At 41.5% G+C, this 72,089-nt stretch overlaps 1 protein-coding gene across 1 annotated transcript; it reads right to left on the reverse strand.

The window, feature by feature from the left end:
- Positions 1–26,150: 26,150 nt before the first annotated feature.
- STK33 (serine/threonine kinase 33) lies at positions 26,151–51,909 on the reverse strand. Its single transcript, XM_026034805.1, has 13 exons — positions 51,807–51,909; positions 50,797–51,214; positions 47,618–47,734; positions 45,988–46,101; positions 45,576–45,680; positions 44,949–45,087; positions 43,785–43,873; positions 41,755–41,833; positions 38,746–38,821; positions 34,089–34,201; positions 33,727–33,812; positions 28,364–28,582; positions 26,151–26,947 (listed from the first exon to the last, which is right to left on the reverse strand). Exons 2-13 carry the CDS (start codon positions 51,013–51,015, stop codon positions 26,780–26,782), a joined length of 1,524 nt encoding a protein of 507 aa, XP_025890590.1. The 5' UTR covers positions 51,016–51,214; positions 51,807–51,909; the 3' UTR covers positions 26,151–26,779.
- Positions 51,910–72,089: the final 20,180 nt, after the last annotated feature.

A 72,089-nucleotide genomic window follows, 5' to 3' on the forward strand; every position in this document is an offset into this window, starting at 1 on the left:
ACATTTGGTAATCTTATAGTTATTATGTATTATTTTTAAAGTCAGAGGAGTGTTTTGCAAAGAAATGTGGTCTCCCTGTGGAATAAAATAGGATTCTGCCACCAGGAAGCCTTCCTCGCACGTGCCCCCTGGCCCCGGCACTGGGCTGGCGTCCATCACCACAGCCCCTCGGCTGGTGTGGGGGAATAAGTCTCTGCAACTGCAGCTCCAAAAATAATTATTCAGAGATAAATCTTTAAAAAACAACTCCCAAAAACTAAGTTCTAAGAATTGGTAAGAACTGCACAGACAGTGAAGTGGTATTAACCTAACTCAGAGAGAATATGTTTCCCTGTCTCACCATACAGTGACCATCATTTTGGCAGCACCATCAGTTTTCCCAATCTGCAGCCGGGGGGGGGCACCCTGAGGCGCTGCCATCTCCCCCCACACAAGGACAGGCAGCACTTCCAGCTCCTGGAGCACCCGACACCGACCTTTACCGTTTGCAGCTGGACACCGGCTGCAGCCAGGCACCCCGACGGCCGCCGAGGCCAGGGCGCGCTGCCTCCCCGCAGCCTGATCGGACACCCGCCTTCCTTGAACCCCTCTTCCGAAGGGCTGCAAAGCCACTTCCAGCCGTTATGAGGCGCCCGGCACCCCCGCGCCGGCCCTCGGCGCCTCCCCGCGGAACCTTCTAGAGCCCCGGGCGGGCGGGTCGGGGGGAGCAGCCCGCGGTTCCAGAAGCTTCCATCAGGAGGCGCCGCCTCTGGGATGCGGATCCCAACAGCCGGTCCCACAAACCGGAATTCCCCGCCAAAACACACGACCAGCTCTGGTCCCTGGAGGAGAGGGGAGAGGAAGGTTAACACCAGAGAAGCCGGCAGCGAGGAGAAACCCGCGAGCTGCACCTCAGTGCTTGCCAAATGGCCGCCACTGCACCAGCGCCGGCCAAATGGCCGCTGCTGCCTAACTGTGTGGGCCCATGGGGTCCAGAGGACAAATATGCACATAAGCAACACCACCATTATTCGCTTAGCTGTGTCCACGAGTACTGCCCTGCATAGGAGACCTAAAGGCTTCCCAAAAAGGGGTTTCCACACACAACAGCCCATCTGTGACACTGCAGTTTTGTTGACAAAAACAATCATACATCTCTGCTTGCACCTATGTATCCACCTCTGCCCTTTTAATAAATACACCCAAAATTCCTGCCACAAAGTTTTCTGCACCTCAGCTAATGTTCACAGGAACTATTTACCAGCAACTTGCTTCTTGTGCAAGTTAAACCACTTCCTTCAAAATTGATTCAACTTTTTGCCCTTCCCTCCCTGGAGGAGGGGAAGTGTATTTTGTTGAAGGCATTAGCAAAGGCACAGCCCCGATGTTATGATCAGCCTTGATTTTGTGGCAAGTTCTGCTAGAGTTGCTGCAAAGCTGTTCAGACACCAGCACCTAAAATACTTGCTGACTGAGAAGTCAGTACAGAGAACATTTACAATCAAGTTTTAAGGCCTAAGAGAAAATATAGTCATACAACTAAATTCCCAGGACAGAAATCCACACACATCTTACAAGTAAAGGGTTGATAAAACTTGCCTTAATTTTTAATTCTTTCCCTTATTTGCATTAACTGAAAGCTAACTGTCCAAAGCTGTTGTTTTCAAGCTGGCTAGAGGCTAAATTTTGTTTACAAGCTTGCCCACAGCTGTGGCGTTCTCAAGATACCTGACAAGAATTTAAAAGCACTGTTAAGGGGCAGCTCAGAATCTACTGGACTTGGCTTAAAAGTGAGGCAAAGGCTGATTTTTCAAGAATTACAGCCTCTACATGCCTCACTCCCCAACGCTGCAGGTAACTAGTAGGGAGGCAAAATGGCTAAAACAGCTTCCTAGATAAGGGAGAAGAGCACTATATTTCCAATTGCCTCACACATACAGGCTTGTGCACAGCACATGCAGACTCAACTTGTTTGTGCTGTGTTCTGGGGAAGGAGAAGAAGCAAGAGAAAGGAGGTCTTCTAAAATTAGCTCTAATCCCCATGATTTCTAGAGATAAAAGGGCATAGCTTCTTTTCCCTCCCCCCTTTTTTTTTCTTTCAACAAGTAGCAGAAATTTCAAATATGTTATAAATTAGTATATAGATATGCCTATACAGCAAATATCCAACTGCTTATGAAACAATTTTCTTTTCCCCTCCATTATGTGTAGCAACATGGATGAAAGTGCTCAAAGTGAGGGATCTAAGTAATCAAACTGCCGATTAGTAACATGCAAGTATTTTATTTTGCTCTGAACCTCGGGTACGGATGGAATAAGAAGGTTTAGGAGCAGGGGGTGATGTGTGCGAGATATTTGTTTCAGCTTTCTCAAGTAAACATGAGTTTGTTTAGTTCAGAAGAGGGAAAAATGTCAGAATGAGGCTTTGTAAACTCTTACTAAAATTAAATCAAAGTCAATTTACAAACAAAACTTCATCCCACTTCATCCCAAAACAAAAAATGTTCTTGTACTTCAGACCAGATGATCTCTAAAGGTCCCTTCCAACCTTAAAGATTCTGTGATTCTATTTAAAGACAATAAACTATTTTTCAAGCTTCCCCCATCTTGAAAATAGCAAGAAATTTAATGAAATTGAAAGGATTTTCTTTGCCCTATTCAATTGAATTTAACTGTGAAAGCTGCAATACATACTAATCACAGATGGGCCTCTCTGTGTTTTCAGTATCACTGTACAGAAAACTGCAGAATCCCTGTAGTCGTATTGGGGTCCAGGTTTCAAAAATGTTTCCCCCCTCCCAGTCATGCTTGTAAAGCATGAGTTTGCAGGGCTGTGTTTTGGATATGAATCTTAAAGCTACTGGAATTGTCACTTCATGCAAAAAGACATATATGACATCCCATTTTTGATACTTAAGTGATCAATATACTAATAAAAATGAAAGCAGAGAGCTGGTTACTTATCGTCATTAACAGATAAAATGGAAATGAGAAGGAAACACTACCATTCTAGCAATACTAATGCTATATAAGACAGAAAATGACTCCTAATAGCAAGCATTAGACATCCAGAGGACCAAACATGCAGGCATCGTACACTGTTTATAGAAACCAGAGTGCACCACACCAAATCCACTCTAAGTGTAATGAGAGTAAAGTGCCTCAGAAACAGTCTAATCAATAGCTCCACTTTTCTACAAGCACACACTCTGCTAAAGCAGACTCCTTTATAATAAATAGATGCTTAATGCATTGCATTAAGGGTAAATACAACCACCTTAATAAACACACTTATTCGCTCTTAAAGATAAAATGAAATAATAAAAGAAACACACACATCTAGAACTCAGGAGAATGAGTTTCCACCACAGCAATTACATGCGGGGAAATCTGCTACTGCTCTTATTAGAGTCCCTAATCAAAAGCTCACTTATTCCTGTACCAAATTAATGAGGTACATTTTGCTTCTCCTAGAAGCTACCTAAAGCTGCAGCTATGTGAAAAATATTTTCGCTTTACTCATTACATGAAGTTTGCAAGACTTACAGGACTGACCTTCTACTGAAGTTTAAGATAATTTGCTGAAGAGACCTAAACCACCCACTGCCTGCTCTATGTCGAGCCTCCCTGCTTCCTCTCATTGCTCTGAAACATCAACTCTGACCAGCTCCAAATGCTGGGAGAACTTCACTTGTATGTGAACATCCAAATTCAGATCTCCTATAAGTTAGAAAAAGAACTGATGTCACCTCCTGCATTCTTAAAGAAGTTAACTTGCCCATGTGCCTCTTACAAGACCGAGTATTTGTAGCTAGTTTTAATATTCTCCTTGGCTTTCACAGCATGTGAGAGGTCACAACACCACCTTTTACTGATGAGCTTCAGAAATGGATTGGGATCCTTCTCGGACTTTTGGGCCCTTCTTCGCTGTGACCTTTCAGGATACCTCTGTGCCTGATTTTCATTCAGTGGTAAGTCAGCTCTTATAATTTTCCTGTTCTTTTCCAAAACACTCTGCACTAGCCTACCACAGCCCCTTCTCATGCCTTATCAAGAGCTCAGGCATTGCTGGCACACGCAAGGAGGAACAGCCTCACAGCCATTATCAGACCATATTAATAAATCTAACTTCCACAGAAGCACCATTTGTTCACAATTATTCTCTTTCCTGGTGTAGCTGAAAACACCTCTCATTGGGAGGTGTTTTGCTTGAAGTCAGAAGCAAAAATAGTTCCCCCTCAAACTGTTTTTCCATGGAGAAATCTGTTGTTGTGAACAAAAAATAATCATAAAGACAGTATCTGAATTCTAAGAGCTAAACTCTTTGCTCCTCTCTCCTCATTTCCTACCTATTTATGAACTAGCATCCTCAAATTTATGCTACAGGTGCATATTATACTCCCTTATGTGTCTAAGGTCTTGTTAATCCCTTCATCACTCAATATTTTTGCCCTGCAAGTAGCTCCATCCTTTAAAAAGTAACATCTGTGGCTTTACAGCAGTGAAGATTATAATGCATAACCAACCCTAAACTTCGATTTATTAATTTAGACTCTCAGCACTTCAAATTTTCTTTATACTGTGAGTTAGACTTCTGGACTACTTCACTTGCAAACTATTGTGCTTGAAAAGGCAGAACAAAAACATTCTTCAGTACTGACTTATGAAGTCAGAATACTGGCTTTCCGTTCACATTCTGGATTCAAAATTACTCTCTTTATATATGACCACATGTCCATAGGACTGACTGTTCTGTCTGTAGCTGGACGACCCAAATGAATCTTGTCCAGCTAAGGGATCTTGTGTCAGGCTACTTGTTTTAAAGACTATTTAGCACTTGCTTTCAAAATTAAGGTACATCTGCTTTGAGACACCATTCTTGTCCTGAGATGCTGAATAAAAACAAAAGTCAAAGTCCAACAAATCTGTTCAGTGAAATCACTGACCCTTGAAGCACAAAAGTGCTAAAAGCCCTCAGTAATTATTGAAACCTTCCCCTTTACCTCCACTGGCCTGCAGCAATGCAAACATCTGCAGGAGTCTTAGCCAAGGCTGCTTGCCCCAAGCCACATCTGGTAGCCCAGGCAGGCTTCTCCAGAGCTTCAGACCTCCCTCCCTCCACAGCAGGGTGTTTCCATGCGCTCTGGCCTAAGGTGGGCCCTGAGACCGCTTTGCTGATAAGCACAGGCAGGAAATGCAGACTCAGTTTCTGCTGACAACACAGTAACTACAAGTAAGGTAGTTAGTGTCACAGTAACTACAAGTAGCCACTGTGTACCCAGCAGAAAATGGTAGGAAAGGTAGTAGTAAGGTAAAGGCAGTAGGGTAGGAGAAAAGGTAAAATTGAAACATTTGAAGTGTTAGCTAAGCATTGAATAGGATTATAAGGATCTTAGTGGGGTGCTTGTTAATGTGCCCCCACCATAAGTTACCATCTGGGTAACAGGCAGACCTATTGTACTCCACACTAACTGCCAGTCAAAAGCAAGGCACATGACAATAAATGTAAGAGAGCTTGAAATTTGGGAAGAGTAACTTCAGTTCATATATTATTCCTCTTTACCATCTGAAGTGATAGCTGGTCACTGAAGACCTTGTATTTGGTCTTTAATGTTCTCAGGATTCTGTATCCTTTTTAAGAGCATGTCAAGAAAAGCGTTATCTTCCAATCTAAGTAACATGCCTCATTTCTTCCACATCTCCTAAGCATTCTCCATGTGTCTCTGCATGAGACAACTGTAAAATAGCTGATATTAGGGAACAGCAACACTTAAGTTCTGATGGACAGTGGTGGTGGTGCTAGGAAAAGAAACTGGTTCTCACCTTTCCGACAGTCCTCTGCAGCACTGCACCACTGCACCCTGGGCTTGTTCTCACAGCAAGGTTCTACATTGATTTACTTTGCAGTAGGCCCATTACATTACATATAAGTTATTTATATAGCACTTTTGAGTAAAGTACTGGGAAAGGATAATAGAAGGGCATGGCAGTAAAACAAAGTAAAACAATTAGCCACGACAAAAAATAAAAGCCAACAACTGGTAGCTCTGAGCAAGGGCAAACTATTAAGTCGACATGAAAGCATCAAGTCAATGGATGAAATGCTTTTAAATAGTACGGATAAAAGAGGCATTAAAACAAGACATTAAGGGCAACTAGCTAACAAAAAGGAAAAATCCAAACCATAGGGTACAGAAGAGAAAATATATAGTATGCCATTTATAAATAGCATTCAGAAAAAAAAAAAAAAAATAAGGAAGAAAAAAGGAAAGGACCACTTCAGAACACTAGAAGAATCAGTTTCAGATTAGGCAGTTGATTAGATGAAGGAATCTGAGTTAGCCTGCATGATCTTGGGCAAATCACACTGCTTCCAATGCTCAGTTCCCCTCTTGCAAGCAGGAGATGTTGATGATTCCTTTGTAGCTTGTATAATTTTTTATGCTGTGCCACATACCATCACAACACCTTCTGCTGTGCAGGCCTTATTTTAGGGGGGCCATTGGTGGAACAAACACTAAGTGACAACCTAGATGGCACAAAGACTGGAAACATGCCCAGGCAAAGAGAACGTTAGGTATGTAGCCTAGTTTAAAGCTGGCTTAAAAGAGAAAGTGGGCTGCTCTACATGGATGACAATAGAAATAATGCTAATTTAACAGGAAAAACAGGTACAGAGCTCCCCAAAGCAGACAATAGACCCATGTGCCTGCCAAAACAGAGTTGCTACAGTACGTCCCCTCCCAGTGAACTTGTAACCAGACTTCTGTTTCCTTAGGACCTACTTTTAGGTAAGGCAAGGGATGATGCCGACTGCTGTGTTTTATTTATACTGAGAAACAGGCTTAACAGGAACTGACAGGTAACAGAGATGCACATCTCCTTCATCCATCTCCTCCTCTGGGCATCAGCTCCACAAGCTCAGGGCCCTCCTGCCCCCTCACAGGTACAGACCTCAGCTCTGCAACAAGCAGCCTCTCTGGTTTAATATATTTTATGAGCAGCTAAAGCACCTTCTTTAAATCTGCCCAAATCCACCTCCACTAAGCACACCATGCTTGCTCTTAAAGAAGAGACATGGGAAAAAAAAATCACTAAGATGGCAGAGAAAGAACAGGTATCAAGCTGCCTGTATTACTCCCAAACTGGCTGACAGTGTAATTTGCCAGCACAAATGATCTCCGAGTGGTTTTGCACATCTGCAATTTTTAGTACCCACTTCCCCCTACCCCCTCCCTCTTCAGCCTTATTCCCATTAGGAATAGCCCAGATTCTTTAATTGACAAGAGACTGCCCACAGTTTGACATTTTTATGTTAAACTAACAGTCACATTACTTTTTCATTTTTAAAAGGTACTATTCTTGATCAGCGCCAACACACATATTATTGAGTGCCTTTCAAAGATGGCATTTAAATATTGCTAATGGAATTTCTTTGTAATCAGTCCCAGAGAGTTTAACTCTATCACACAGCAAAGCCATCCTAGCATCTACCATCAACTCAGATAATATCAGAAGATTCATAACTAACTCTCACTTTGGTTTTTGTAAACATGATAAAACAAGGAAGTGACTTTTTGAAAGAAAGCTCGTGAGTGGTGCACCAGCAAATCTCATCCAGACATGAGCAGTGTTTGGGGAACCTCTGAAGACTTTTTGGAACATGGCAATTAAAATACCAATTATGCAAGGAACTCAAACCCATTTGGATTTCTCCCCTGTTGTTAGGCTCCTTCCTTTGTCAACACAGATAACTCTATTATTAACCTTGCCACAGGTGCATATTGTAACACTAATAAAAGTGGGTCTTGCTTAGATTTTTTCCCCTCTCTTACTTTTCAAAAATAACCTTACTACTCATCTTGAACATGCTAGTCAAATAAATTCTGGACAAGTTCTGGACAAGTGGATTTTACTGTAGAAGATAGGCAACAAGAAAAAAAAAAAAAAAAAAAAAAAAAAAAAAAAAAAAAAAAAAAAAAAAAAAAAAAAAAAGGAAGTGATATTTTTAACATCTAAGAATTTGTCAACCTAGTTTGAATAAAACAAGAAACTGCTGAGTTCATCTGAGATAACGTGCATGAAGGGGTCACAGACCAGTGTGATAGTCGACCATATCCCCTGCAAGTCAGGGACTTCAGCATCTCCATAGTTCATTCTTTTGTACATCTCTTATCCCACCACAGCTACCTTGATAGCTATGGACAAGTTGAATCCTCTTTCCACTCATGCAATGGATAACATAACTGGCATCAGTTCAAAAGGCAAATTTAAAGTCCAGAATCTACTTTATGCACGTTCCTCAACCCTGAAAAATCTGTAACCTTGTCCTTAGCAGTTGCATCTTGCTCATTTCAGCACTGCCTCCTTTTGTTCTAGGGTTTCTGCTAGGTTATGCTTTACAAAGCCAGCCTGAGCCAGTGGCCACACTGTCTGTGTTCTCCTGCTACATGAAGGTACTTTAACAGCTCGCACTCCTGGATGGCCAAACGGGCGGGACTCCACGTCCGGGCCAGGTGGGGAGGCCCAGGCAGCCAGGACATCACCCGACATCACGAAGGCTGTTTTACCTCTGTGTCACAGAGGCAGTGTGAATTCACTGCAGGCCTCTTCTCACCTACCCATGACTCGTCCACTGACCATTTCTCCTATGGATTTCACAAGTATCAACTCACGTCAGCCTCTTACTTCAGCCTTGCCTTTTGATGGTGCATGCCCTTGATAAAGAAATTTTCAAGAGCAACTATAGAGTGAGCCATTTAGTAAACCCGTTCTCCAGATGAACTCCATCCTAAATGGCATCATCTTCTGGTGGACACATTCTTACTTTCCAAAGTCCAGGAGATCTCACTCTCCCAAATTCATTGAATCATTCTGTGCTAGAATCTCTTTTGTAGTCAATTTCCCTGCTTTATTTCATTTTTAATCTCTGTCTCACTCTGCAGAACCGGGCTTGGGGTAAAAGCTGTTACGCAAAATAAATAAATAAATAAAATTATTATGTAGTAACCAGGATTATAAATTTTGATATACCATCTTACCTAGATTTAGTAGTGGCAACAACATGCTACCAAACTCCGAGAAAGAGGCAAAGGAACTCAGAATATAAAGGAAGCCGACACGTGTTTTCCTGGCCTTACATATGGTGAGTTACAGATGGGTGGAAAAGTACATCGCAATTTTTTAAAAATGCACTTACACTGTTTTCCAACCTAACTGATCATTTTCAAGCTTTCAAAGCTTTCCTAGAAACACTAGCTATATGACTTTGAATAACAAAATTCTCATTCTAATAGTGTTCTTACTCAATGATTTATTCTATAAGATTATTCCTTGGATATGAATAAATTTGTTCTGTGGAATTGCACACACATCTGAATATTTTAGGTCAGCTGAAAACACAAACATTATTAGCTTTATATGCCAACTGAGAGAGAACACAGAATTAAGAAGCAACAAACACCACTTGGGTGAACAGAGATGCCCCCAAGAGAACACGGACACGGCATTTCCTTTGCCACACAGAATGGCTGCCAAAGCAGGAGGACAAGACTTTTTCCCAAATACCCAGGAGATGCTCAGAGCCCGTTTCAAAGCACACGGAACCCCTAGCAACCAGAGAAGTATTACGGACCCATAGCTAAACTGCACCCTAGCTAGCACTGTCATTAGTTTCAAAAATACTGTCAGTAGTGCATCATTCCCATAGGAAAACTGAGAAAACGATACTCAAAACGAGAATCCTTGCAGTAGGTGGAAAGGCATTTCTTCAGCCTCAGGGTTAATCGAGTCTCAGCTGTGACCCAGAGCACCTTTGTTATTTGGGTCCTGGGCCTGCCAGAGGAGAGAAATCATGCCAAGTTCTGGTGCATTTATGCTGTGGAAAGTGTTCGCTACGTATCGATACCAAATTATGTTCTTATTTGTGACATAACACTTGAAAACAGGTTTCCCTTTTTCCAAGCCTGAAAGGTTTTCTTGCTGACTTACTTCAGCCACTTTTCCTATAGTATTCCCGAGCTAAATGGCATTGCAACCACTTTGCATGACAACTCATGATTTCTTGCTTTTAACTGGAAATGATAAAAAATTGCTCCTATAGTCAGCGGCCAAATCCTGCTCTCCACTACATCCACAGAACACTAAAGTTACCCCAGGACTCTTCATTTCGGATTGCAAAACCAAGTACAGGACCAGCCTATATTTGGAAGGCATAAGTCCACTCAGTATAATGGACCATCCATGCTTTAATTATTATTAATAATTCTTCTCTGATTCTTTTATTGAGATCAGCTGTCAGCAGGGACCTCACAGCACAAATGGAGAGGAGGAAGAGGAATCGAAATTAAGCCATCGTTCACCACCAGGCAAGAGGCCTGTGCTGACAGTGAGTGTGCTGCAGCATCTGTGAAGGTTCACAGCCAGACACACAACATGTATGCAACTTACTGGAAAACCTCAGGTGCTGATGTACTTGTTCTGTTGTGCTGATCAGCCTCCTCTTTACGTGCTCACACACAGGGAGAGAACCTGGTCTGGGTGCTAACTCCAACCAGGCACGAAAAGCCGTTTAAGCAAGAACAAAGAGACCACGCTGTAAAGCTTGCTCATTACCAGCTCAGTGAACCAAAGCGAAACCAGCCAGTGCAATTATATTATTTATAACATAAATCTAGCCAATAGCTTTTCAAGTGGTATAAATTGGTATTAGCCCATTTTAAAAAATCAATCAATCAATCATGGAAGCCTTATTGCTTTACACGAACAAAGGCTCTTGCAGCATTCTTCTGTAGTTTCCAACCTAGAACTATCTCCGGATATGAAGAGCCCATGAAGAGTACACTTCTAGAACAGCTCTACTTTCTCATCACTCTGTAGTTTTTTTACTTCTAAAACCTGAATGTTTGACCCATGGAATTTAACTTCCCATGACTAAGAACTATGCTAACAGGCGGCCGCAATTTCTGTTCTCTTCGTAACACTAAACTTAATTGTTAAGCAAGTCATGCGATTTCAGACAAGGTGGTAGCTACATTTCCAATGTAAATGCTGAATTTTATGGAATTTGAAAAGTCCATAAGCTTTCCTCAATAGTGGAACTTTGTTTACAAGTCCAAAACCTAAAAGCTGGTATTTTACTTATTGAGGGGAGTAGAGGAAAGACAAGGTAAAGAGCATTAAGGGGCATACGGGGCATGTCCCAGAGATACTTTTCCAACAATTCAAGCAGCACATGAGATCTCAAAGTTTCCTGGGTAGCAAATTTACTACATACACAGAACTTTTGCATGTATCAATTATTTTCTCTCCTAAAAATACAGTCTGAAATATTCACTTTATATATGTACACTACCAGACTGTGTACATGTACGCAGGGCAGAAGACATCTTTCTACTGTAGCGTACCCTGCTAATCATATACCATCTGGTGATATATTATGTATTCAAAGATACACATAATATATCAAAACACATCCTGTAGGCATATTATGGTGTGGGGAAAGTAGGAATCTATCACATGTATTCACACAAGTGTAAATAACTTCTCATCCAAGAGAGCCAAACAGCTTTAAAGCACAATGACATTTTGAAGGATCTGTATTATATGTAGAATTGAGAATTTTTTTTAATGAGTCTGTGCACTCATCAGGCATTAATTCAAGTCTTGATCTCATGCCCCTAAAAAGTATTTGGAAAGACCTGCTGACTTCCATTGCCTCCAAATTGTGCCCAGCAGCACAGTCACGGCAAGTGAGTTTACCTCCACAGCAGGAGTAAAGGAGTTCTCAGGACAGGAAATTGTGACATGCAGTTAATTTTGCCTCTTGAAATATCTCAATTAAATATTATATATATTATGTTATTTCATAAAGCTACTCAGTACTTACTGTTATAGAAACAGAATAAAAATACATTGGGAGGTTTCTGCTGCGTGCACAATTCTTCCTTGGCAGACAAATGTTGAACTATTTCTATCCATAGCTTAAATAAATAAATAAATAAATAAATAAATAAATAAATAAGCTGCAGTTTTTAAATCTCTGGCATTTAAACCCTGTTCTACAGTAAGTACATTTAACTGCTGTCCTCTGAGGTTCTCCCTCTGGGGTTGGGCAGGCTCACTTGAACTGATGGGATCAGCAGAAGATGGTGCAGTGCAAGAGAAGCGTTCATCGTTAATATGCAAAGGACACTGTTTGTTTGGCTCTGTACAGTTTTGTTTTCAGTTGCATTTGCATTGCCACTCGTTTCACATGTTAGCCAAAGCGGGAGGATGATTCATGCTTACATATGAACACAGTGCAACGAACGCCCCAGTCACTGCCGGCTGTTCTTCTAACAATGAGATTGCCCTGGAGTTCGTTGACAAACAACAGTCAATTCCAGGCACCGAACTCATTATAAAACAAAACATGCCACATAGGGAAATAACTTTCTATTTCCTAGACATTTACTTTGGACTGTCTTGCTGGGAGACATCATTTTTAAAACAAACCAGCTTACAGATGTTAAAGTCAAAATGGTGTAGAAGGGCCTGTTTTTAGTAGCATCTGAGCAGTCCACAGATCTCAGCCTCTTTTCTGGTTTCTCATGCTGGACTTCAAGCCACACGTCACTTCAAACTATCCAGGCTTATTACTCATTTCACCTTGCTGCTCTGGCTTAGAGCAGTTAGCCCATTTCATCTTCACACCAATGCCAGTAATCCACAAAGGGCAGTCTGCAAATTCAACATTAGCAAGGCCTTAAAAAACAAAAAGCAGAACACAAATGCACACTAGAGCAGCACAAATTTGTTGCAAGGGAGATGGAGGAAGAATAGAGGAGAGGAAAAAGCCCAGGCACACTGTGTTTTCTGGAAGACTGATCCGACTGCATCCATTTACACCCAGATCATTCCTATTCATGGGTTCAATTTGAGATAAGATTTAGGTTAGAAAGATGCAATTTCACTATCAAATGAACCTTTAGAAGTACATGACTAGGGTGCATTAGTATTTTGAGGAAGGCTGTCGTGCAGTGCTTATATCCTTCTTGCCCACTTCCCATCTGCATTTTCACCTGTTCAGAGATCGGGTTTGGTTCCTACAGATGCCAGATTTAGTTCTCTCTAACTACAAGCAAGATACTCCTACACTCTGCAGGTTTCTGGCTTGCTCAGTAATTACTGTTCCAACATTGTCCCTAAGGAAAAAAAAAAACCACTGTTGCCCCATTACCGGCTGTCTTCTGGTATTACTGTAGCTCTTGTCTCCCTCGAGGTATTCTTGCCAGTGTTGACCCTGTGTTTTCTGATATAATTTGTGATCTTTTTCATATCAAAAAGATCACAGACATCTATTTGTACATAGAGCGTCCTCTCATCTCTAACCCAGGTCTCTAACTTGGGTTCCGGCTGCCAGAGCCTGAAGCCTGCTCCTAACCACTGCTGCATACTCGGCATTTCCTCCATAAATCTTTCCGGAAATAATTTTTGCTGAATCTCTAGTCTTATTGTTACAGCTTAAGATCTTGAACAGAATAAAGCTTTTAAGACTCAGAGCATGGAACATCATCCTGGGACCATAGCGGAACTCAGGTTCTCTCTTAATCCTGTTGCTTCTCTCAGGTCTATTCCTGGATCTCCACCCTTGGAAAAATAACAATAATAACCACTCTCTTCAATTCCTTTTTCATTGAAAGCTACCATTTCCTTATTTCCAATTTCCATGATCCCTACAGAGTTTATTGTGAAAGAGATTTGCACGGCAGGCGCAGCGGGGTGCGAGGCCTGGAAGCGGGTCTGTCTGGATGGTGCTCCGAGAGAGCGGCGGCAGCCGAGGACGGCCGAGGGCACAGGCTGAGTTGTGGGGGGCTTCGGAGCCATTGCTCCCTCCGCACCCCCCATTTTCCCTTGTGGGACAGAGCACAGCCAGGTGTGTATTAAGTATCCAGAATGAAATCTGCCCTCAGCTAAGGGCAGTGCTTAGCCCTAACACTCTTTCAGCAATCTGATCCTTATACTGACAGTCAACATGGGCATCGCGTAAACCTTCTGGCTGAACAGACTCCAGCTGTGTGTAGACATAAAGGTGATTTTTTATCATTAACAAGCTCAAAACATTTCATTACATCCTTCTTTTTTGGATGATACATTGATGAGTAAACTTAAAACTCAAATGATCCTGTCTGGTAATAACCTTCTGGTATCTCTATGGTCGACACATACCTCATGTGGGTCCTGGCTATCTACTCGCAGCATATCAAACACTCTAAACCTTTCGACTGTGCCTGCTGAAATACAGAGGTGAAGAAATGGGAAGGGAATTAAGATTGTCTTTCACTGGGTCTGCTGCACCAGGCTCCTCATTTCACTATCATCTCTTCATATTGCAGGGTATTTTATACGTATACCTTTATATACCTTATATATATACACACACACACACTTTATACCTTTCATATATACATAAGCACACACACACACAAACAAACATTATATAAAAGGAAAGGTCTTTTGCAAATAGGCTCTTGACTGGTTGAAAAACACTTTGCATTTAGTTTCCATCAGTAGAAACAACACTAAAATAAACAGTCTCAATTAACCTTGCATTTAGGTCAATAGACACAATAGTGCATTAAATGTGTTATGAAATGTATTATTTACTATTACAAGAGGTTGAGGGTATGGGTAGAAAAGGGAGGAAGGAAAAGCTGCTGTTTCTTTTAAAGCTTACTTACTCTGTTTTTCTTAAAGGTGTTTATTGTTTGTGATTATTTAGATTTGCTGCCCCTGAAAATGAACCGTTTCTATCAATCATCTGCTATTCACAAGCATTGAATTTGGTCACCTACATTGTACAGAACTGTGCATGCATTTTGCTTAGTCAGGTCAAACATCCTGAGCAGTTTAATAGACAATCATTTCTAAGACTGTGTTTGCAAAAGGGTTTGAAGGGAATATAGTCAGGTATGACTGACCTCCAACAGGAAGCCTTTTTCCCTTGGGGGAGAGAAAAAGAAAGTTAAAGAGTTACCAGCTAAACTGATATCTGTTAAACTGCACTAAACTGTTTGAGTAATATTCATGAAACTTTTGTGTTTCCAAGCATTTAGTAATCATCCTTGCTGTAATATTTACAAGTAACACAGCACTGCCCAAACTTAGCAAGCAATACAGTGCTTTTATTCATAAATATTTTTTAAAATGCATTATTTAAAACTCACCCAATAGAGACAACAAATAGCACCCTGTGGCACAGAATGGACTAGAGATAGCAGCCCAATTCAGAGACAGACCAGTGTTCAAAAAAGAGACTCATTTCAAGACAAAAGGTAGACTCACTGGTAGGCATGAAATAACACAAGCGTGACTAAAACAAAAAAAAAGCTGGAGAAGATCTTTGATTTGGAAGATTCTGAAAATCCGTCCATTTTACAGATGAGGAAGAGGAGTGACCTGCAGGCAGGACAGGGAGGTAACAGCTCCTGTGCCTGTCCAGTAATGTGCCGGCCATGAGGAGAGCGGCCGTGTTCGCGTGAAGCACTTGCCCCGTGCAACCCGGAGCGCGGCCACAGTTCCCAGATGCTGGGAAGCAGCACAACTAGCCTCGGAGAAGGTGGGCGGCCAGCTCGCAAGGAGAGCCTAGCTCCTGCTCTGAGCGAGGCAGCCTCAGTTCTTACTCAAGCACACAGCACTACTTCCAAAGCTGGAAGTACTTCCCAACTACCACTCCACTTCCTAAGAGCTAATTAAACTGCCCCAGAATTGCGGCACCTGTAACGCCAGAAGCAGCAGAAAACTGCTGCTGTGGTGCTGAAGAGGATCATGCTGGATGCTGATGCAGTAAGATTCATACATGCAGTTACAGAGTGCTTTAGCTGAAGTACACATTCATTGCATATAAATTCTTCTGCCAGTCTAAGCAGTATGCATTTATTCCCACTCTTTGAGAACTCAGGCCCTTATCTGTATGCAGACCGCTTTTGTTCTGAGCCTTTCTTCATGTTCTCCCTCTCTTCTTAATTAAGAGAAAACAGTTATGAATATTAAAGAAGAAATTAACAACAGTGTAAATAATTTCTGAGTGTTTGTAGATTCCATATTTAGTTTTTAATTAACCCCCACTGGTTTCAAAAAGCTGTTTAAGAGAAAGATATCCTTTTAAAATTCCCCTTGTGTTTAGAAGAGGGAAAAGAAGAAGGTAAAATTGTGAAATAGCAGCTCAGCACTGCAGACTCCAGCATCTGCTGGAGGGCACTATGCTCATAAGATTTCTCCTCTGCTCAACATGGTTCAGGGTTTGGTTTCAACAAAATAATTCACACATTGCCTCCTTCATCCAACAAGTAAAATGCCAAGCACCCTGTGTGTCTACGATAAAACTACAGGCCACTTTGAGTTAAAAGCGTCCAACCATTTGTCTCCCGTTGGGTAAAACCAGACCAGCAGAACCAGGCAACTTCAGACATCAGTGGAAACCCGTATCTTAATCACTGGCTGTGGCTAATCCCACACACTGGAGAAAAACGCTGGAACACCTACAGCAGCTGCTACAGAACCTGCTTCGTACGGGCAGGGCTTTTCCTCACCCTCAGTTCCTATCCCGCAGCCGGCGCACGAGACACGCGGAGCCTCCCAGGGAGCCGGTGCTACCTGCAGCCGGGCTCACATGCCCACGGGCCTCGGGGCCCCTGCAGCTGCTGGGCCCATGGAGCTCACTTAAAGACTTGCTGGGAAACACTCGCTACGCTTAAAATGCTGCCTGCCTTTTGGGATGTGAACCTTGGGGTCTTCATTGCAAAAACGCCTACCCAGGAAAGTACTGCCAAGTGTGTACAAGCTCTTCCTCAGCGAGGGCTGCGCTGTGTGACCCCCACTTAACACTTTTCTTTCCAGAACAGGACGGGGAAGACACTGATTTTACCCCTTCTCTTGCTTTCGAACATTTTTTTAAGATAACGTTTTATCCTAAAAGGAGACTAATGGCTGCACCATTAGAACAGCATACACTGTAATAAGAAAGTGGATGACAGCACAGTATCCAATACAGAGACGGAAACCACGCGAAGCTGCTGCTGGGCGGGCAGCCCCGGCTGCCTGGGCACGGCCGGGACACAAACCCTCTGCCCGATACCCACAGGAGCAGGGCGCCTCAGCTCTGGATCACGGGCAGCGGAGCATGCCCTGCGCACGAGTCCTGACTCTTCCCGGGTGCTGCTGCGGCGGCGCCACCCACACCAGCCTCACGCCTGCTCCAGGCCGTAGCACAAGCTCTTCAGCAGCCAGCCCGGCGGCTCCGCACGGGACAGGCAAGGGGGGCAGCGCCGCCGCCCCACGCAGCCGCTGCAGCCCCACGTGCGGGCAGCGGCCGGCCCGCGTGGGCACAGCGCCGCCAAGGCTCCTCGGGGCAGCCTCCCGCTCCCACACAGGAGGGTTAATCCTGCCTCAGGCACCAGTAACTTACACATCAGCTCTTCAGTGTAACATCCCCAGCGCTGGAGAAGAGTCACCTGGTACAAATATTTTCCCACCTGACTCCGCTCACTTTCCCAATTAGCACATTCCCCATTCTCTCTTGTATACATAGTTTCACCTTGCAAGGCTGGAGTTATCGTGGCAATAACCACAAAGGTGTTTTTATCCTATGCATGATAATCCTGAGCCCGTTTTTGTCGTGTCTCTAGCAACACTTATTCAGTGGTGCATGGAGAGAAAATGAAATGAGAGAAAGGCTGTTGCTGACCAAGCAGCAAAAATGTGGAATATTCTCATGAAAAGCTCTCTGTTCAGCTTGAGATTGGCAGTGGGGTCACCACAGAGGTGGTACATATTTGCAAAAACATGCACAGATCAAAGCTTTCTCAATTTCAGGACATGTGATGATTTATTTAAAAAATGAATACTAAATGCCTAATACATAAACTATTTATAACCTAACGAGCAGAAGCTGTACTGTTTTACTCAGATTCTCTATGCAAAAAACTGCTAAATTCACATTTCAAGAAGAAACTGGACTGCTTCCCAATTTGTGTAAATGAAGCTAACATCACTGGATATAGTATTATATATTTTGTATTTATGAATAATGCCTTTTTTCAGATAATCAGGATGAGATTATATATTTTACTGTCCAAAAAAAAAAAAAAAAAACCATAAAGAAGCTGTTTTAAAACCGTTAAAAGAGTCTTTTAAGTTGCCAAATTGTACATTTGGATAACACTTACGGAAATACTACATGAAAAAAAAAAGCAGTTATAGGAAATAACACAAGAAAGTCACTAGAACAAGAAAACCAAAATTGTTGTAAATAGGCTTCTAAAACTGTTTCACAGGAAAGTAACTAATGAAATCCTTAGAGAGACTAGGCAATCTTCAGTTCAGAAATTCAGCTTTGGACACCCTCCCCTTATTTCTTTCCACTTCTCAGATGTTACCCAAGGTGTCCGTGCTTAGAACATATCTTCATGGTACAACAAGTACAAACACAACACAAAGGAAATGGTGTTTATGTCATTTTGAGAGGGTGAGGTTGTCACCTTACTGTTCAGTGACATCTCCTGCAGATCAGCCGCCATAAAATCAAGCAAGTGTTAAGGTGAAACAGAGATACCTAAGTCAAGGCAATAACGTTTCTGGCTTTTCGGCGTCTCCAGGCAGGGCCCTCCAGGCACTGTTGGACACTTGTGAAATGCCTTTTCCACACACCACCACCACCTTTCCCCCGCCTAAGCGTGGCGCACCCACTGCAGGCTTCTGCCTTAAAGAACTACCCCTGTCCTTGTGTTTCTCCCCTTAGGTGTCTCCACGCTCAGAGCAAACGGAGCCAGGAGAGAGCAGGGCGCGCGAGCCTGCACCAAGGCCAGGCCCTTCCCGCTGCCGGGTTTTTCATTGCTGTGCTCAGCCCGGGCTCAGGTTACCGCCTCTGCCTCCCTGCGGAGATGGTTTCACATCCTGTTGGGCCCAATGGACACGAGCCTGTCTGCACCTCTGCAATGAGAAAGCCCTGAGCGCTCCTTACGACAGACAGGATGATATTTCCAAAGAGAGCAACAGAACTAAGTGCCTAGCCCAGCTCCTAACCATGATCTATGCACTGCTGAAAGATAACAGAGCACCGCAGTCACACAGATACAGGCCATCCATCGTACAAAGTGCCCAGACCCTCCATTATCCATGGGAAAATCTGCTCTGCTTTCCATAAAAGAGCAGCGTCATGGGTGTCGATGCCTTGCAGGTTGATGGGATTCCCATTCATTAGCGGTAATAAAAGAGCCACTTCTTATTCATAAAATTACTTCAAGTGACAGAAATACCCCTTTTCCTAAGGCAAGCATATGCACAGCTGCATTTTTTTCTTGAGCAGTTGGGATCACCCTTCTCAGCACATTAATATTGTATTAAAGGATCACTTTTTCATTCTTAATTGGTACTTAAAAAATTCTCTCTAGTGAAAATACTGATTGATTTGATGTTTAAATGAACTTGTTCACTGCAGCTTCAAATACACCGAATACAAAGTAGTTTAAAATAACTTATCAAAAAAAATCACCTTACCTAGAAAAAAAAAGTGTTACTAAAATGAAAATTCCAACTTGGTGGCTGTTTTGTAGTATTACTGAATGAATAATACTAGGAAGCCTGAAATAAGCCCACTCTAGTAGTGTACTATTTTTCACTATTGTCAGCTTTGAGAGGTCAAAAATCATGAATCTAGTAGAAAACAAAGTATTATTGATACTAAAATTCATACTCATTATGTTTGCTTTTTCATTTCCGAGTCTCTTAGGATTTCACATTTTCAAAATTTTCTCTGCAGTTACAAGTTTTTTGGTTTTTAATTCTATATAAGGAAATTTCACCCAATCTTGAGCTGATCATGTAATCTAAACTTGGATTTGGCAAAGGGTGCAAGCAGAGCCTGCCTTCCTCCTCCCTCCCTTCAGCCGCGCAGCGCCAGCCCTTCCAAGGGCGCCAGGCTTGCAGCAGGACACCCAGCTCCCCACAGACACAGCGAGGACCCCCCTGCAGCCTCCAGCCTCGATGGTGCCTCAGCGGGGCCAGGGCAGCCCCTGCCCGCAGGGCCAACGGGCTGCAGGTGCTCGGCCGGCTTAGGCCGATGGGCAGCACCTGCGGAATGGGCCGGCCGGGGGTCAGCAAAGCCGGGCGAAGGTCCCGCCGGGGAAGCAGCACAGGCTGCCCGCAGGGAGCTCTCTCTAGGGCAGAGCGAGCAGTCAGGGAGCTCAGGAGCTCTGCCGGGGGCTGCCCCAGTGAGGCTGGAGGCCGGCCCTGTGCTCACTGTGAGCTCAGAGCCCAGCGCCAGCTCTCTGCCCCATCACAGAGCACATGCTCTTGGGTTAACAGTTGTCGGGGCTTCTCAGGTCTGTGGCCTTATTCAAAGTCTGCTGCAACAGTCTCAAATGTATGTGACAGTCTCTGGTTTCTACTCAGTAACCATTTTGTTTCCACAATATAAAATGCTTTCTAAAAGGCTTTGATTCTCAGGCAATGCTGAGCCTCAAAACTCACCTGCCCACACAAGCACTCAAAACGTGACTTGTTCTAAGTGTAGGTTACATGCCTCCACTTGGGCTTTATTTTCATTTTGCAGAAATGACTTTGTAATTTCACGTGGCTCATTGTTGTTTTGCCCGTCTCCTGTTCTGCTCAGCAGCGTTGTTGATTGCTTCATCAGGAGTGGTCACAGCCCCCGAGAAGAGGGTTTAGGGAAGTCAATTAACACCGTTGTAGAGCGCAGCCCAGGAGAGAAACGGCCATATGGCAGGAGATGATGCGCAATTTGATAGTTTTTAATTTCTTAGTAAATAGGGTGAGCTAGAGGACATTCTTGGTCACATTAAGATGAAAGACCAACTACAGAGCTTTGCTCATCTGGCCTCACTTTAAATTCATAGATGTTTAATATGTCAAGGAAGCTAATCTCTTGAAAATATACAGGAATGAGATTGGAAAATCAGGATTTTTCTGCAATATCAAATATTTGCTTTCATTATACATTCATTAGACTGGGAGAAGTGCTGGAGGGCAGAATTTGGGCTGATTAATGTTTATGAAAACTCTTCTGTTAGACATGTAAGAGCCCGAATAGGTCACCCGATTGCTATCTGTTGCACCACTGTGGTGTCACCCAGCTTCCTCTCCTCCTATGCGGCTGAGCAGTTTTTACAGGTGCTACTGAGCGGCCAGTTGAGATTCCTGCTGCTGGTGCAGCCAGGTTTCCACACTGACCTGCTCTTGCCCCGGGAGGAGCAGCGGGACACGCCGTGAGGAGCAGCCGGCTTCGCGTGGCCCCGGCCCTGCGTCCCGCACCACAAACCAGCGCCGGGCGCTGTTTTTTTCTCCTGGTTTCTGTATTTTTTTCTCCTGTTTTTTTTTTCTCACTGGTTTCCTTTTCTCCTCTTGAAATTGCCCGCTCTCATGAATTAGCAAGGGAAGCCACCAACCGACCAACAAGCTACTACAACGATGGCAAGACAGGATACAACAGCGGTTCTGGCAGCTGGAATGAAGAATGAACCCACCTGTCTCTAGTTGGCCAACTCAAAACCAGGTTAACAGTACCTGAAATTCATCACTATCTAATGTCTTCGTGAAATGAGACTCATGTCAGTTTAATTTAATAGGCCAGGCTGAAAAATGCGACAGTTCAATAATTGATTCATGAGCGGATCGTTGCCTCAGGGGTGGCAACGTCCACCACAGGCTGGGGGTGACGCCTGGGGCAGGGGCAGCTCCGGCAAAGCGGCCCGGGACGGGCACCCGCGCGCAGCGCTGAGCCCCCTGCCCCGTGTCTCGGCCGGCAGCAGCACGAGGGGCTTCGCGCTGCACCCCTGCGTGCTGTGCGCTCTGCTGCGAGCAAAGCAGGAGCTGTCAACCAGGTGCTTCTGCCAGCACTAAGCTCACTAAATAAATAACGGCAGAGAGGGGAGACGAGGGCCCCTTTGTCTCCTTCAGGGATGTTCCTTCTTCATGCCAGATACGCGAATCTTCCTTCCCTACTGGCTACCTGTAACAGCCGTTTCCCCACTGCTGTTTCTCCCTCCTGCTCTTCCACCTCCCTGTCTCCTTTCCTTGGATAGCACGTACTGATGCCCCAGCCTTTTCCAAGGGTTTCCTAGTTAATGCCCAGTTGCAATAACTCCATACTGCGTTTGTTAACAGATAGTCATGTATGTCCATGGATCTTCATAGGTAATTAGCAAACTAAGTCTTACAGAAAGGGAAAGGCGTAATTTTTTTACATCACTGCCTTTTATTAACAGATACTTAACCATAATGTTTGCACAGTATTTATAGGCAAGATAAACTATGTTGCACTATTATACAGCATCGGCAGGAAAGCTAAATTCACTTTTAACACCCATTAAACCTCACTGCTATCATTACATTCAGTTCTTACCAGAAAGCAGTAAGGTTCTGCACAGCCTATGGTGCTGCTGAAATATGTTCATTTGGGTCAGAAAAGCAAAGTAATTCTGACAGGGCCAACCCAACACTGAATACAGAAAACTCAGCTGTGCTGCCTGCTGTTAGGTCCTAGTAATCTAGGCATTACCACAACGCGCTTCCATCTTTGGAAGCAGGTATTTTAGCTGGAAAAGAAGCAGAAGCTTAGGGAGAAGCTTACCATGTTGTTTATTTTTACACAGTTCGTCCCTTCCAAAGCCTCCCTGGGAGCAAGCGGACGAGCACACGAGGTGGCTGCTCCGTGGGAATCGCTCCGCCAGGCCGCGCGGAGCTGGGAGCACCTGCTAGGCAAGTGCTCTGCTACACGTGGCAGCTTCCCGCACAATCCCTCTTACCTTCTTGGTAAAGGAGCCCTTCTGCTGCACTTACACGAACGTGGCAGCACCGTGAACAAGAGCCAGCAGCTCGGGTCAGTCAGCGGGGCTTTCTCCTCCTCCCAGTTTCTCTCCTGCCAGGAGCAATCCTGCTCACAAGGAGCCCCTGTCGTGGCCCGGCCCTGCGGCACCAGGCAGGGCTGCTCCCACGGGCCCGTCCTCCGGCACCGGCCTCACCGTGCTGGGAAACCAGCAGCCCCAGCCTGGCCCGTCACTGCTCTGGCCGCCAAAAGAACTGAAGGGGCCTTTCTTCAGTTCATCTTCAGAGAACAGACACCTCTTCCACTGCGAAACCAAGCCTCATGTAAGTAGATGAGAAACAGAAGCAAAAGAAATTCATGAGCCTGTTCTGCTTTTCACGAAAGCAATCAAATTTGGACACTCCTGAAGCACACAAGGCCACTGTAGTCACAATAAAGAAAGCGTGAAAATGATCCATAAACATTACCAAAAAAATTCTCTTTTTAAAAATACTTGGGCATTATTTCAGTTGTTTTTGGTTTTTTTTTCCTGGAAACAAAAGTGAAGTTAGACACAAATATGGATTAAGGTTCAACATCCAGACAATGCACAGGGAGCAGTTCTTCATTAACGCTGATGAACATAAGGAAATAGAGTCTGTCACTATATAAAAAATATATAAATTAATTATAAATAAATAATATATAAAAACTATTAAAAATATAAATGAAAACCACTGCAGAAACACTGAAAATTCTTGCAATTATTTTAAAAGCCAAATAGATAAAAATATGCCAAGCATAATCATGGCACCATTCCGGAAAGGCAGCCTTTTCTGGTGTCTCTGGTCCCACGTCACTAGCCCCATCTCATCCCCCACTTATTTTTCATGTGCGCTTTACACAGTAAATAAGGATGGAGGGAAGGAAGAGAAGGGGGAAAAAAACACCAGTCAGGCTCCTCTTAGGAGGAAAGTAAGACTTAATTAAAAAGTCTGCCATTGCGCTGCACTTAATTAGGGCTAACACAGCTGTTAATAAGTTTCTGATTGATAGTAAACCTGATGTCAGCACAGAAAACTACTTACTTGGTTCAAAGATGCTGATGGTTTCATATGGAAAAAAGGTTCTGTTTTGTAATTGTGCATAATGTTAATATTTGAAACATCCTTAAGGGTGATTGTACCTATTAAAATTTCATATGTGAAATGAGCAATAAATGAATTGGTGTTGCATTTTTAAAGGATCAGATTACTGTTGATTAAAGCTTTGTCTACACTTGAAATTTCCCCGTAGAACAGCTCTACTGGTGGTTGCAATAATAGGAGGACAAGCAAAAATGGGCTGCCAGCAACCACCATCATTTAAATTACAATGTCGTATAGACCTGATCTGTAATGGGTTATACACGATTGTGGCTGTACTAGGGATGTTACAGTCGGTATCACCAACCTAGCTACTGCTACGGAGCGCCTCATAGAAAAAAAAAGAGAAAAAGCCAATACAGAAGCAGTCAGAAAGTCGGTGTTTGTCAGTACAGCTGAATTACAGGGTTTATGCACAGCAGGGTAGCCTGGATGCGACCGCGGACTCTCATTTTGCCTTGGAAGTTAAATATCAAGCAACAGTAAGGGAAGGGGAAGATTAAGTGGAAAGAGCAAGAGAGAAAGGTGAGTAATATAAAGTGGAAGTCAGGAAGGGAGCATCTGAGGATGGGTCAACTTCACAGAACTTGGGAGAGAAGAGAAATGGGGTCCTAGTGGACAAGGAGGAATAAGCAATTTCCATGCAACCTACTTCTAATTTTTAATTAGGGCTCCTCCAAGTAGCAAATACAGTGAAGAGACTAAAGTCAGCTCTGGGGCTGAAAGGGAAACACAGAGAAAAGCTGCATCAAAAGGAGAAACAAGAAAGAGATTTGCTGAAGAACAAAAATCTTTTGACAAATGAAAAAAAAAATCAACAGTGAATATGTAGACACTGAAAAGGAGTGGGGAAAAAAGGCATAAAGAAGAGGATAAGGAAGAAAATGGAAAAATGCATGGAGCGTAATATAAGAACTGTGCTATTTAACTAGAGGTTTGCTGCCAGCAGGCACTGATATAACAGCAGCAGCTTCCCCAAGCTTTGGGAGAGCCGTTGCACTGGGATCTGTGGCACAGTGCTCCCAGTCTCCTCGCTCTGGGACGGGCAGAGCTGGTGCCGAGGCCGACATGGGCATGGACGAGTCGGATCCAGAACTGCTGGGCAAGGAGGGAAGGAGAGGGAAAGCGGAACAGGGGAGATCACAGAGGAGCTGGCCACGAAAGGCGTGTTCCAGCTAAAGCACCTGAAGCTCTACTGAGGAGGAGAGAATTGCTCAGGACAGAAGAGCACGCCGGCAAGCAGCTCGCTTTCTGCAGCAAGCTACGCTGGCTGTGTCCCATAGTGCGGTAAAAACGCCCTAACCCTTGCTGTGAGGCAGGGCGCCTCAAGCTCCCCCGGTCCAGAAGCGCAGCGGTGGTGGGGCCTCCCGGCGCGGCCGCGGGGCTCCCCAACACGTCCTGGTGCCGGCCAAGCGCCGCGCGCAGCCCTGCGGGACGCCCTGGGCTGCCAGCGAGCAGCAGCCCTTGCTGCTCGGCCAGCACACAACAAAAGGGGAGACTTCCTCCTCATGGGACGATTCCTACTGCATGCGGTCAGAAAAGGAGAGAAACGAGGGACCTTCTTCAACTTGCTACATTTTGCAAGGTGAAAAACACAAACTAGAAAATTGACATTCCAAAAAGGTGCCCATTATACATCCATTCCTCAGTGAGGAAGAGCGATGTCTTACCCTTTTAATATTACATGACAAAAAGCTCTTAATTAGTTTATTGTAAAGAAAGTCTCTGCAAGTTTGGAGGTATCTGCAAAGAAATAATTGTTTTTTTAAATAAAATTAGTTCACGCTTAAATAAAATCAAGGCTGGAACAAGTGTAAGAGGAACATTAAGGCTACTGCGGAGGAAGGCGCAGGTCTAGGCTGCTGGTGTCTGCTCAGACTCACGCTCTCAGCAGAAGTACCTGACCAGCAGGTAACAGACCAGACAGATACTGAAGGAAATGGTTCTTAACCAACTAAGCGCGTGTCCCACTTGCTCTCATAATGCACCACAATGCCAGGATACCAGTAAGATCTATCTTCACAGAACAGCACCGTCCTTAGAATGGTAAAGCACGTTGTTTTATATATATATATATATATATATATATATATATATACACACATATATATGTATAATAAACCTAAGCTTAACTGTAGCTCATCCTTTTGAAAATGAAGATCAACTAACTTGTAAAGGCCATTATTCCAACACCTGTTTTATTTAAAGAACCTAATCAACACACCAGAAATTCTGTAGCGAGAACCATAGCAATCCCATTGTACTTAAAAATACACCTCCCATTTGTCAAGTTTAAAATAAGTTCTGCTTAAAAATAAGCAATTGACAGCAACTGAAAATAGCAAGAACAAATTCCAGACTGGAGCACTTGTGCTGTAATGCCTAGAGCAAATTTATAAGCAATTTCCTAGAATATTCTCATAGTACAAAGCACAAAGTTATCAGGAATCCCTATTACAGATTCTATCCTCATTTTTCCCCTTAAATGTTTGCGACAAAACTAAAGAAAGTAAATGCAAGTAAAACACAGGAAAATGGTTTTGTGAAAGCAGACTGCCTACCTGGCATGGTGCCTGTTAGAAGAGAACAAATAAATTACATACATTTTTAGACAATTCTATAATTTGTACTTTGAAAAAATACCATCAGCGGATGTCCTCTTACAGGTTAGGAGTTCACACTGCTGTTAGATTTTCTTCAGTGTTGAAGGAAAGCTAAAGCTTTCTGATTAAAGGGTTCAGGAAAATAAAAAGCCAAACAGTTCAGGAAATACTTGTCCGTGCTTAGAAAGTCTGCTCCTTTTGGCACAAGAAATAGTTGTTCACTCTGAAGTCCCCCAGAGCGGGAGCCTGTCCTAGGATTTCTTTTTGCCTCTGAGTGCGGCAGCAGCCTTTGGTGCAGCTTTATTTCCCAGGGCCTGGGCTGAAGGCCCTGCAGACGTGTCCAATTCTCCCCTCTTCTCTTGGCACTCCAGATTCCGCTTTGAAATTGATACTGGAGATGCTGACCTGCCTGCAGGGGACTATAATTTAAAACAACACAATTAAAGACTACATTTTTTTGTACTCACTGGAAAGGTGTGGACAATACAAATACAAACAAAATAGTGGAGCAGAGCACAATAATATAAAAACTATGGCAGCTAAACTCTACTGTATAATATATCATAAAAACACGCAAAAACAAGAGCATAAAGAAAAGACTTACATTATACAAGGTATTTTAATCTTTCTTCACGGTACACAGAGAGAAGCTTCTTAACTTTAAATGTTACAGCTCATCTTTACGAGAAGATTCTTCTTGTTTTAACAACTGCATACAACTACATCTCTGATTTTTATCTTCACTAGCTTCTGAATCAAGATCACAGTTACTGATTCATCACCATATTCAAATACAGTTTTAAAATGTATCTTCATCTCTTGTAAGTATGACAATGTTCCTTGGTATCTATTTCTCTGGTCTGTTTTGTAGTTAAAACTTAGCCTGTATATGAACCTGTTTTGTAGATAAAACTGTATTTGAGCCTATTAGTGGTCTTAATTGGATCCAGACTTATTCTCTGATGTACAAGTAACTCATCTTGCTGTATGAGATATTACTTTGGAAAGCCAGACAAAGCCAGCAAAACAGCTGGACATTCTTGAGTGCACATCTTTGTTTGATAAGAACAGGGGATGTTAGTAGTATAATAATGATTTATACTCCTGAAGGGCTAAGAGCCTACATTGCCTTGTGTAAGAAGCTCGTTCTTTGCTGAGCAGACCCCTTGTGAAAGCAGAACCCACACAGTACTACCAGTGATGCCTTCAGCCCGTGGCACGGCTTACTGCCTCGTCACTGAGAACCTGAGAGGAGCCCCACAGGTCACAGCTAATACAGAATCCTGGGTAGTTTCACTACAGCTATTTGCTTCAGCTGAAGCATTGAAAGAGGCACTGAAATAAAATTCAGTATCTTGGACAATTGCCTAAAGAAATCAGAACACCATCCCAAATTTGTTACAAACAGTGGCTCATACATTTTGTTGCCCATGAACCATCTTGCTCCCACCCATTAGCATCACTAGGTGGCTACTTATATTACTCAGAGGGAATATATATGGGCTGTCTATAGAATAGTCCTCCTCATTGCCCCTAAATATTGCTGTATTAAGATACTGCTTTTTTCCTGCCACCTTCCTGCAAAAACACACCTACACCTGCAGAGGATGGACAGGAGCCATAACATGCTAGGGACTCCAGGTCTTCTGGGTCGGGATGGATTCTTGAGGCACACTGCACCTAAATGATCCTGTGCCGCCCAGACTGAACCCTCTATCCTAGTACTTATCGTGATTCTTACACTACATATAAATGTTTGAGCAGACACCAGGTCCTGCCCAACATTTCTTCCTTGGCTTCCCATGTATTTTTTAAAGCCCTGCATGTAGCCCCACCTGTTTTGCAGCCCCATCCTCTGCTGCAGCTTCTGCCCCAGGCGCCGCGTCGGCACCGCTCCTGGCCGGGCTTTCCTGGGCTCCGCTCTGCCTGCAGGCAGCGCCTGGGTTACTCGAGTCCTCCTCCATGCTGCCCGCTTCACTGATGTCCGGATTATTATTCCACTCCTTCATCAACTCCAAGACATTACATGGTCTCTGGACAGCATGTGTGTCACCCTAGACATAAGAACAGATTTTATTAATATTTGACTCTACTGAATCTAGGGCATATTATTGAAAACATGAAACCAATGTGGTGGCCCTAACAATATACATAACAATTCCCATCAGCGCCAGCAATCTTCCCAAGAGCTCAGAGCATTTCACTAACAGCAGGAGGGATTGCTAACTCCACAGTTACTCGATGGTTTATCTGCACTGTACACTCTGCTCAACTGCATCACTGAGAACAGACCTTACAGAGCCTTTGCTGAGGTTTACAGGGGATCCCACGGAGAGGCAGCCACTGGCAGAGGACATTTTTTCAAAGTTCCTTCCCCCATCTTTTTGCTAGCTCCCAATTCTTACCTCCAGCCTAGCTTTTGTTTTCCTTTACCCAAGGATTACTACATACAAAATATTGCCTTTGTTTAAATAGATAGCAATGCACATGCATGTACCAAATGTTCACGGAAGAAACATTCATGTCCATTAGAAAGGCAGCATTTGATTTTAAAAATCAAACTTGTACTTTGCAGATGCAGATTTACATTTGCAATCATGATAACTGTGGACAAAACTGGTAACACTGGTTTTAACTGTGTCCTCTGTAGGGGCAATTACGTAGTTAAACACGTAGAGTGCAGTGAATTGCTCCCACAAAATCCAAAGCCTTTTTAAAAGACATAGGCCTTGCAGAGCACCAGATAATTGTACACCACTAAAGGAGGAGAGGGAGTTCATTCCTGACAGTTTTTAAGAAAATGGAGCCATTTAAGTTAATTATCTGCACTGGCTCGTTTGAGCACCTGTTGAGTCTAATTCAGCAGCCTCTGAGGCCAAGCTGCGGGCGCAAGGACCAACCGATGGACTCCACTGGTTCCGTTTCTTTTGTTTCCACCTCAGCTTTTCTCTGCTCAATCTTTAGGAAGCAAATTTTAGTAGGATTCAAGAAAGAAATTCAGAGATGTCCGACTATTTACGGAAAAGACTGGTAAATACTTTCCCCTTGACCATTCCTAGAAACACAGTCTCTTAGCGGCACGTTCGCCAAGTGCAAACCACCACGGAGGAGAGGCTGAAGTGGCACTTTGCTGTTCACAGAGTATTTTAGGTGCTACATGCAGGGTCTTGGGGCAAAAAAAAAAGGTACTAGGTAACACTGATAAACCAAGAGCATGCAACAAAATTGTTAAATTCTTAATTTGTTACCTAACATTCGTAGTCAAACATGGTGCTGAAATAGTTAAAATATCGTAAAGGTAAACAGAAGAGCCTTCAAATTAGCACAATGTACAGGAAATGGAAGAACAAGATACTTAAAAAATACTCAGAAGTGCTACTAATGTGATAAGGAAAGCTGGCAGAGACAGAGAAATGTCTTGATGCATTCAAAGAACTCCTTGCCTTGAAAAACAAACTCAATATAGCTACAGATAGAGTGAAATGCAGCACCTGTCCTGCCTGCCTTCTCAATTTTGCCTTTTCAGAACAAAGCTAAAGACAAATGCTCTTAACTTAGTTAAAAGAAATCTTGAGTACAACTGCCAATTTAAAAAAGGTGATTCTGATCCACAGAAAATAAAAATCTAAATGTAAGATAACTAGAATGGAATGTTACAAGGATAGCAATAAGCCAAAAAGTAATTATAGATTATAAAAACAAAAGAGAACCTGTGTATTAGAAAAACGTTGTGGAGCGCATCGTGGGACTGCTTTCTATTTTCCTGAGAGATGAAAGCAGAACGTATCATTTTACTGGGAGCAGAAGTGTTCAAGTTGTTTCAAGACCTGTATTTTGTGCAAATCTAAGGCGTACATGAGAGATCAAATCCCCCTGCGTCCTTTAGCCCTCCCTGCTCCTGCCAAGCGCCGGCGCTGCAGAGGCGCAGGACGCACCGCGCTCGGCGCCGCTCTCGCACGCGGTCCAGCCCGTGCGTCACCGCGGGGCGCGAGGGCCGGGAAAGGCCGCGCTGCTGCGCGGGGCTCCCGCTCCGGCGCCCGGCCTCCCGCAGGGCCGGGCTGCTCCGCACGCGGGGCCTGCGGCATCCGCGGCTCCTGCTCCCTCACCTGGCGCTCGGCGCTGAGCCAGGCGGGAATTCCGTGAGGTGCTGCCCGGCGGCTGTGCTGTGTGGTTGGAGGGACGGAGCCAGGCAGCGAGCCCTCTTTACAGAATGAAAAGTACCCAGGTACCTCATCAGACCCAGGTTTTTAAATCCTTGCATAAATCTGGAAACGTGCTTAAATACTTTGCAGGACAGGAATGTGCATATATGCTCTCTGCTGAACTTGGGTTACAGATCAGAACACAAAGGATTTGGTCTTTGGGTGGTTTGTTTGCTTGCAAATGCCCATCTATGCCCAAAGACACAAGAACTGTCACCGTACACATAAATTTATATTCAGGAGTGGGATTCCACTCTCTAGTCAAGCAGACTGATATACTCATAAATGTCACCAAAAACTGTAGCAATAAACAAGGAGCTTAGATCAGAGCTCACTTTCAACACACTCAGAAGCTCTTCCAAGAGAAGAAAATGAGTAGGAAAGGGAACAAGAACAAAAGCAAAAGTGGTTACCTGGCTCCCCGTGGGATAACACCACCTTCCCTTACACCAGCCCCTAGAGTGCTACATTTTAATAGTTGAAGTTATGCAAAAGAGAGAATATTCTTAAAATATATCGTGATCCATGCAATATGTACTATTAGGTAGAAAAAAAAATGGAATGGAGCATGTTTTAAAGTATCTAGAGTTTAACAATTTGACTTGAAATTATAGTACCAAGCAAATATATGCAGCCATATAAATTCATGGAAAAATAAGGTTTACCCTGCGCTCCATGAATGTTACACTTAGTAAGTAAAATCATAGTTGTGCAGATCACGCAGAAACAACCTCCTGGTAATGTGACCTTTGCCTTTCCTAACGATATTCTGCTATTCCCGTGGTCTCTCCTGTGAGAAGCTGAATTTGTCTGGAAAAGTTGTAGCAGGTATAAAGGTCAGAATAATCCAAACTAGTAAGAGAACTGCCTTAATTAGTATTTCTGGTAAATAATTGATCACCAACTCTTTGCACAGCCCACGGCCAAAACCATATGTGGTCTCAAACTGCCAACACATAAACCTCTAGAGGTAACCACTAACTAAAACGGAGCTTGAGATCATTTCTTTAGCTATAAGCATGTTGTAATTTTTAAATGAGAATTTCTACTGTTACAGTATAGTTCTGGAGTCAGTTCTGTGCATCCCTGTTTGAGATGTCAGTTTTAATTATACAGAATGACTCGCGACTTTATAAATTTTTGGTACAGCTGGCAGAGATTTCCTGGCGGGAGCCGCGGTGCCGGGTGCATTAAGGGCAGCGCAGGAGCCCGCGCGCCACCCGCACCGGGGGGCAGCGTTTCCGCACGCGGAACCCTCTACACGACAATGCACTCCCGCGCTCCCCGTCGGCCTCGCGCCGAGGCACCGAAGCGGCGCTCGTGCCGCTTCCCGGCGCACCAGGTACCTGCGGCTCCGCGGAGAGGGGCCGGAGCCACAGGTGCTCCACGCCTCTGGGAACCAGGCCTCGTGGCGGCAGCCCGGGAGGGGCTGCGGGGCAGCTCTGCCCAGCACCACTTCCCACTAAGCGTCCCGTTCCTCTCACTCCTCCTAAAAACTTTGTTTTTTCTTTTTAGAAGTTTCTTACTAGAAAATGAAATGCGTTTTCTAGTAAATGGCTTCAGGCTTCATGAAAGCCGGAAGCAGCAGCAGAGCCGGAGAAGGCGAGTGCGGCAACGAGGAGCTCCTGCTGGGACGGGCAGCCGGCCGGCACCAAGCAACGCGGGAGCCTCTGCACCCTGCCAGCCTGTGGGACTGTGGAATTCCTACCGCAGGGGAATTACAAGGTCAAATCCTAGCTCAAGTCACACAGTTACTGTGAAAGTGCAAACGAAAACCTACTAATATGGTCTCGAGTTTGCTTATAGTCTGTAGCTAACTGGGCTGCAACCTACTCTGCTTTCTTTGATGAAAAAGTAAGTCAGAATCTACCACGCCTGAACTGTTGTATGAGATAAAGAGGATATACCATATAAAATGGTTTACTACGAATTGCTACAAGGTTTTTGCTTTATCTTCTACATGCATGTCTGTTATCCTACAGAATCCACTCTCAAACTTCACAAAAACATGTGGTGGCAAGTTGTAAATAATCACATGAATGGTGGTTTTCCACATCTGCAGCTTAGTCAAGCAAGAACAGCCAGGTACTGAGAACACGGCAAGGTTGAACTAGGATGAATACAGCCTTGTTTTTCAGGCTTTTGGAGTTCTTTTGGCTTGTCAATTCTTTCTCTGCCACAAGGATGCACAGAAACTATAAGAAAAAGCTTCTTCTTCAGCTATAGTCAATTAGCAGGAAAGAAGAAAGATGGGTATCCTCGTCCAGAACAGTTCATTTGTAGGTGAAGGTGTGAGGGAAAACCAGCGATCATTTGAAAAATGCAGAGCTCTATCCTTCCATACATCAGAATATTTTTAAACAATTCACACACGCATCTCTTCCCATCTGCTACAGGAGAGATTAAGGTCTGCTGTGACCAGCGTTACACTGGAGCAGCAAACACGTCCATTCCTTCTGCTTTCATCTCAGCGAGCAGCTGAAAGGCCAATATTCTCACAGCACCATGGGCTGCACCTGGCCAGGAACTCAGAGGTCCCCTCCTAAGCCTCCCCAGACAACTCCCTTGCCTTCAAAAAGGACAAATTTCCCTGTAACTCAATCCCTCTGTTTGCAAATTTGGAAAGAAAAAAAGAAATTATTGTAGTTAATTAATTCTCACAACATTCCTTAAAAATGACCTGAATCCATACTTCTATATCAAAGTTAAAACACGTGCGAAGTCAGGTGAAGTGGGGCTGGATAAAGCTTTCCATGTCAGGCAGCAGGAAGTTTTTTGCTACTTACTGGGCTGATCAGAAGCCCCTGTGATACAAGCAAAATACGCTAACTTGGAGGCTGTGGATAAAGTCCTTACAGTTTGCTTGTTTTTTTGTTGTTGTTTTAATTTTTCACCCTACTAGACTGCACAGAAGCAACACAACATCCTCACATACAACGCCAGGTTAGGTACGGGGTAGAGCACGAGGTGAACAAACGTAACTCCTCAAAACTCACTGTTATCCACTGGTTATCAAGCAATTCATTGGCTGTGATTCGGTGAGCAGGGTCTACTCTCAGAAGTAGTCTCAATACTTGTTTTGCTAGAAAAAAAAACATCCTTAGATACATCTCATTTCTGTTAACAATAACAACTCAATACACTTTCAAGTGAGTGCTTTAATTCAGCAGAGAATATTTTACTTACAACGCTACGGAATTATTTGATGATATCATTTATGTGAATTTATTTCTTAGCATCAATTTCACTTTTCAGAAAAGGCACACTACTTAAAGGCAAAAAAAGAGATCAAAACTACATTTGTGGAATTCATTGCAATACTATCAGCATCTGTCTTGTGAGAGCATTGTGTACTTACCAGCCTCACTAACTGTTTCCCAAACTGCATTTTTAAAGCACAGGTCTCCCTTTCTTATTAGTTCAAAAAGCTTCTCTTCTAAGCTCGCTATAAAGGGAGGTTCACCACACAGTCTGCAAGAAAATTAGGGTCAGTGAATGGAAACCTACTATTTTTCACCAGTGAGGCAAAAACTATGTATTACTGGATCCCTGTGAAATCAAAAAGTGAGCAGGACTGCCAAAGCTTTAGAGGAACTCCACAAAGGTGACTCAAGTTCGGAAAAATATGTCAGTCAGAGAGATTTAAGGGAAAGAGGTTATGAGGTTAAAAGGTGATCTGATCTTGGTCACTATGCATCCACATAGGGAGAAGATAATTGATACTATATGGATTTCTACACTAGGAGTCAAAGATATAAAAAGATCCAACTTAAAGCTGAAAATAGAAACTAGAAGGAAAAAAAAGGGAAATTAAACTGAAAATACAGTATTTTGCTGTTCTGTAGCTCACTCATCCAAGTACCCGGCTTAAATGAAAGTTAACCCAGCCACATGTGTGGCATTTTGCCACAGGACTTGTTTACTACAAACACTTCCCACAACATTATTATTATTATGCTTTATGCCAAAATATTACTTTCCATAAAAAAAATAAAAATAAAACCCAACAACCCATTACTCTTCAATAATAACTCTCACTTATCTATGCTCTCCTCGAATTTATAAGTTTATGGTAAGTTTATAAGTTTATGATATTATAAACTGAGACAGAACTGAAAAAAACAAGAAGAAAAAACACATTTATCTCAACTTAAGCATTTAAATCCAAATGAGCTATCTTCTAAACACCACTTTTTGGATCAGCTGCAGGTCACTTGGTCAGTTCAGTAAGGAATTAAGCCAATTCAATGGGACTTACTTGATAAAATCAGACTGTAGAACAAAGTTTACCTAAGAAGTCAAATTGGTCATACACAGTAGATGATTGTGTCCTTAAGTTGAATGCATTGCTGCACTATTCAGAGTAGTAAAATCATTCCCAAGATCTTAAAATCTAGGAATTATGTATGAGTCAATGCTCAGTCTATAGTTTTGGGGGAAATTTTTTCTTTTTTTCTTCATTGGATAGCAGTAGATGAAAGCAAGTGTCGCTGAGGAGAAAACGGACATATACATTTCATGTTACAAAAATGTGATTTTCAGGAAAAAAGAAACATAAAGTAGAAAATGATTTGAGGAAAAATAATTTTTAATTTGTTGCCTTTTATTATCATATCAAACACCATCTCAGAATCACAGAATGGTTAAGGTTGGAAGGGAACTCCTTCAGCTACACAGTATAAACATTACCTTAAATGGCATAATCTCAACTAAGGGACTGGTAGAAATATAATTATAAAATAGAAAATATATTAGAGAATAGAAATATCAGAAAGATTCCAAGAGATATCCCACGTGTCCATATAAGGAATATGAATATGTATAGAAATAGGTGTTGACTGCACTCTTCCAATGCATTCCTTGTTATTTTGAGTAAAATATTTAAGCAAATGTGGTATTAAAACGTCTGTTAAATCAATTTCTTTCTGCATCTTCTGCTTCATTTATGCCAATGAGCTATATATATATGTGGTATATATATGTGGTAGCAATAATGATAATATATGAAACCAAACTGAATGCATTCCTAAGAAAATACTTGTAGCAACACCAAATTCAGTTTTTCCTTTTTTTGTCATTGGTTTCTGCAACTATTACTGTTTACCAGTAGAACCATCATCTATAAATGATTATTAGAGAATATTCTTTGAAAGTAAATATTGATCTGTGTTCTATCAATCACATTATGAATGAAAAATCCTAACATGTGATGTGTATTTTATATCAAAACTAATAGAGATGGATTAAATTTCTAGAAGATTTTACATTGAACTACTCACGCACAACTGAGTTGTAACTGCAAAAGTTAAATAGCAAATACTTTCAAGAAATGAATCCATCTATTTGTGGCCATTTAAAACAAAGAGAAGCCTAACTTCATCAAACAAATTATTTGCACCAAACTATGTTTTTAGTTCTATTCTCAAAACACAGAAGTAGCTCCTGAAAAGATGGAGCTGTCACATCCTAGTGAAGAATGCCTGTCACTTTATATCAAAAGACAAAAGTATTCTGGAATTTGTTTTACATGACTTCAATCCCTAAGGTAAGCCATAAAAACTCACTTTCTAGCACATTTCTCCCCAAACGTTTAAGGTCAGAGTTGCTTTTAAGCGAAACTGCTGCTCCTCCTCTACCCTCTAGCTTTCCTTGGCAATCCTGACACATGCAATGCAACAGGCTGCACGGGCGCCAGAGCGCTGCTGCTGCTGCTGCTCCTCTGCTGGCCCGCGGGGTACGGGGCTCTCCCCATGCCGGAGCCACGGCAGACAGCGGATAACCTGGCTAAAGGCTCCGGGAAATGGAAGCACGGGAAGTGTGTCCCAGAGCGCCTTGCAAATCAGCGAGGAAATGTGCCTGTCTTCAGAGAGTAGCAAAAGCTCCATGTAAGCAAAAGCTTACTATGTTTCTTACTTCTGCAGCGTCGCAAGTAGCGTGTGAGGCAGGAGCAGCTCTCCCAGTTGCAGGAAGGTTTCAGAGGAGCCTTCCAGGGCGCAGGGCCTCTGGGCACAGGCTGCAGAGTGGCTGCAAAGGCAGGAGCCCTACAGCGAGCAGCGCCTCGGCCTCTCTTGTGGGGCACGAGCCCACGGGCCCACACGCCACGCAGCGCGGCGCTTGCTCCTCTGCTCTACAGGGTGCTGACAGACCTGCGCATTTTAACGGATTTCCTTTTTCTGGTTACTGCTGCTTATGTTTCTATTAGCACACATTAAAACAGAAATAAAATGGACAATGTAAGGCACGCCTCGATTTAAGTTACATATAAGACAGATGGCGCTGGCGCTGTGCAGAGGAGCCCTGTGCACTAGCAGCACGGATGAGAGGAGGAGCTCAGGAGGCTCGCGGGGCTCTGCTCCCCACACATGGAGGCCTGGGGCTCTGCTCCCCACGCACGTGGGGCCGGCGCGGCAGGAATGGCAGCCCCAGGGGCCAGCGCGGCCACGGCCAAAGCGGCGCCTTCAGGCCCCAGCCAGGACACCACACGCACGTGCTGCTACCCAGGAAAGCGAGGGAAGCAACGCGCAAAGCCAGAGTTAAAAGCAGAAGCTCATCTTAAGGCCTCTACGCTACTATTTTCAAATGAAGCAATAAAAAGCAGTGTGAATTGTATTCTATTAATTCACACACAGTATTTTCATTCCTGTGCAGCAGACGCAATAAGGGGTGAATTAATGTTACTTTGTTCTGACACCCCTGTGATTACAAAATGCTAATTTTCAAATATATTTGTATTGCTAATTAAGGCAGCAAGCCCTGCAATGAGCACAGGTCAGAACTGGGGCATCCCAAGCACTAAGCTGGGAAACATGCTCATAGCTGCTGCTATCGGGCTGCATAAGGCAACGAAACCAGTCCCTTCTAAGGGTCCATTTCCTAACATTTTCTGCTGTATTATGCTGTGCAAATCCTACTACTGCGATGCAAACATTAATACCATGAAGCACAACGATAAAACTCATTTTGCACCAGCATAAATTTTAGAAATAAACAAAATAAAGGCAATAAAGCTACAAACACTTCATCACGCTGACACTAGAAGAAAAATGGACTAATTGTACAGAAAAGAAACTTGAGGAACCACTATGAGGGAGAGGAAAATAAATCAGAGAAAATCCCCGAAAGAGAAAATTAAGAAACTGCATGTTTGCGTCCAAAGTCTTCAGTTATAAAAGAAATTGTTTGTACATAACAGAAGTAAAAGAACCACAGTACAGCAAAAACATCAACAAATGAAATGGCAAGAGTTGATGTTCTGAGACATTTGCACTAAAGCATCTGAGCATCATCTAGGGGCATCTGAGAGCAGAAAAAAACTGAAAGAGAATTTTAGAAAATGCAAGAAATTATGAGAAAGAAATAGAAACTCTGCTCACAATGTGACCTTTTGATTACGTAATTATCAGTTTTACCTGCATGATCCAAACAGGTGTTTACGTGCTTTGCTCCACCCGGTTTTTAATGACGGGGTTACGTGTAGGCGATACTCAGGAGCACACGCACGAGTTGTTATTTTGCAGCCAAGGCAAACCTTGCAAGCCAAGCAAGCCTCCAGCACTGAGCGGAGTGCCACTGCCTCCTCTCCAAGGCGGCCGGCTCCTCTGGCTCCCGAGGGACGGAGGCTGCACACGAGGGGGCCGCCCGGAGCCGCCGTCTCCTGACGCTCCATCCGTGCCACCCAGTCAAGGGCTTCTCCAGCACCTCACTTCCCACACGGACCTCCAGTCAGCACGTGCACAGAGAAGGCTGAAGCTCGCTGCCCAGTTTCAGAGTATTGCTCAGCGATATTCAGTAGCATCCTGTCATTCCAGGATTATTAAATAGCTCTCAAATCACATTGTAGATTTTACTTTCTTCCAAATAAAAATTTGTAATGTTTAGACACAAACAATTATGAGAGCACAGTCATTTGTTAGGGTTTGGCACACAGGTTTACTTTCCTATCCAATGCCAAATTGTTAAGTACTTGTATTATAAATGGGTCTGTACATTTTATATCAGTTTTACAAGCTACTTACAGCATGTACATAATGACACCTATGCTCCAAACATCACACTGCTGGCTGTAGTCATGGGCACTGATAACTTCAGGGGCTGCCAACCAAGCAGAAAAAATAATATTAATAATACAAAAAAAACCTTTCAAATGCTTAAACACAAAGCATGAAGAATGTGCTGATGTCGTATAATTTATTCCCATATGTAAAGAGGAACCAACAGCAGATGTTTAAATGAATAATGTACAGACCTTAACAATTCATGCTGACGTGTCCTCACTTTTATCATTTAGCTGTTAAGGGGTGGTGACACTGTGACACTAGCTGTATGCTTAAACGCAGCATTGTTTTTCCCCACAGTAAGTTATTAGAACAGTATTCATAAAAGGCTGGCTTGGAGGACTGCAAGATGCCACCTAAGCTTCACTGGTCCCTCAGAAATAGGAGCAGCACCCAAGAACACCCATCTTTTGCAAGACACGAGAGCCTCTGTTTGCACTTCCAATTAGAATACCTCACATAATGAACAAAAACAATGCCAAAATACTCTAAAAATATTTGCACTGATTTATTTATATCCTAGATTAAAAATTCACATATTGTAACGTATTCTCTAATCACTTTATATCATTTCAGTCACATGCATTTCAGTCACATGCTGCTTTGGGGTCATCTTACTGATCTTTTAGCCCCTAAATTGTGGTAACTGTGGTAGTGAGATCACAGCAAAACTTGTGGTTTCCACTTCCAAAATCAATGAGGGCAACATAATTTGCCCCAGGAAGAAACAGAACTAACTCCTTTCCGTAGGAGAGGTCCTAATAACAGAGACTATTTGGCATTTGCCCAACAACTCAGAAAGTTTGGTTAAATGTCACCTCAGTTACTAATGTTTTACTTTGGCAACAAATTTCAGTCGTTGATTTACTAGGTAAAGGAACTAAACAATACACTTAATACTTTGATAAGACCACAAGTGGTACATCAAGACTTCAAAGATGATTTTTTATTATTAACATTGCCAAACTGACCAAATACTACAAATCCAAATATTACCTTATATTTTATTTTGCAACATTTTAGACTAGCAATAACTCATGCTATTAACACTTATTCTACATTATTATTAACACTTATTCTGAAATAATATGAACAAGCTGGGGAAGTCCTACGGCTCGATCTCTAGAAAAATACACTGGAAGGCTGAATTCTCAGCTGATTGAATTTCACTGATTTTGCTGGAATTGCACTACCAAACTTCACACCTTACAACATGACCATGTGTGTAACGAGAGCTTGCAACTCAGGAATGATACTCCACGAAGGAACAGATAGAAAAAAAAAAGGCATTTATTAATAAAACAGGCTGGCTGAATCAGGAATCTCCATAGGCCTCAGACACAAGAGTGGGGAATGCAGGAAGCGGAACAAGAAAAGAAGGAAAACAGACACCGAGGGGCAAAAATCTCAAAGAAAAATTACAGAGCAACCAACAAGGCAGCTAAGTAATAACGAAATAATCTGCAAAGAGTAAGTTAATTGTATTCAGCCACGAAAGCTGCTGAGAGATGCTGTGCACAAGGCAAATGTATGTAATGTCTTCTTGCATCCATGTGAACCAAAACGTCACCCCAGCAAGCAGGAGACAGCCCAATCGATGTCAGTGACAAAGAGGCAAGACCCCAGCTTTTCACAGAGAAGTAAAAGGTTAGCAAGTACTTAGGCTGGAAAATTTTAAATCAGCTGTAAGTGATGAAATTAATTCTAGAGTATTTTAAAACCTGACAGGACTTTTCAGAGCTATTATTGGCTCAAGAACTTGTGGAAGACAGAAAATACTGCAGGACTGAAACAGACAATCAAGGCATCTATCTGTAACAGGGTGCACAGGGTGGTATCAAAGAATGGCACATACATCCCATTAGTTTTATTTCCCCCCAAAACACCTGAAATAATAAGCACCTAGAAGAAAACAGGGCGGTAAGAGCCATTATATGCACCTGTCAGGAAAAGACCTCCTTGTAGCACTGGCTGACAGGCTTTGAGGCTGGAGGAGGAGGAACAGTATGTATCATTTCTCCTCATTTTAGGAAGGCTTTTTTTTTCATTTTGTTTCACATAACTTTTTTAATATTATTTTCTCAAGGAAAATATCATACAAGCAATGTACATGTGGTTATAAAGACTGCTTTCAGAAAGGAGCTATTCCTTGCTCATGGTTAAAGCACAGGGTGCAGTAAGGAGTGTTTTCTACGTGCCTGCCCAGCCACGATATTCCTATAGCCGATGACCTCCAGGAGAGAGCACGCTACTGAAGCTGAAGACAAGAGCATGGCAGGAGCGCACAGCCAGGATGCGCGTGTGTGCGGAGCAGCCAGGCAGGCAGCAGCTCAGGGAGCGCGAGGAACCGCTCGTGGAGCGAGAGCCGCCTTGCAGCACGAGCTGATGGTGCCTCTGCGAGGCACCGTGACAGCAACCAGCCAGGGCAAACCCTCCACACGCAGCCCCCTCTCCGAGGGGGCCACGGTAAACACTCCTTCCTTCTTCCAGCACAAAGCCTATCTGAATCACCGGTTAAGGTCTCTGGGTATTGCGCTCATCTTTGGATACTCTGCTTAAATAAACTAAGTAACCAAGAGAGCATGGTCAGTCAATCAACAAGAAAGAAAATGAGAAATGCGGGACAGGACCAGGATCGTTCATGTTGTTCAACCTGAAGAACAAACGACCATGGGAGAGGTGTCATATCAGGCTGCTGGAACAAGGAAGGTGCTACCTGTTCTTCATATTCAGGACAGGTAGGGCAAGAAGCAGTCTTAAAACGCAAAGTGCAATTCTGCATTTCCCTTCCTCCCGTTCCCCACCGAGAATAATCCTAACTGGATCAATCTCTCATCCCCATTCCTTGTGTCCAGTGGGAGCCACCCCTTAGCGTCCTTCTAGAGAAGAGGAGGAGCTTAAAGGTGGTTTTGTGATGGGGAAAGATCTAGTGAGCTGTAGCACCTGGACACTGTGGAGCTCTGTACTTACCCATGTACATAGGAGTCCCGCAGATGGACTGAAACACACTCCCACCTGCCTTCTGCACAGCTAAACCAAAGTCCGTCACCTAGTAGAAAAATAAACAGTATTAAAACTAGCAGCAAAGATGGAATTTTTAAGTTCTTTGGTCCAGCTTGGAACTCACTGTTCATATTGAAAATGAAGCCAGAGAAAAATCAGTAGTAGTCTTTCCTTCTCCCCGTCTTACAGGAAGATATGCAGCTTGGCATCCATCGCCACTATGGCTGTCTCTTCTGGGCTTTTCCTTTTTTTCTACTGTCTAAGCATTTTTTTTCCTGTGATATTCTTTTCCTTGAAATTCAAATTCACATTAAACTAAGTGCCCTCCAGAGACATTAGACAAATTCTCATTTATCATTTTACACTTTCCTGTGAATAAAGCAACAAAAACATATGAAGGCAGAGACTACAGACACTACAAGGCTGTAGGCAAGCAGGGATAGAGCCAGAAGTGAGACGGTCAAGAGAAACAAAACCACGTTGCTGATAATCAGAGTGCTGCTTGCAAAGCACCTAAACAAAACCTAGATTGTCCAAAGATACGGGCAACTTGAGACAACAGTCCGTGGATCCATTCCTTCTTCACAACAGCAGCGACATAAAGCAGCAAGAAAGAGAAATGGTTGAAAATACATCCCCATGGTGCCCATCCAAGAGGGAGATGATCCTTGGCAAGGAGCAAAGCAACACCAGGACTCCTTCCCCTTTTCTCCCAGGAGCATTTCAGGGTCAACTACTCAATGAGTTAACAGCTCTGGTCCATTGAAATACGCATCTCCCTTCATGCTGCTGGGTTTCACTTATAATCCTCCCTTCATCTCCTGGCCAAGAAGAGAATCACAAAGACCCAGGAACGTTGTACCTCACAGCCGAAACCAGGAGAGCGCGAACCTTGGCCTTATGTTTAACATTAGCTGCCTCAAACCTGAAAACTCTGGACCTAGACAGGAAATAATTGTAAAACTGAGATGAAGAAAGGAGAAGTGACAGACTTTCCTAGTTGTTGCTCCAAATGGATAGACAAAGCAGGACTATGAAATGAAAGTAACTGCTGGCCACAACAGTTTGCACTGATGGAAGGGGTCTGTTGATGAAACAGAAGGCCTATATCAATATCTTCACTGCCTCTAAGCATTCCCAGGAAGAAAGGTACAAATTGCCTCAAACTGAAGGAGATCTGGAAATTCAAAGTTATGTGAATAAAAAAATAAAAGTACATTATGCAAAATGTACATTATACATTATGTACACATACACTATGTAAAAATACACAGGGTCTAAGATACACAGTAAACTGGATTCTGTATCCAGAATTCTTCCACCATGAATTAGTCAGTTGTCTGTACTCTTTAGTGGCTAAAACATTTGTCAATATGCACCTAACGTAGTAGATCCACAATCCAGTACTTTGCTTTGACAATGTTATTTTAAAAGATGTATACATTTTCACAACTATTAAAACTGTAACTTGGTAACAGATAACTATTATGTGATTTATTAAGCATCAAGAACCAGTTCTTTCAGTGAAAACAAGGTGTTTTGGCATGGCATATTGTGTTTGTGTAGAAAATATTTATTAATATCCAAAAACTCCTGTGATATATTTTGTATGTCAATCAACAGCATAATCTAAATAGACTTTTTTTTTTCCCTCTAAACTATTAGCAGATCTACCATACGGATAGATTCAGAATTAATGACATCTTAGAGTTCCTGCTAATGGCTTGGAACTATCCTAATGTAGACCTAGATGAGTGAGATACAGTGACTTTTTTTTTTTTAATTGACCTGGAAATATTCTTTTATCATTTTTCAAAAAATGTCTTTTTTAACAGGGGTACTTAGCTTCCGAAATGTCTTCCTTTTCCCCATTAATAACATCATTTAGTCACTCATTTCAAAAGCTGCTAATAGGTATGAAAGTCAAGTCCCCAGGAATACCTGGAGATTAAAACCAGTCAGTGCTAGAAGCAGAACTGCTACAATTGTACTCTTACCTTTATGTTTAATTTCATTTCATTTGCTTCATCGATGTCAGTGCTTTTAACTAAAATGTTTTCCAGTTTTAGATCTCTATGAACAATATCTGCCAGGAAAGAATAAGAAATAAAGTGTTATCAGTTGCAGTGAAGACGTTCTGACAGAAACGTTTTTTAAATTCTTTTGACTGAACAATTTTTTTGAGCAATTCTAGACTATTTTACTCTGAACTAGTGGAAACCTAAAGAAATACATCTTTTCCATTACTGCCAGGGAATCATATAGGTATTTCAAATCTGGATCAGATTTGTATCCATTGCTCTCCACAATCCTGTAATAAGGGGAAAAGTTCATATTGCTTCAGTCATGTATCAGCTGATCAGCCAACATCTAACAAAAAGCAGGCTTTACACTGCATGCTTATTAAATGTTCATGTTTACATACAAACTTAGATTTTTTCATAACTACAATTCTTTTTATTAACCAAAAGCACTAGGTGGCTTTGCCCTCTCAACAACTGCAATAAACAGATACAGCCTTAAACAAGACATGATGATATACAAGGAAGTCTCAATCTGTATTGAAAAATGGTAAAAAAAATCCTACAAGTGTTATGCTGTAAGACAATGAAAACTTGATGAAAAACTTCTGGAGAAAAAAGGCCAGAAGTACTCCTAGGATGCTCTATGCATCCTATGCAGCTCACCTCTAAAACCTGTATGCATCTGTCAGCAATAAAGCCTTAAATGAATATGTTGATTCTGTCTTGGGCTGTGCAGGATAGTAGCACTTCCATGCAGTGGATGAAAATGCTTAAATTTACTGAATCCTAAATGCAAGAAAGGCTGCTAAGAGGTCTCAAAAGCACATCACCTTTGCTTTCCTGTCTGTAATAGACTATATACTTACTAAAAGAAATTAATGTTATGCAAAGCAGTCATAAGTTAAGAAACAATAATACATGCTATTATCCAACAGTACAGAAATAGGAGAAAATGGTAGCAGTTATAACAAGAAAAAATGTTTTTAAAAAGTATTCATGTAGTATATTTCATTTTTTTTACTGGAATATTTTTAGACTATTAAGTAAGTCAGAGAGAAGAACAGCAATCCGTAACTGTTGTGGAGCATACAGGCACTCCAAATGATGAACAAGGGAAAGACAGAGGAACTTAATTACCTTTCTTGTGCAGATATGCTATTGCTGAAGCAAGACTCTGAATGATGTGCCGTGTCTCATTTTCTGTGAAGTGTCCTTTACTGTGAAGAATGTTTTTAAGTTCTCCATCCTCACAGAGCTCCATTACAAGATACATCCGCTAATGTTAATGAAGAGAGAAAGTAACAACTTTCTTATTTCTGAGTTGTATTTAAGGTTATAACAATATATATAATTGCAGTGCTCCAGGTGCAGCAATGACCCAGATTTTATGAACAAAAAGTAAAAAGACAATTACTCTGCCCCAGACATTACCAATATTTGGAGTACACCGATATTGCAATGTACTCCAGATCCTCCAAATCAAGGATTTCGCTTGATGTAAACTCTTTTTGTCCTCTGTTCAACTGCCAGTTTAAGCTTCTGGCAACACGGACTTAGAAAAAAATTAATAAAAACAATTTAATAAAATAAAATATAAACATTCCCACAATCTTTTGGAGTTGTAGGAGGATTTGTCTCATGTGACAATAATATGATACATAATGAGGTGCTATCTTGGAGCATACATCATTTGTTTGTTCACTTGTTTGTCACTCTACCAATGGGAGTATTAATACCAGGTGTTAACAATTAATGAAAACTTACCTTTGGGGTCTCATACACTTCTTCTAAGTGTATTATATGTTCATGGTTCACTCTTTTTAAGATGTTTACCTCCCGTTCAAGTAATTTCATAGCAGAGCTTCCAGCCTTAGTAATTATTGGAAAATATATTATACAGACATCATGATATGCATTTTTAAATAACAGTAATTTCTTTTTTAAAAAGTGATAGCATGCATTTTATAGGTTTCAAAACTTTATTACAGTAACTCCTACTGTATTTCATGATTGCTTCAGGTAAACCAGTAAATTTGGTCTCTAAGACCTTACAACTTCAAATACATAATTCTGTGAAACGTCTCAAAAGTTTTAGGCACAGGAGTATCTATGCATATAATTGAGATTCACTGAGATAGTTAAGGAAGACTGTAAAACCCACCTACATGCTATTTACCTTTTTCCTGTTCACCTTTTTAATGGCCCATTTTTTGCCAGTGCCTTTGTGTTTCACTTCTATCACCACCCCAAAGCTGCCTTGTCCTAGCTTCCTTCCAAAAGAATAGATTTCCTAAAGAAAACAGAAACAAAAAAGCGCAGCTTTTAATTTTTTTAAACAAACCAAATTTATTAGTCAAGAACTCACAAAACTAGACTTTCCAATGTAAATATTTAAAAGATATCTGTAGTAAAAGCCATCTCATCTTTCAGGAAAAATACTGACAGATTTTTATACTGAATGTTTGTGCAGGCTCCATACATGCTTATTGCAGGATTTCAGCCCAGCAACTGGTAGAGTTCAGCATGAGCTTTTCTACCTTTGCACCATGAACTGCAGCTGTACTAGTACTCCGTGTACAGCTACAAACTCAATGAAATCACATGTTAGGTGCAATGCCGAAATACTAAGAACAATATGGTCAGTATATAAAAAGAAACCCTGCTGGCGTGGGCAGTGCCGTTCAGATTTAGGGCAGCAACACGCGTGTGGACACAATTCCCAGAAGGAACGGCCCGCTCTCCCTCGGCCCCGCTGCTGCTGCAGATCCAGCCTGGCCGCTTCAGCCGTCCCGCTGCTCCTGCGGCCGTCCCGCTGCTCCTGCAGCCGTCCCGTGGGGCAATCACCTGCATTGCCAAGGACTTCCCTGGGCTTTCCAAGGATGTGAGTTGACCTTTCTAGGAAAGGCTCCTCTTTCACGGGGAAACTCGCCCCTCTGCTTTTACACGCGTTCCAGAAACCCCTCCTGTGTCTTCTAAGAAATGATCCCATATGCCTTCTAGGATTTCCCACTATGCTTTCCGGGAAAACTCTCCACAACTTTCTAGGCATCTCTCCCTTTGGCAAGAATTTCCAAATGTGTTTTCCAAGAATTAACACCGTATTTCTAAGAATTAACTCCTCTGTTCTCTCGAGGGTGTCCATATGCTTTCTAGGAAATCCTTGCTCTGCTTTTCAGGAATTTCTTGTATGCTTTCTAGGAAACACCACTTTCACTTTCTGGAACTTCCTATATACTTTCTGGAAAAGCTCCTCCTGCTTTCTAAACATTTTCTCCTTTCTTAATTTTTTCTCATGCTTTTTCTAGAAATCCTCCCTTTTGCTTTCCAGAAATTTCACAAGTGTTTTAAAAAATGCTCTTTTCCTTTCTAGGAATTTCCCCTGTGACTTCCTAGAAATTCCTTCCTTCTGCTTTGTAGAAAAACATTCCACACAGCAGAAAATTCCCCTCTCATCCCAACCCAACTTCTGCCTTCCAAGAAATTCACTTTCTGAATTCCACAAATCCTCTCCTTCACTTGTTATGGACTTCTCCCAGGGCTTTCCAGGAAAACGTCCTCTGCTTTCTAGGAATTTACTTTGATGGAAACCATACAAATACCCTCCCAGCTGCCACTGGGCTCCACTTTGTTCTCCTGCACTTATCCTCTTTTTCAACCAAAAAATTCAGGCTTGGGAGGACAGAGGACGTGCCAGGTGTTCAGCTATTTGCCAAGGACTTCTGGCAGCCCTGAAATTCCAACAGGGGAGCCTACACTGAGGAGGACCTAAGGAATCCATACCCATTACAGCCAGGAACTCCACCTACCTGGATAGCAGCTCCATCACTCACGCGCGTATGAGGGATTTTGACTTCCGCGCTGTGGCTGCGAGTTGACTGCGGGTACATTTTTCTGTAGGGTTCTCTTAGCTCCGACTTTGGCATCTTCATGGGAAAAGGAAGCATTATTAAAATGCAGTATTCAAGAAATCTTACACGGTTTCTGATGCATCAAAATCCAGTCCACGGTAAGATATGTAACACAGAATAGTACAGACTAAATATTAGAAAAGATGTAAAAAAAATTAATGCATTCGTTAATCTCACGTAAACCCAAGACAAACAGAAAGCTGTGAAAGATCAAAAAATTATACCAAACTCTGCCAGAAACAAGTGTTGGTGTTTTTTGGGGTTTTTTTTTCTCCTTTTGGGTTCTTTTGTAGAGTTTTGCTGCCTCTTTTCATATTCTATCCCAGTGTAAACCAGATCTACTGTTTTATGGTCAAATGAAATGACTTGGTCCAGGATGAATTAGAAATGAAGTGACTTAGTTAAGGCTAATAATTACATTTGTCAATGCAGCAGAATTCTATATAGCTAATTCAACGAATATGTTAAAAGTGTTGCCAATGTATTTTATAAATAGAGCATATACAACTTTAATAGCATAGAGTCTGTTCTATCCTACATTGTTAAGTGTTCTTCAAAAGATATGCTAAAGAAATAAAGACATGCCTGAAATTTCATTTTTCAGTAACTACACATCACTTTCTACAACTGTTGTGTACAGAGAAAAGCAATAAAGCCCATTTAAAATGAATGCAAAAATTTTAACCGTACTTTTAAAGGCTCCAAAGAGCAGAACATTTACCAACAATATCTGAGATGGGTTATTAGTGTCAACTGTGTAATTAACTTAAAGCTAAGCATATATTCAAGTATCCACAATTTTATTGTTTGCAAATGGTTTGCTAACCGTGACACTTGACTTCTGACAGAGGCATTTACAAGGTTGTGGTGGGAAGAGGAGGGAGAAGCAAATTCTTAAACAGAATATGCAATGGAATAATCTGAGGAGGCTGGAAATCAAATACATTTGCTACTGCCAAACAAATACCCACTGACTTCTCTGGTCAGCTTAGAATAACGAATTTGCTGGGAATTCACAGATGGTGCGTTTAGAGAGCTGCATTTAAGTGCTAGTAATAAATAAAACAATGCAAAACAAAAGCTTCTGTTACACCTATGGGAAGTCACAAACTAGGCCTGTAATGGAGGAGTTGCACACTAAAAATTGTTCTTAATAAACTGGTGTTTCATGAACATAATACTGAACACAAGCTATTTGTCTTTTTACAAAAACAACTGCCATTTTAACCATTGCCATATAACTCCTATGAGGTCTAAACCTGCGTTCTGTTCACTCGACCAGCAGCCATACAGGCAACTAGGAAGTTACTACATGTTCATTTCCTAGCATTAACTGGAATGACTGTTCAAAAAAATGGGAAACTTCTCTTGCAGTAGCAACAAATACCTGTATCTCTAACTTCTTTGTTAAGATTTTTCTTACTTTGTTCTCATATTGACCACATTTTTCCTACAACTCACAAAAACAAATAATTGGTTGTATATTCAGATATTACTCGTTTAGGATAATGGTTACTTTGTATCCATGTACGTAGAAATGCTATCTGAAAGCAGACCCATTTACATTAATATCCCTAATGCTGGATTTTTGTCTGAAATTTCTGTCTAAGTGCTTTTTCCAATTTATTCTTTTCAGATGTATATGTAGTACAAACTCCTCCAACAAAAGCTTTTAAAGGCTCCAACTGTAAAATTTTGGGGTCCATAATATTAAAGAGAGGATTATGATATAAGATGAACATATCTCCAATCAATGCATTAACTACTGCAGGAATGATACGAAAATAGATCTGTACCTCAATAAGAATGGACTACAGAGACATTAAAGACAATCAGCTTTAAATCTAACTTGAGTCTATTTTTTTCCACTTACTCTTATTGTAGTGTAATACTATTATTTACACACTATCACACAGCTGAAGAGTATCATATTTTAAAGACATTGGAGGGTATAATGGGTGGCAGGAAAAAAGAGAAAATTGCCTTTCCCATCCGAAATCTGACTCTTAAATCAGAAGTTTGATTTTCACAGTGTGATGAACATAAAAATTTCATTCCTTTGAACTGAATGTGTGCATTCTCAGTATACCTAACAACCAGACCAGTTGCTTTAAAACTACTCTTTGTAAACTGTTAGGCATATGACCTCACAGTTCAGTTCCTTGGGGCTTCAGGCAACAAATAATCTCAGGTTAGAAAACTACACATATTCACTGAATCTGGGATTCAGTAACCTCTGGGTATTGCCTCATCATTTCTGATGCAGCATTAACAGAATCTCACTCACTTCTTCAACTTTCAGTTCTGCCTGAACGGCTAGCCAGACCTATTTCCTTAGTCTACTTTATAACTTTATAGTCTATAAGCAAAACCTAACATATGTTAGGCCATTGCTAACTGGTCTCCTACAGGTCTAAAGAGCCCTTTGGAGTTAACATTTCTTCATCAGTTTACATAGCAGTAAAAATACATATGGGGCTTATAAACAAACCTTCTGACTGAACTATAACTTAAGAATTAAGATGTGATACCATTACATGAATTTCACCACAAACCATTACACCATTTAAAAATATTTAATTCATCCCATTTCACATATTACCCTGAGGTAAAAAAAAAAAAAATAAGGCTATATGCCTATATAAATAGTTTTTAAAGGTTGGTATTTTAAGTTAATTTTTTCAATACATCCTCTAATGATTAGATTGCTCAGTTAATACAGTTAATAGATTATATGAACATGCTATACACAGATATCATACATGGTGAATCTTTGTGCCTTACACAGCTGTTGCAATTACCACTTTGTCCATGCTTTCTGGGGGAACAACATTTTCTACGCCCACTGGAAATAAGATCAGGTCCTCAACAGGCGCAAGAGTTCAAAAAACATCTCTATGGTTCACGTAGCCATTCCTGCTATATACTCCTTAAAAGAGTCTACTGGACACTCATCCTCACTTTATGTGGAAATGAGCATCAACAACTGTACCTTATGAAAGTATATCTCCTCTTGCATACAAACTTAATGAATAAATAGGAAAACAAAAACGGAGATCCAATTCCAATTTGCTTACCTCCTCCACAGAAACTGATTCCTTCAAGACATGAGGCAAGGAGACATCCAGGGGGGCTGTGCTGTCCCTGGCTGCTTGCTCAGACGTCGCTGGTAACGCTCTCCCAGAACCCATGGGGTCTTGCTTGCAATAGGGGCAAATATCCTCACCACTGCTTGATTGAAACGAGGCCAAGCACAAGAAACATGTTACAGTCTTCCCTTGACTGCTTTCAGCCATCTGTTCAGTCTTATGTATGCTCTCTCCAAATTAAAAAACAACACTGGGTTTGGCAGGAATGTGTCCACTGCTTGAGGAAACAAAACCTAAGTGGAGAGAGGGCGGGTAGAAGAACCACCTCGAATCCTAACTGCAAGTGGCTGCTGCACTGAGGAGGAGACTGACTGGGCAACACAGCATCCTGGTCTGAAGAGCAGATCTGCAAAATGAAAAAATGTGGTCAAAAACTAAACTTCAGCTTGTCTATCTACAGATTACTGGTTGGATTTAGGCACAGAAAAAAAGTATTTCTTTCACCTGACAGTACAAAATTCTAACAGATTTTTCCATCAAAGCAAATGAGACGCAACACATTTTTGAAGGATTTCAAAATAGTTCACTAAACCTGGAAAAATGTTCATTTGGAGAGTCAAATTAAAATGAACTTTTGCTTCTAAGTGGTTCCATGCAAGAACACCATTCAGGAATACTGCTTGATGGTGATACTGAAAGCAAGTATTTCTAGGTTTTCGTGGAATTCCACTGGAGAGAAAAGTAAATTCCTCAAAATTTACTTTTCTCCAAAAAGGCAGGTTCATCTAAACATTCTGAGGCCGGAAGGCCAGGTCTCAGTTCCTACAAGAGGGAGGACTGAGACAAGACAATATCTGAGAGAACTACCTTACTTAGGGGACTATAAGCTACCTCTAATTCTTAGAACATGCCCTGTGGAAGCTGTCCACCTAAAAAGGAGGAGTTGTGCATGCTCATGTATGCCAGAGTTTTACTGCTAGTGAGGAGCAGAAAACTACCTGCAATTGCGGACACCGCTTCACTTCCTTCAGCACAGGGACACGAGCTCTTGCGCTTGGAGTCATCAAACACGGGGCTCTTGATCCTCATGCTGAAGCAGCCGAGCAGCTGCCGCCCTGCCCAAAGAAATACCAACAGTTATGAGAAGGCCCTCTTGTCCTCTTGTCTCAGGCAATTTGGGGTTTTAGCTGCTAAACATCATAAGGGAGATGGCGTTTTAGAGATGACAGAGACAAATGAGCTAAAAGAAGGATAAAGACTGCAAGAAAATGTAGAAGATGGACTCAGGTGAGTGCATACAGCCTGTGTTTCTGCAGAAAGCAAGGGCCCTATTTTCAGTTTGCACTCTGCAATATATCCTCCATGCTATTGCTGCTTATGCACCCCGCAGAAAAACTCAGATGTCATTTGTGTATCTTTAAATCTTCATTCCTCTCCACCCTCTCACTTCCCAGATCTCAACTTTTCTTTTGAATGACAGATGGCTTATTTATGAAACAATGACACAAAATCCTTACATGTGGGTAAGAAGTACTTAGGAGTATGTTCTTTTTTGATATACTGCTTTTATAATGAGAGAATTTCTAATCTCACCATATATCCTATATTCTGCAATTTAAATGAAATGTTATTAATACCCTATTTCCATATTTAAGTCTCTGACAATATTAGTACTCTTATTCCTACCATCTACGAATTTGTCAACTGTAACATGATAAAAGTGTTACAATCTTTGATCCTCTGAAACTAACCAAAGAGATGTCAAAGCAATGCCCAAGGATGAGATGAGCTTAATGATGTACAGAAATATTTTTGTTCTCTTTATATATTCTGAATATATTAAAAAGAAGGCTAAAATTATATATTTCTTTTATGTTTTGTTTCCGGACAAAGTTTTTGCGCCCTAAGAAACATTGCTGAACAGAGTAAAATCCTCTGTTGTCCAATACACTTCTTTCAATATCACCAAATATTATATTAATACAAAAAAAAAACCTTAAAAAAAGAAAAGTACTTGCAGCTGCTTTAAATAAAAATATCACCAAGAGTAAAAATCCAAGTGATCCTACTTGGATCTGCTTGAAGCCTCTGCTTGAGCTTTCCTTTTCCCTGCGCTCGAATCGTATTCTGAGAGACAGGTGCTACCTTACAGCATCAGCAGAACAGGCCACAACACCAGGCGAACCCTACACCGACATCTGCAAGCTTTTCATAGAGTATTTTGCAATGTTTTATTAATTGCTTGAACTAGGAACCATAACAACAGATTTAATTAACCAATTAAAGAATGAACAGACGGCGTGACAGAAAGCTTTATGGGCAGAAAAGAAAACCCTGCTGTACAGCATCACACAGCAAGAACACACAGTACTGGTAGTAAATATCCAAAGTCTAGTTTGTTCAAACAGCAAATTCTCTGCCTTACCTACTTCAGCTAAGTAACGATGACAAATGCACCTTTCATACAATTAAAGAGCTGGACAGCAGGAGCAGATAAATACCTACTCTGTTTTTAATAAATGGGAATCATAGAATGCTTAAGGYTGGAAGGGACCTCAGAGGTCATCGAGTCCAACCCCAATACAACAAGCCTGTGACACAAAGAAGACGAGAGCAGAGAGTGCAAATGCTACCAGATGACAACTTTGGACTCCTAGAGGTATTTCCCTACGATATCTGCAGCTTGCTTGCTTTTTCTACTGTGAATTAACAACATGATCAAAAACCCCAAAACTGAAGGTATTTTTCCTTCATTACCTGAGAGTGTTTTTGGTCTTTTAGATCAAAGACGTGATGGAGAGGGATCCAAGAGAAACACGAGCTCACACAAATGTATTTAGATGTTACCTGAGCAGCCAGGGAATAAAGGCACCAAGAATCCCAACTTTGCACCTTCTGCTGCTGAAAGGCAGCAGCTCCTTAGCCCACGTGTTGCAACAGCCTAGATCCTCTTCTGTTTTGATCCTACTATGCTTTTTAGCATCTACGCTACTTCTTAAGTGCTGGGCCTTCAACCTTACTGATTACTCTATTTCTACCTTTTGGCACATCTGCTTCTAAACAGAGTCAAAAATTAGATCTTCTCTCAGATAAAACACCTCCTTTGGGATCCAAGAAGTTACATCAGCCTTCTCCTTTAACTCCCTTTATCTGTTAAATTCAGATAATGCCACTTACCACACAGTGTTGTAAAATATTAATATATGAAAAATCTTTTGAACAGAAGACATGCCCTGCAAGAGCTACAAATTAATAGTGTAGCCTCCTCGTGCAGTGTTATTTAGAAAAGGGCAAGACCTTCTGCACACAAAAAGCGAGGCTGTGACTTTGGCGAGACTGGCAAACTGGGCATATGAAGCAAGCTGATGGTCTCTGCCTACACACAGCTCATTCTAATGTTGTCTACTTACAGAATATGTATAGATATTTATATATTCTAAGTAGCAAAAATATATCCATGTTACGTTGCTTTTTCCCAAATCTGATTATTTAGAAAGAAACACTAGAACTAATCACAGCCTCCTGTTAAGGGAAAAAAAAAAAAAAAAAGAAGGATGAATGCTGAAATAAGTTGATCCTACTGTGTGGAAAAATCTTGCCCTGCTCATAAGCCAAAGACGGGGGAACAATTTCCTCCTTCCTTTGTAAAGATACAAACTTGTGGTGTGTGTGTTCTGCTCAAGCCCAAACTTCTTGTGTGTGTGTTTTCCACACACTAGTAGCTAATAAATTTATACACAACCAGAAATCTAAAACAACAACAACAAAAAAAAAAATCTGAAGTGATCCAAAATACATTTTCTAGTGAATGTTCATCAGTATTTCTCCATTATTAACTATTAAATAGTCAGTTTCCCTGTTGCACAAAGCCAACATCTTAGTTAACAACTGCAGGACGAAGTCCTACATTTCAGTAATTTATTTTTGGCCATTTACAAAAAAATAAAAAAGAAAATAATAATATTAATGCCAAGGACTTCCTAAAGGTTATGAATAATGAGGAATTCTAGTGATAAACTGCCGGAACCTCAGAGAAACTCGGAGTGGTTAAGAGACAACAACTACTGTGTGTTTAGCAGGACAACCCTGAGCCTTTGCCACATGCCCTGGCAGATTCACAACTGGTCAAAGAGGAAGGCTGCTTGAATAAGCAAGATGTGACAGACCAAGAGATGGAACAAGCCATCTATGCCTTCTTTTCTCTGGTGACTTCTTAAGATCCTACCCTAGAACCATAACTGCAATGAACACAATTCGGATGTCACTTACACTAAGATATATTTATGGTAATTCCAGTGAAAATCAATGAAAATACCCTGCACTTACACCCGGGTCAGAGGGATCAGGATCGACCCCAGTGTGATTAAAATCAACAGAGCACATCATCTGCTGATACCGCTGCCCAAGAAAATGCAGTAAGCCCCAGGCATGCTATTACCAGATTACACGATTTCACTGACAAGCTGAAGAGCTTGAAAAGCAATCACGAACTGCAGAGGATTTAATTTTCAGAGGCAAAGGATCTTTTCTTTCAATTAAAAGGACAACATCGTAGCATCTCTTCAGTCTTGAAACTACCTTCTGTTCTTTGTTTGGAAAACATAAGACAGAAACGATCTTGTGCTCTATTCTATCAGGACTATTTTTTATCTGTGGTTAGAGTGGGGAACACACAAGCTTCATTTTGCTTACAAGTGATGTGCTGCACTTATCACGCAACACCGCCAGGGAACAACATTGTTGTTACCAGCATTACAGCCGAGGCAACACCGCAAAGTGACTCTGCGAACGCAGGAACAGCGGCCGCTCTTTTATTTTGTTCTCACGGACAGTAAGTCGAAAGACGACATTTGTCCTTTTAAGAATCAGGGAAAAGCTTGTCTAAATAAAGACTGAGATTATAAAAATTCTGGCAGGGGCAACTTCTAATTGAGGGTGTAAGTTGACATGGCCTGGGGTGAAGCTGGAACTTCCAGAAGCTTGCAAAGACCCACAGATTTCTATCATGCAAGCTACCGCATCATGACTGATTTACTCATTACACAAGCTGCCCATCAGAAGTTGATGCAGGATTCACTTGCTAAGCTGACGAAGACAAAGGCCATTCCTCATTCAAACTTTCACTGTGCTTGGCACTTCCATTTTGGTCTCTGAACTCAACCCTTATCAAAGCTTTCTGTTCTGAAAAAAAAAGTGAATATGCAAGCCTTATTATTCGGAATAATTCGGAATCTTTTTCAGATTATTTGGTCTTCACATTTATTAAAATTTAGCACAGCATAGGCTACACTGGTAGTTTTTGGCAAAACAGAGCCAAGGAGTGTGGACAAAAGGGACACAGCTCCTGATTCCAGATTTGTGGCTGCCTTCCAGCACTCACAATTGCCCTCCTCGTCTGGCAGGAACGTGGGGTGAATGTTCACACTCTGAGGGTGCCAAGGCAGCCTGTGACGCTAAAAATTAGAACCTCAGTATAAGACATTTACTCTGACTCCAACAGAACTGCAGCTGCACAGTCAAAATGTAGTAGCCTCTACCAGTGCAACTGAGACAATTACAGAAATGTATTAAATATGCAGATAAGCCAAGGGACTGGGAAACAACTAATGATACATATGGAAGAAAACTCATTCTTTGGCAGCCAAGAACAACAACAAAAAGCAGTTCAGACAAGTAAAATTTAATTAACTGGTGCCTGCTGAGTTGTGTTCCAAATTCCTTCTCGAACTCAGTAACTAGAATACCTAACCTAAAGCAGTGACTGAAGAACGTTTCAGTATTAATGCGCCTACCTCAAGCAATTCCATTTGACATGGCAAAACACACACACAATCTGCTAGGTATTTATCAGCACACAAGCCTGCAAAAAGGACATTCCATTAAATAAGATTTTGGTTTTCATCGGCAAAATAATGAAAACCTTTAGATAAAGAAAGCTATGTTAAGTTGTTACAGTATGTAGTATCAATCAGTAGACAGTTACAGGAAAAACCATAATTGATGCTTTTGTTATATATGAATAAAACATGATATTTAGAGAGAATAAATAATAATGCCTACAGTAACTATCAAAATATAAACTTTCAAGATGTCAAATATACATACAAGTATATGCAATTACACATCTAGCATAAATGCTATATTCTTTCTATGCATGCTACTCTGACATTTTTCAGATTTTCACAAGTCATGTTTTGATTGTGTCATACCACAGAACTACTTGACTTCCTGAGGACAAACTTAGAGAGAAAAAATTTAAACTTTCACCAACTTTTATGATAATCTATTATGATCACAGCATTAACTGACAGCAAGTTCATTTCATCATATTTAATATTACTGAAAGACTGTACTGTTTTGACTAATAAGAACACAAAAGTTTCTTACCTAACACTTTTCTAAGTTCTACTTTATTGGCTAAGATGGGATATCTCATCAAAACTGCTGTCTAGGAAGAATTCCATGTGCTGCAGACCACAACATAAGAAACAAATCCCTAAGTTCAAAGCACTGGAAACTGCTTTGCATAAGGTAACCAAATGCAAATCAAGACTTTCTTGCGGGGAAAAATGTCTGGGTAAACGTACACATAAGTTTGCTGATAAACACACCAAATCCTTTGTCAGCTATTTCAATATATTATTAGATGTTGCTATGTCTAAAAATACAAAAACGTAAATAATTATTTTATCTTTCATTCTGTTCAAATGTTTCATGACTTGGGCCTATCAAATTACAAAGTTCGTCAGAAGACTTAAAAATATTAAAAACCCCACCTTCAATTTAAAGGGCAAAACACCTGGAAAATTATGGTTATAATGTTACAAAACCTAATGGAATATAGATTTCTGCTTGAAATACTTCATCCAGAAACCTCAGTAATCTTCAATCTGTGTCTCCTAAACACAATAAGTATTAAAAGTTTGAATGAATTTTCAGAGCATGTTACACATATCCTGTAACTTCTGAACTTCAGACTACGCAGCCTCGCCAAAGCATCTTTCATAACAAACGTGTTCTTATAGGACCCAACAAAAAGATACCTATATTGAAACAACTCCAATCAATAAATGTTGTTTCCTTGCATAATATATACATTTAAACATACGTTAACAGAATAGTAATAATAGACTGAGGGATTACAAAAGCAATTGCTCGGCACACTTAATGATGTGCACATCCATATACCAAAGCCGCCTGTGAAAGGCGCACGAGTATTTCCACGTGTCTGCGGGTGATTCGAGCGTCACAGGCCCCCTGCCCAGAACACACGAACCCCGAGCAGCCGCAGCCGCAGCCGCAGGGCAGGGGTGGGGTGGCTACGTGCTGGCCACGTTCTCCCCTTCGATGGCCCAAAGGGCATGAGGAAATGCAACCCAAAGACCTCATTTAAAACTCATGTAAGATGAAAAATAACAATACCAAAACACCGCAGCCTCACTCGAGGCTGTGTCTGGCTAGCCCACTTCGTGAAATATTAGCCCTGCAGTCACAAGACCCTTCTTTGTCACGTGCCATGCTCATGCAGAGCTTTTTTCCTTTGTGCACCAAGATAATAAACACATCAAGCTAGGGACCTATTATCTATTTGGCACAAGTCTATTACTGTATGGTCCAGCAGAAACATAGAGTACTTTATATATTTCACTCTCCACTGACTAAATTGAAAAGAATTGTAACAGAGTCTGGAGGGCTGCTCTGTCTCAAATCTGGGCAACAGAAAACCACAGAAAACAGTTACTAAAATAAAAATGCATTTACCAGTTACACCACTGAGGTGACAGACTCTGGGTCCAAACTGAGGGGCAAGCTCCCCCTCTGGTGCACCACGATGCCCTGATCCCCCCATAATCCGGACAGGGAACCAAGGTGGAGCACGAAGTGTCTCCTTCCCGGCAAACACAGACAGGTTTCCACAGCAGTCGATGTCTCGGGGGAGGCAGAGCTGTGGGCTACGAGCTCTGCAGCAGCTTCTGCTCGTGGTGAGGGGGCCTCGGTCTCGTGGTGCGGGATGCAAGATGCCCCTTCGCACACACAGTCCCTCAGCCACCAACAAAACCCAGAAACTGCACAGCAACATCCCTTAAACTCTTTGAAAGGTGCATGGGCCAAACAACTCTGAGCTACACAACATGGCCTATGGAAAAAAAGCACCTTGTACAGCACATAGTCACAAGAGGACTTCTAAAAAAAAAATCTAAATGACACCTGGAAGTTGTTACAGCCCGTGCCAGAATAACATCAAAAATTCAAGAAGCCACAACAAGCTCAGCTGAACCTGAAGAGTTCATTACAGGCGTATTAAACAGTAAACCTGCACAGACGGCAAACACGTCTTTTCCAAAACAAACTACCCAAATAGATGAATCTCCAAGAACCCCTGAAAGAACAAGGTGGGCAAGTAAATCCAGGTTAGTTTACCAGAGTGGCTTAGCTTTCATACAGAGTCTTTCTCCGAAAGTACTTCACAGAGCTCAGACGTTATGTGGAAGGTCTAGACACAGAACACATAAACATCACACAACAACAGCAGGTACAAAAATCTGATTTCTACCTGAGACTCCTTGTGGAAGGAGTCACCCACCTGGAATCTGGCAAGGACACCAAACTTTCCATCACTGCTTGCACAAAACTTCCATGAACTCTCCTAGTGAGAGCAGTATGAAAATGCCAGGTTAGCCCTTCATCCAAAAGTCAGCAACAAAGTACAGTAACACAGGAGAGAGTGTGCACAGTACCCCAGAAGAAGGCTAACACTCCATTTATAAGAAACTTATGTCACTTAGAAAGCAACGTTTGTTTACTCATTGTTTACATTTGGCCTATAGGGTCGATATGCAGAGACTTCCACAAAATAAGTGTGGTATTCAGGAGGCAAGAAAGAAATCAGCAGACTCTCTCAGCACTTATTGCTCCAGATTTGCTGTGGTCACTTTGTTGTAAATAAAAACAAAAACAAAAAAAAAAAAAAAAAAAACCCAAAATGGTTAAAAACATGGGAAACATTCCAGCTGAGAGATGCCGAACATCTCACTGAGCAACACTTTGCTGGTCCATGCGTTTTAAGTATTGATATCACACCTCTCACTTCTGTGCCCTCCATATTCAAGAGGCTGTGAAAGATCACAACCCCTGAATACAATAAAAAAATGGAAATAATATAGGCCTCGAGGCCCAGAACACAAGACATAAACCTCCCTAAGAAAAAGGTGATTAAAAACCATCGTGCTGACGTCCGCAGAGCCTGGCGATTACACTGACTCCTGCAAGAAACCACCAAGGGCAGCTAAGACAGACAAGTTAATACATGTTATGCATTAATTCAGGTACGCAATGAAGAGAGTTCTGGTAACTCATTCAGGGTGGGAGGGATTGCAAGAAAATTGCCTTTCAATGCACACAGAAAATATACTGAATTTGATGACAAAATTATGTTGTGATTAGGCACACAAATGAAATTGTATTTTGTGACATGCAAGACTAGAAAGGCCCAACTGCAGTTACTTAGTTTGTGCAAAAATACTGAATATGAAGCCAAAAACTAACTGCAAATGTTTAAGATAAATGCAACCTAAAATTCTAGCAGCCAGTCACAAAGGCACGTACTGCAATCCACTTCCTAAACGGGCTGTTCTTGAGTCACGTCTAACAGCATCATTCCTTATATCCACAAGGTGGCATCTTCATTCTACTTTTTCTTTCTTTAATAGCCTGGATGGGACTGACCTATCATTTATAAAAAATACTGTAACCTCAGCTGAGAAGTAGAGGTCATCATATTAGGACATGTTATACTTTATACACAGAAATCAGCAATATTTCTTCCTTTACAATCAAACATTTATTGATTTTACCATTTAGATATAAACCAATTTGCAAGTCATGGTTTCCACTTCAACCTTTTTCCATTTCCACTTATCTACTAAATATAAGAGACAAATTGCTTTCTAAACGATTGCAGAAAATATCTCAGAATTCTGTGTACCAATGCTCAGTATTCTCAGTATTAAAGCTTTAAAAATGAAAACCCTATAAACTTGTATAAGGCTAGACTTATAGGTCAAGCTACTCCAATACTGATAAAAGCATTTAAATCACTCAATGCCCATCCTTAAAGATCTGAATTTTAAAATTATATAAAATTTAGTATTAAAGAATATAACCTACCATTAGCTAAATATGTGTTTGCCAGAAAGTACTCTGAGCAGTACGAAGTTACATATTAAAACATACATTACATGGGTAAATATTTATATCATTATGTATTTTAAATAAATTATAAAAATGAGTAATTATAGATTATACTGCGGCTGCAAAGAATGTACTAAATGCAGCAGTAATTAAAAATTAATTATAAATTACAGAACGATTTCTTGGATGCTATCAAGACACATTTTAAGCAAGCCATAAATAAAGCAATTATATTATGAAGAGGAAAAAGATAAGCAATCAAACATGCCTTTCTCTCTAGAACGTATGTTAACCCTGCTGTCTTGATTTATCACTGTTCTTTTGTGTTTGCTCTTCTGCCAAAAGCAAATGCATGTATTCCTTAACTTCCATACTTTGTTATCTTGATCTGGGAAAGTACCAATTTTTCTTTTCCATTAAACAGAAAGCGAGTTCACAGGAACAGACATACTTATGTGCACACAAACACATGCTAAGCTATCTTTTTTATGCAAAAAAGTTCAGAATATCAATGATGATTTCAGTCATTGGCACTTTGGAGGGGCATCAGTCTACAGAAAAACACCTCCTGTATCTTCTTTAATATAATATATGAGATTTTGAGTGTAATATGTCAGATTCGTGCATTTCACTTGAATCTTTCTTGAAAATGAAAACTCAGTGGTACTAAATTAAATGTCATTCATTTTTATATTGCCATTGACATGCAATTTGAACAGTCATAAAAACTAGAAATCTATCAGGATTTAAGAATACAAACAGGAGAATATGAATTATATGCACTGCTATAAGATTGTATTTACTGAATAGAAATGTCAAGAGTACAAGTTAATTCTTACACTTACTTTGCTCATGAAACACAACTTTCTATATATCTTCTTAAAGAGTAGCTAACGTAAAATTTAATGTGGTAGTTCCAAACTTCTTCAGTCTGAAAACCCCTACAAATTTTCCAATAATGCCACACAAAAAAACCCGAAAACCCTACAATGCATATGAAATTCACTGCCTAGTTAAATACAAGCGAAAAAAGTTATGCAAGAAAAAAATATCTGGTTACATAAATACTCATCTTAGTATCCGCTTTAAAAATTAACCAAAAATATCAACTATGATGTATCAATGAAAGAGCCAGATGGTCAATATCCCGCTCTCCTGCAACAACAAATTATTACATTTCCCTTCCGCCCATGTTCTAGTAGACTTCTATTCTCTTCACATTTAAGACTCTATATAAATAAATTATGCTAATCACAGCAGAATTAACTCGGTTCTACACCAAGAGATTTCAAATCTCTTTATTCATTTGGTATTTTGACTAGAGCTTCTGGGAGTAGGCATGCCCATCTCGGTGATGGTTCCAATTCATCCTGGTGCTCTTGGATAATCTTCTGAGTATTACTACATAACATCATCATTTGTTAGCTATTACTAATTAGCATTGGTAATGAAAAATGCAATACACTAAGCACACTGCTTCTCCAAATGAAAACATACATGTCTCATATAAAATTCTCTGAAACAAAACTACACTAAGGCAATGTATGCTGGTGAGAGCACCCTTCTCAAAAACCAGGGCAGGTCAGATTTATGACTGTGCATTAACGGAACGCTGTCCCTTGTGGACCTCACTAACCACAGTGAGCATAGCCATCTAGCAAAATCCAGTATTTATAGTTACTTCCTAGATATTCTAGCTAGAGAGAGCATTTAACATCAAGCACTTTCTCCTTTACACTGCCCATTTATTTCACTCAGAAAAAAAAAAAAAAAAAAAAAAAAACACTGCGACAAATGCAAAACTCTTCTCACCACCCAACGGGGAGTGAAAATTGTATCTTCTCCTTTACCAAGAATATGCTCATGCCTACAAAGTCAAATATCTTTTTCCAAAACTGTTTGCATTCCCGAGCACTGTATTGCCAGGTCCCAGTTTAGAATAAGGACAGAGAGATTTAAGTGCTCATACATTGCATAGCTGAAACGTGGTTTTCCTTCCACATCGTGGAAGGGCTGGGCAGTCCCTTAATGCACTGTCACGAACACAAGCAAGGACCAGGCTCTCTCCGTACACCAGCACTGCAACTGCAGGAAAAGCAGCAGCACTTGAAATAACTTCTCTGTGGAGAATTACTTCAGCATGATAAATAGAGGAGAAGACATAAAAACTATATTGCTATTATGAGAAAAGCAGAATTAAGTCTGCTTGGCCATTTCAAGAACCATAGCTTACATATATCTATATTATTTACTAGATTTCTTCATAAAGATCATAAAATTGTGCAAAAATGCATCAGTTTGACTACACATAACAACCTATCATTCAAAATGTATGGGGGACATACAAATTTTCTAAACTCTTAAAGGATATATTCCAACTTTAGACATGCAAACACAATATGCCATTTTCCCATTTTTTTCTTACAGCTTGTCAGAAAATGTGAATCTATAAGTTATAAATGTATTTAGAAATCCTACTATTTCTGGTCATCATTTTCCTCTTTCAAATAACAAACTATTCAAAAGAACGAACATGCTCTTATTTCATCAAACTTAGCATTTTTATTATAGTTAGGTGAACTAAAATTGCTCTCTGGTGCAAAGAGAATAACCCTTTTCCGCTACTGAAATCAATTGCTCAAGGGAAAACTGAATTTGACTTGCTCTCCCAGAGATCTAAAATGATCCTCTCCTACATTCAATGGCATGGATGAATACATTTCAAGACCAATGAGAGAATTAAGAATAAGAATCATGACAAAAAGGACAAGACCTGATCTAATTTTGTTTTGAGTGGTGGAAACTTATTTACTCAAAATACTTCAGTGATTTAAAACAAACATGCATCGAAACACAAAAGTCCAGTAGACTAAAATCCTGAAATCACCCATATTTTGTGGAGTTATGTCGTATCTGTGTCTGCAATTCACATACACATCAAAATACCACTTTACATGGGCATGTTAACACACTAATATCTTTTAATGCTCTGAAATATGAAACTGGAGATTGTGTACATTGCAAATGTTGGTGTGTCCAGCATTCAGGGTTGCTCCACAGTATACGTGGCACAGTAGGTTGGAATTACATTAATAAAAGATTCAAAATCAAGAATCTCAGACAATCTGTCATCTCAATAAATTCTCTTTCATCTGCTGACCCACAGACAGCTTGGAATTTACTTTGAAGGAAGAAATGATGCTATTCAGCATTACAATAATCTGTGCTCCACTGAGCTGCCAGCAGTGGTGAAAGAAATACGCACCATGAAAAAGTGGTTCAACACAAATTATTTGGAAGCCATTAGTATCTTCTGGTTTTATATATAACCAGGCACTCTGCCACAAAGACAGAAGAAGAACAACAACAACAAAGTGCACAGGAACTAGAAAAGAGGGTTGTGGTTTAAAAGATATTTGCATAAGAAATAGTAGTAGATAGGTAAAAACTTTACACTCCATCACTCTCACATCTTGACTATCTTCTACTAAGTATTTCAGCAAGACTGCTATGAGCAGATGCTAACACTGTAATTAATTCTTAGGACCCTTTTGTTTTTACCATAGGGATAGCACATGAAATACTTGGGTGAACTAAATTGAGCATCAAGTACATTGAGTTTGCTGATGGCAAATTGATTTTATCACAGCAGGCTATCAGTACCATTTCAGACAAGCATTTCATTAAGACCCAGCATACATAACTCCTCATAACTTTGAACTACCTTCAACACAACATTCAGATCAAAGAGCAATCAAGTCTTTAAGGCCATTCTTAAAATAAAAAATGGACACTTGCCACCATGTTGTCCAGACCAACAGTGAAATAAATTCAAACCGAGAAAGCTCGCTTGTGTGGCATTTAAGTGTGCTAACAACACAAACAGCATGACCGGACTGTTTCATGGCAATTTCTCTCTATATGAATATCCCAACATTTCCTTTAAAACGTTTCCAACACTTTCCAGCCCTAGATGCAAATGCACACAGCGCTCCTGTTGCTGCGCTCTGTTCCAGGCGGCCTGTTACAGCAGCGCTCAGTGAACGGGGACAAGCATTTTCCACAGGGTCTGAGAGGCAGCTGTACCATTTCTCTGCACCTTTCAGGGCGCTGGACACATGAATGTACACAGTAATACAAACGGTCCTCACAAGCGAGCTCTGAGCAATGCTACTGAAGCAGGCTAAAACCCTCCCAATATTCTCCAACTCATCCTACTAGGAAGATCTCTACTACCTGTCATACCTCCTGATTCCAAGCAGGAGGCTGGAAGGAATCTGAACAGCAGAAAAGATTAGCAGGATTGGACTGGAGCATGCAAAAAACACTACAACCCACCACAAAAGTGGCTCAGAGAGATACACATTTCATTCCCAGTGGGAGATACAAGAGGTACTAGTTGTGTTTACTGCACAAACCTAAACCTGAACGTATAAAGACAACCATCAGGCTTGTGAGAGCCCACAGTCTTGCGCCAAAACCAATGAGAGGCAGCAGGCACACTTAAAATGATAGGTTGGTGAAGAACACACTCACCAATCCCTAACAGCAGAGTTGAGTTCAGCTGTGAAATAAAAATTTGAGTCACCAAAGCAAATAACACATATTAAACAATACATAATATATAGAGATATCAGCAAGATACAAGCATTTAAGTGGCTTGAATTAGGACAGAGAGCCAGATTATAATTTTGGACTTGAAAGAGTTGTGAGTTTTTTACAGGTAACTTCAAATAATGTCAACTAAAAAAGAGTTTTACATGGCTTGGTCGGTGTTCATTTTAACCCAAACCAAATATTCTATCTACTTGGATGTTTTTAAAAAACAGAATTTCAAAGCCCAGAATGTGCACAGTATGAGGAAATGCAAAATGCAAAAAATGCAAACTGTACATGACCATTCAAGAAATAGAAGCAAATATTAAACCAAAACCAGATCTTTTCCAGTTCTGTAGCACACTGCAGATATCTAAGATGATGACACGAGGAAAAAAAATTAAACTGGTTGTTCCTTGTTGCTTTCTATAGAGTTGCTTTCCCTGTGGTATTATAAAATGATAAGTAACCGGAAATTAGGAAGAGAATAAGTCTATTATTCTGTAGCTATGACACTATGATTAATTATATTAGTTTACTGCCCCTTCTGTTCTAAAACCCTGCAGTCATAAAATGAGTTTTGTTCAATATTCCAGAAGGGATACCAGAATTAAATTTATACAATTTAGCAAATTCCTACAGGAAAGCCATATTCATCTAAGATAGTAGATGGATGAACCTTCTAATTTACAGTAATACGTGGCTGGCCTACCCCTTACTGAGCAGGGCACCGCTAAGCAAGCTTCCCACGTGAATCAGGAAAAAAGACTGAAGAGGCTCAAGTGGAAACACATCAGACAAGCCTGAGCTTGTGAGTCCTGTTGGAAAGCAGTCAACAATTTTTATTGTAATTCTATGTATACCTAATAATTACACTTTCTTTTACCAAGGTCTTTTTAAATCATCTGATATTTTAAACGGTCAACGAATTTTCTAAGCTCTTTTGAATGCAAAATGCGTAATGGCTCTCCGGGAAGCCAGATGGAGATCTAGGATCACTATGGTACAAATAGGAATCCCATCCTTTTCTACATTGCTGGTAAATATGCTGGTGCTTTGGAAAGACGACTTGCACTTGAGGAGCAATGCCTCTGCCACAGCTTCAATGTCACGAAATACTAACGTTTTCCTATCTTCTCACTGTTTGCCTTTTGCATGACATTGTTAAATAAATCAAACTGTTTGCTTTAAAATCAGCCAGCTTTTAGAAACCAAACGTGGTGCTCTGGAAGACCGGGCGGGCACCCATATGCTTGGCTGCTCAAACCACCGTAGCCACTTGCAGAAGGGCCAGATGAACCCGCTGCAAACCGTCACCCCGTGTTTAAATGAATACTGAGAGGCAGCACAACACTTCTGCATTAGGAGGGCAAGGGCTTTACAGGACGGAGCACCACGTGCCTGGGCTGCGAGGGTGCAGGCAACGTAATCAAAACAATTATAGCATCGGGAAAGAGGAGAAAAGGCAGCAGCGGTAAAGCTGAAGGACACGTTTATGGCTTGATGAGTAAATTGGCACTTAGTATCTCCAATATACTTTATTTCAGTACAGTAACTCCTAGATGACCTTTCCAGTAATCTCTGCACAAATGGAAGAGTACGGGCAAACACAGAAAGTTCACCCACGCTACCTAAGAGCACTTCCAATAACAAAACCGAAGCAAATTCCACACACAACAAGGCAGACAGACGTACTGCGGTCGTGAAAGCACATTAAGGTCTTCAATACTGAGGGACACAAGCAAGCAAGCAAACAAAAGCGGCGGCAGGGAAGCCTCCCCGGCAGCGCCGTCAGGGCCCGCACAGCCCGCAGCGCCCCGCGCCGCGGCAGAAAATGGCGGGCCGCACGGGGGCGGGGGGAGCACGCGCCGCCGCCATCTCGTGTCTCGAGGCCCCCGCCGCACTCACCGCCGCCGGGCCCGGCCCGCGGGCGCCGCCGCCGCGCAGCCGCCCGCCTCGCCTGGACAGCTCGCCCTCCTCCCGCCCGGCCGCCGCTGCGGCCACCGCGCGCCCGGCTGCCCGCGCCGCTCTCGCACCCGCGCGCAGGCGGCGCCGCGCGCCCTGTTTATCGGCACCTGCCCTGGCAACGGCGCGAGCGAGGCGCGGGGCGGCGGCGGCGCGGTGGGAGCGAGGCGCGGGTGCACCCGATGCGCGCACACCGGAACGCCCGGGGCGGCGGGACCCGTGCAGCCTGCTGCTTTCCCCTCCTCCTCACAGGGGCAAGGTGCCATTTCAACGATTTTCTGCAGAAGAGGAGATCCATTCGAAAAACAGCTCAAAGAAAAGTGTATTTGATATGGAAACTAAACACTAAAAGACTGAAAAAAAGTTTGCTTTTAACTTAATGTAGAGTTTAAGTTATTGCTATACTTGTTGTCCCCCCCCCCCTTTTTTTTTGATTTACAGAGTTGCTACTTGCCACTCTGCAGCACTGAAATTCAGAGCATTCCTTCCTAGTTCCCTTTCAGAGATTTGCATTTGCCCTGCCTGCATCTCATCACTGCAGTCAGGATAATAACTGAACCCTAACTCTGTTCTTCAATTCCAACCCAACGTTGGATCAATCACTTCTATAGCTGATTTGCTATAAATATGCAAATGGATTTATTCTGTTTAATCAGCATTCCCTTTAAATAATTCACCTAGTGTTTAACTCTGGATAAGAGCATCACTGTCGTTTAGCAATGTTCTTTGCTAAGTGAGCTGCATCCTGGAGGTGAGTCCGGGCCCGATGCCATAGGTTACTAAGTTCTGGTCTGCTCGTAAAGATGAGGAACTGCAAGAGTTACCACTTGGCCTGCCCATAATGAATGGTTTAGTGTTTGGCAACAGATTAATTCAGAGCCAGATAGGTTTATCTCAGAAAAACACAATATTCTTAAATAAAGCATTCCATATAAGCAATATTTTCAATAAGTAATAATAATTTGCTAAGCATATCACACACGATGACATTTCACCTAACAACAAAGAGTTTTCCTGCAGTTGCTTACCAGCGGAGAGCCAGTGGAAGCGGCCAGGCTGTTGCAGCGAGCACTCAGCACGAGAGACAGCACCTTTGGGGATTAGAGTGTTAAAAGCTACATGAAACTAGTAAGTACACATTTTCTTTTCTGAATTTTGCAGTAATATTCTCCATGCTAAAAAAAAAATGTAATTTCACTCCCATGGTTACAAATATCTGAAGTGTCTGATTGAAGTGTATTTTATTTTCCAATAAAAAGTAGAGAAAAATGATTTTCTTTTAAAAAGCACTTTTACCCTGTTCATTATACCTTATGAAATATATATCTGAAGTTACTGCAGTGTACCTGAAGTAATGGAGCAGGGGAAGCTGAGCTTGTGAAAGCGGCGCACCTCTGTGGCCTCTCCCTTTGTCATACATGATTAAAATTTGTGTTGACCCAACGAGATGGAACACACCCTTGCTTGCATTTCAGGCAGCAGACAAACAAACACTGTATTATAAGGCTGCTAGGAAAAAAACCCTGAATTCCTGAATTGCTAAGCAGTACATGGCACAATAGCTTCAGCAAGGTTCTCCCAGTTCATGTAGTACACTGTGTTAGACCTTTAGTATCTTAGCTAAACAGAGGAGGAAAGAAAAAAAAAGTTATTAATTCTACTAAACTTGGTTTACTTTCTGCTACATATCAATATCATATATTTGCATAAATACAGTAGTTTTCTGCCCTAGTTAGCTCTTATTTAGTATTATTTTTTCCCTTTACAAAGTGTTTCAGTTGGCTTTTCTTCAGCTCATCTGGCCTTCTGGGCATCTTTTGAAGTGTCTGACACTTCCCACTGAAATGAGTATTGACTCTGCCTAAATTCAGTAAGGATTGATCTTTATGAGGGGAAATGGAGAAACCAGCCTTAAAGATATTTTCTGGAACTATCACCATCACCTTATTAAATTGGCCTTTTAAACCAATGTTATTCACAGGCCACATTTCCAGAGTTGAATATGAGATCTCAGATATGCTCCATTTGATACCTAAAGTTTTAGGAACTAAGGTAATAGATGAATCAGTTACTACGCACAAGTTAACATGCATTCCTCTTATACCATTATATACATGGTTATTTTTTCCTTAAGAATGATTATTCATTTTCTAGATAACACTCATGGGATTGTATTTTAGTTAGCCCTAGAATAATCTGAAAATGAGTGGATTTTGCTCCTGTCACAATTCAGAGATAAATCATGGTTCTCCCTTGTTGGGGAACAACCTCAGGACATTCCCACTGAAGTTTCAGTACTTGTGCTGTCCTTTTCCAGGGGAAGTTGTCTTATTTTGTTCTGTACATTGCATGAGCTGCAGGCCCCAGCTGTGGCCGCCCTCTGTCCGAGCTAGGCCCCTCTCCTGCTCATGCCAACAGCTAGCTATGACCAGCAGGAGCCATGCTCAGAACGCTCTCTTCAAACACAGACTTATTTAATTAGAAACAAGGCCAGTTTGGCAAGAATGCTGTTCCTTAAATCATCTGTCTAGTCTTTCATCTTTTCTAGCTTTAGTTAAACAAAAATGTTACAGATGAAGGAGAGCCTGAGGTGACAGTGAGCTAGGCCTCTGTGACCGGCCGCTCCCTGGAGGGGAGCTCGTACCTGGCTTGCCCAGGACATAAGAAAAATGGCACATTGACTGCTGTGAATAGTGCAGGTGGTCCCTTTGAGAGAGATTCCTGTTCCCATTCACAGCTGCAGTTTAACAGCATCATTTCTGCCGTGTCCAAAGCAGCCCATGAGCCACCTCACACAGCCACCAAAACCATCTCAAGTGAGGGCACGAGGGCCTTGTCCAGGGTGGGTGATAACAAAATACGTCATCTAATCTAAGGCAGGGCTGTTTTCAGTGCTTTTTTTGCCCCATTGTCTCTGGCCAGCTGGCTGCTAAGCTGGCTACCTTTTTTGGGTCAATTAGAGCAGCATTGCTCTTCTGAAGCAACTGCACACTTGCAGTGTGCAGCCTCTTTTCATGACCAGAAGCAATCCCTCTATTCAGATCTGAGAGGTTTAAATATAACCTTTCCCAGCCTGCCCATATTGTAATTTACCTCCACTGTGTCAGGGTTGAACTGACCTGGCTAGTTCAGTCTCATACAGGTCCAGCAGTTGTTTATCCCTTTGGTAGCCTGTACAGAGGAAACACATTGAATGCATCTACTGAAAGGTTCAAGCCGAAATTACCTGTTTCCTTGACAGGAAACTTGAAGGCCAATAGCAGTAGGAAAGCAAATATTTCTTTCAAATAAACAGCATCAGTTAATAGGAGAATAAGCATTCAACATTACTGTAATACAACAACAATAGTAAGGCAAGAAAGAGAAAATGCATCAAAGCCTCACACAGCAGATGGTCCTTTCTCATGCTGTATTTCATCTCTTTAGTTCAAAAGGTTAAGTACAAGTAAGAGCCACATATAAAGTAAAGAACCACCGAGAAAGCTGCAGTGCTTCTCTCGATCAGTACAACCCAATCTTGACCTTCTTGCTATAACACTAAGCGAAAGCTCTTGAAAGAAGGCATTGTTTCAAAAGAGCAATTTTTTCAAGGGTGAAAAAAATCTATTAAGGATTAGGCTGAAACCACTGAGGTCAGCTCATGTTTGACATGTCACACCTGAATTTCTCTATCTGGATGGGGAATTTTTGAGAGCTCTCACTCTTCTGCACCCTTTAGCTGTGCTTTGAACAGAATCCATTGTGTGTACTAAAGGAAACTCCACAGAAGAGCTTAAGGTATCCTTCATAATTATCTAAGCATTCATCTTGTGATGTCTTAATTTATATGCTTTTCTCTTTTGTGCCCGCAAAAAGGTATTTTTGTCTCTGAGAAGTGTGGCATTAAATAAGCAGTAGATGAAGTAACACCAGTTCCCACATACTGGTAGCAACACCAGAGCAAACAATTTTCTGATAGAAAATTACATGGGTCATCATACGCTGGTGCAAATGTTGTAAAAGATTGCACTTACAGATGCATGAGAATTTTTACATCCTTCACAGCACAGAGCATAATGGCCTTATGAAATGCCACTATCTTTAATTATTTGCCATGACAGTGACAATGTGGCACTAACAGCTGCAGTGTCATCACAGCAGGAGAAATTCAGGAAGTATCCCTTGAACAGAGGCACAAAACAGGAATGCTCATCTGAATTTTTTAGATCACCTGATTTCTCAAAGCTTGTAAAGTGCTCCACTTGTATTACTTTCTCAATGCTGGTTCATTCGAGGGGAAAAATGTCATAACAGAGGGCAAATATTAGTAGCACATGAAAATGGCCAAATCTTGGCCTTCGACTTTAATTTTGCAATTTCTTCAGTGATTGGAGTCTTTTAGCTCCATCTACTGGTACCATGTAATCAGCAATGCCAGTAACAGGCCCAGAGCGCCTGCCAGGGAGGCAATATTCCTGGGACAAACCCCAGCTGTACCTGGAATTGCACATTTAGCGCCGTCCTTCCCAGGCCACTACTTCAAGGTCAGA

This window comes from Nothoprocta perdicaria, unplaced genomic scaffold, assembly GCF_003342845.1.
Source record: "Nothoprocta perdicaria isolate Ctin4 unplaced genomic scaffold, notPer1 scaffold_15, whole genome shotgun sequence".
In the NCBI taxonomy this organism is placed as follows: Eukaryota; Metazoa; Chordata; class Aves; order Tinamiformes; family Tinamidae; genus Nothoprocta; species Nothoprocta perdicaria.

Excerpts from the sequence above, each read along its gene's own strand:
- STK33 (XM_026034805.1), bottom strand. The coding sequence starts at position 51,015 with ATGGCTGAAAGCAGTCAAGGGAAGACTGTAACATGTTTCTTGTGCTTG. Across the intron at positions 46,102-47,617 it reads GTGATGGAGCTGCTATCCAG|GAAATCTATTCTTTTGGAAG; the intron begins GTAGGTGGAGTT and ends TGTTTTCTTTAG. Across the intron at positions 43,874-44,948 it reads AGCATATCTGCACAAGAAAG|ATATTGTTCATAGAGATCTA; the intron begins GTAATTAAGTTC and ends CTTTCCTGGCAG.